General features: G+C 39.5%; 3 protein-coding genes and 1 long non-coding RNA gene across 7 annotated transcripts in view; 3 read left to right on the forward strand and 1 right to left on the reverse strand.

Moving 5' to 3' along the window:
• Positions 1-793: 793 nt before the first annotated feature.
• On the forward strand, positions 794-20,620 carry LOC140225567 (uncharacterized). The gene is made up of 6 exons (XM_072304820.1): positions 794-914; positions 2,627-2,812; positions 10,697-10,852; positions 12,040-12,315; positions 15,469-15,858; positions 20,238-20,620. Exons 1-6 carry the CDS (start codon positions 854-856, stop codon positions 20,618-20,620), a joined length of 1,452 nt encoding a protein of 483 aa, XP_072160921.1. The 5' UTR covers positions 794-853.
• A 7,416-nt stretch (positions 20,621-28,036) lies between these two features.
• On the forward strand, positions 28,037-42,132 carry LOC109044607 (uncharacterized). The gene is made up of 3 exons (XM_019062433.2): positions 28,037-28,206; positions 35,573-35,980; positions 38,684-42,132. The coding sequence occupies exons 1-3, from the start codon at positions 28,105-28,107 to the stop codon at positions 38,996-38,998; spliced, it is 825 nt and encodes a 274-aa protein (XP_018917978.2). The 5' UTR covers positions 28,037-28,104; the 3' UTR covers positions 38,999-42,132.
• Positions 42,133-55,740: 13,608 nt separating this feature from the next.
• The window catches only part of LOC109030023 (PC-esterase domain-containing protein 1A), a 21,019-nt gene continuing 4,670 nt past the window's right edge, over positions 55,741-72,089 (forward strand). The window contains exons 1-8 of one of the 3 annotated variants that reach the window (XM_072304800.1): positions 55,741-56,094; positions 58,612-58,691; positions 59,653-59,745; positions 60,683-60,822; positions 62,306-62,456; positions 64,212-64,413; positions 67,275-67,469; positions 68,904-72,089. The exon at positions 68,904-72,089 is cut by the window's right edge and continues 955 nt beyond it. In XM_072304800.1, the coding sequence (XP_072160901.1) occupies positions 56,019-56,094; positions 58,612-58,691; positions 59,653-59,745; positions 60,683-60,822; positions 62,306-62,456; positions 64,212-64,413; positions 67,275-67,469; positions 68,904-70,927 (2,961 nt within the window). In that variant the 5' untranslated portion in view covers positions 55,741-56,018 and the 3' untranslated portion in view covers positions 70,928-72,089. The remainder of the gene's footprint in view (positions 56,095-58,611; positions 58,692-59,652; positions 59,746-60,682; positions 60,823-62,305; positions 62,457-64,211; positions 64,414-67,274; positions 67,470-68,903) is intronic. The other 2 variants (XM_072304801.1, XM_019040776.2) reach the window with 2 other exon arrangements.
• Positions 68,954-72,089, reverse strand: part of LOC140225563 (uncharacterized) — a 54,650-nt gene continuing 51,514 nt past the window's right edge. For both annotated transcript variants that reach the window (XR_011900609.1, XR_011900608.1), the window contains one exon: positions 68,954-69,089. This is a non-coding gene — a long non-coding RNA (uncharacterized lncRNA). The remainder of the gene's footprint in view (positions 69,090-72,089) is intronic.

Consider the following 72,089-nt stretch of genomic DNA (forward strand, 5'->3'; position numbering starts at 1 on the left):
ACCCTATCTTTGCATGGAGAGTTTGTCTTGATGTAGAGGTGGACTCTCAGGATAGCGAGGGATATCCCCTCCATTTTGCCTCAACTTTGAGAGCTTTTTATTAGCTTAGGAGTTGATTTCATGGAAAACCAGTGGCACTATCGTGTTTCTCGCGAACTTTTACATGAGAATCAATAGTCAAATCGCAAATTCCTCACACATGCAACATCTCCATTGAATCTACAGAACCTGAAGATTTTATAACAATTTAACAGGAGTCCACAAAAATGAATGTTTCATGAGGAGAAATTTGGCATCATCCGGTTGCCCATACGGGTTTTTTCCTAAGCACGTCAGAAGAGGGTGTCACCGTGTATTAGTTGAAGCTGGTATGAATGAATACAGCTGCAAACGATGAATGTCAAGGTCAAACTTCACCCCCCCCCCTTTTTTTTCTTAAAATGAATGTGTGTGTGTCATAATGTGTGTGGTAGAAACATGCAATAGACTGATTTAGCGGCAAAGTCATTGGTTGTTCACACCAAATCAAAGAACATACATAACCTCATGCATGTACAAATTCTGTGGGAGTTAATTCAGTTAATTGCGTTAATTCATTAGAGTTTAATTATTGACAGGTCATAAATGAATTAAGGACTCATAAAACATTTTCGATTGCGAGGAGCACTTTAGACTCACTTCATCACCATTCATAGACAAGGCCATATTTTTGTTTACAACTGAACCATGCCGCAGCCACTCAATCAGTCTATTGAAAAGTGTAAATAGGCGAATTTGAACAAATGTTTATGACGAAAGGTCACCGAGCGAGTGTTCAAAAAGCGGGGAAAAGTACCTCCATTTCAGCTGAAAAATGTGCCGAGATTGGTGCCTCATTTTCCTACTGTCTGTCGTTTCAATTATCATCAACTCAGGTAAGATATCTCTATGAAGGGTATAGATAAATAAGATGAGGAAGATTAGACAGACATGAAATTTTTATTTCAGAAATCAATAAGCTTCGGTATATGCTTACTACCTTATTACTTGATGGTTTATTACTTAAGCACTAGCTGACTGTAGGAATGAGGATGAAAATATTTCATTTTTTTCCATAAATATCTTATTTTAGCTCATGATAATCTTTAGGTTTTATTACCGGGTGTGTCCGGTGTAGGCCACATATCTGCCGTACTGAGGAAAAACACCGTATGAATCCTTAGGCGTTGCCAAATTTCCATTCATAAAACACGAATTTCGTGGCAAACTTAAGAATATTTTTTTTCCAATTTTTGGATAATGTTGTTTGCAATTTTAAATAAAGTTCCTCAAAATTTCAAGGATAAATATTTTATAACTTTCCCAAAAAATACACATTTTATCGAAAGAAATTTGGCGACTTTCATATGTTCATACGGCGCTCTTCCTTAGCACGGTACTATGGAGCACCCTTACAAACAAGACGAAGGGAAACGAACACAATATGGAAATAATTGTAATCTTCCGTTACATTTCTAAGGCGCAATGATACAACTATTTGAACTCTCCGGAATGCGTGAGGTATCACGCCGCATTTGAAGGCGTTTTCAAATCAGCCAAGTTCCGATACCCGGATTATCGTTTTGCATAGTTCATATTCTTTTGTTTTATTCCGTACCACTTCTTTATTTTTAATCCTCGTATTAAAACCACCCATTTGCTAAATACAATTCTAGCTAAAGCGCACTTAAGCTATGCATTCATGACTGCAAAAATGTTAACGGAAATCGGAAAGGCCAGCGTGCATGAAGGCTATTTCAATTAAGCCAGGGATAGGACGCGTGTTGATGACGGCGCAGAGATACAACTATTCGTACTTGATGGATGTCCGTGTGGCATCTGCAAAATTGAAGGCGCGATGGTGTGTGACGTAGACTCGCAATGCTCCGCTCTACGCAGCCAATGAGGTGGCGCTCAAATTCGGGAGAGAAGTTAAAACAAGAGGCCCGAATGCGTCTCTAAAATCATTAGCTGTGTTGCGTACACAGCCAGGAACCTAGTTGCCTATGAAGCACCCTCACATATAATCCAAACGGGAACAAACACAATTTGGAAATAGAGCCAGGGATAAGACGCGCGTTGATGACGGCGCAGAGATACAACTATTCGTACTTGATGGATGTCTGTGTGGCATCTGCAAAATTGAAGGCGCGATGGTGTGAGACGTAAACTCGCGATGCTTCACTCTACGCTGCCAACAAGGTGTCACTCAGATTTGGGAGAAAAGTTAAAACACGAGGCCCGAATACGTCTCTCCTATCTTCCACTGTGTACTCACGAGCGTTTTTTCTTTATATCAATTTAATACCGGATTCTTTTTTAGGATATATTTATATACCTATATCTGATAAGGCTCATTGTACCGGTCCCAGAAAATCTGCGGGCTCAGCATCCTCGCGTCGATTTGACCCTTTGATTAGGCATAGGTAAGGGTTAAAAATAACTATTTTATCGCTGGAAATGTGGCAACATTCGATTGTTCTTATGGCATTCTCCCTTAGAATGGCAAAATAACACGAGCAAAAACTTACACATTTTTGCAGCAACCTATACCCTGTACGGTTGGACTTTTGAAGATTACTTTTCCCCCATTTGATCACTTTTCCAGCCAATATTCAGTCGGCGAACGCTGGTGGGCTTGGATGGAGCAGTAATAGGGATGCAGACGCCTCCTCAGAGGGCTCAACGACGCCTCTATTATCGAAACAGGCGACAGGAAGTACAGACACAGACTCGAAACCGAAAGAAACTGAAAATATTTTCTCGAAGCCCGCCAGAAGCAAAGCAGGCTACCGTAAGTAGTTATACAGAACCTACCACAAGATCTCAGACTGAACTATAAAACCTGAATATTTTATATGGTTTTAAATGGGGGAAAAGTGCTGACTTTGAGCACTATCTGGCAACAATGAAGCTACCTACCCATAGCCACCGATGTGACCCCAATGATTTTCCCGTTTACAGCTTCATTTTATTTGGACGTATTTATGCTAAAAGGAACTATGTCTCACGTAAACCTTATGCTTATAGTTCCTTTCAGCATAAATACGTCCATTTTACAACGAGAGTGACTCTAATTAGAAAGTTAATGAGGAAGTTGTAAACTTTTGCGACAGTCGTTACCCTACATCGGCGGATCCAGCAAATTGGCAACATTGTTTTCCTCCATTTGAACTCATGGAAATGTATCGATTATTGGAGTGGCCAGGTACTTCGACAGGAATCGATTATTTCAAATAGGTTTGAATGGACGGAATCCGGTGTTGCCAAATTGCTGGATCCACCTCTGGTACCCTAATCAGAGGTGCTGTCCATAAATTAAATAACGCCCTAGGGGTTGGACGGGCCCTCAAAATTTTGTGAGCGAGCGTGACTTGGGGTAAGAGCCTGGGCGGGTGTCAAGCTCATAGCTTTACGTGACGGTCCTCGCATATTTGATTTAAACTTTTCTCTTATTAAGTTTATATATATATGAGTCGCTTTTATAGCGCTCTTTGGCGCTGTGCGACGCCTAATCGCCACAAAGCTCGGTCTTCCCACAGGTCATCAGGGAGTTGACAATCTCTTATCTCATTTAACACCCCCTGTCGCCAACCTCTCACTGGGCGTCCCCTACGTCTCCTCCCAGGAGGAACCCAATCAAGCATCTTTTTTGGCAGCCTCTCTTCCGTCATCCTATTGACATGACCATACCAAACAAGTTGTTTGGTCATGACGTCGAACACGATGTCATTTTCGACTTCCATTATCTGACGCACTCTATCATTACGGACCCGATCTCTCCTAGAAATTCCTGCTGACCTTCTCCAGAAATCCATCTCCGTTGCTCTTAGCATATCCTGTAGTAGGGCGGATAAGCATAACAATCGTGCATTTCTGGAAGAAAGCATGAAACTTTCAGGATATCATCTTTACCTATAGAAGGTTCAATTTCGCAAGTGAGCCCAAAATTCTGAGGCCATGGGGGCCGGGGGGGCAGGGGGCCCTGATTTCGCTATGTTTTGCCGAATTTTCGCGTTGGATCATCGTGAGAACGCCGTTAACAATGTAAAATGTGATCAAAACCTGTGTAAACGTCATTAATAGGTTCTCTCAAACAGTATCCTAAAATGCTAGCACTGTCCGATCCCGGAGCACCCCTCAAAATGCCTAAAATTCAAAATGGCGCCCATAATAAGGCCTCTGGAATATCGGTATTTTCACTTGTGCATATCCTGTCATGAGAGGTATCGTTTTCCATGTAATTTTGGTCGTAGAGTTCATATTTGAAGTCAAAACAACCTCCCCGGTCAAAATTGGTGCCCCCAATCCAAGATGGCGTCCAGATTTGAAAGGCAGGAGGGTGCATTTTTTAAACTTTTACGCGATAAGGCAAGTGATATGTCATTTCCTATGTAATTTTGGTCGTAGATTTCATTACTGAAGTCAAAACAGTCCTCCGGTCAAAATTGGTGCCTCAAATCCAAGATGGTGGCCAAATTTTAAAGGCAGGAGGGTGCATTTTTTCAAATTTTTACGTGATAAGGCAAGTGATATGTCATTTCCTATGTAATTTTGGTCGTACATTTCATTATTGAAGTCAAAAAAGCCCCCCGGTCAAAATTGGTGCCCGAAGTCTAAGATGTCGGCCAAATTTGAAAGGCAGGAGTGTGAATTTTTATGAGAAAAATAATCACGTGAGATGACAAGAGAGGTAGGTATCAATTCATACGAATTTTTAGTCAACAAAACGAATCTAAATGAAATGTAAAAAAAATCTTTTACACAAAAATGAATCGAGATAATCAAGATGATTGCCATCATGGCTGACAAGTGAAAAATGATGAGCCTCTAATAGTGAGGTGTCTTGTTGGTTACTGCACAAAAACTCTGAACTCAATTTCAGATGCCCTAGACTCAGAGGATGAACAATTAATAAGTACCGAAAATAATTTAGAAAACTTTCAGTCGGTTTCAGTTGGTGGGTCTCTACTCCATCGAGTGCGATCGAAGCATAGGGCCTTGTCCACACGAACGCGGTTCGCGGAACTTATTCCGAGGAACTTGTTCCCGGAACAAGTTTTAGCTGAGCTAAAAACTTATTCCTCCAAATCCCGGAACTTCCCCCATACTCCGAGCTTCTATATATGTTTCTTTTGATGTGAATTTGTTTGTTTTTGTTTTTTTACGTCCGTGACATGTCTTCTTGACATTTATTTTTGTTACTTTGGCGGCCGTAATAATCTATTATTTTGCGATAATTGTATAGTTTTATTGAAGTTCCGGTTTCAGTTCGGGCGAACTCGTGTGGACAGCATCCCTCGTTTCAAGGAATAAGTTCTGGGAACTGAGCAGTTCGTCGAATAAGTTCCTCGAACCGCGCTCGTGTGGACAGAGCCTAAGCATACTTACGAATCCATTGCACAAACCTATGTTCCATCAAATTGATGAGCAGACACCAATGTTTCTTTGCGTTGTAGTGATGTTGAACGCGCAAAATCCGAGATGATAGCTGTTCTTGCATGCGTTTACTGGTTGCCATTCAACCCCTCACATCCATAAAATAGGAACAGCAACTTTATTCTGTACGCTTTTATGTGATCCTTACCTGCAAGAATCTAAAGAAAGGTTCTTGGAACCTAATCAAAACCATGAACGGATACAAAGAGCTGGAAAAGAGTAAATCGATGGTGAAACTGCTTAAATACTATTTCGGTTTGCGGTGTAGCAGACTTCTTGTCATACTTACGTTTCTTCATTAAAAAATACTGGAGTCATTTCTTGAAAACTTTGCTTGTTTTCACTCTCTATGTGAGGAATATTCTGTAAAAATGTCAAGCCATGATGTTGGTTTGGTCCCCTTTCAAAAAATAAAATAGGAGCGAATATTTTGAAATCCTGCAACCAAGATACGCACTTTTGCTGTTTCACCGTCGAAATATTACTCCTCAATGGTAGCCAAAAAAATGTGACTTCCGAAGACCTCCGTCATCATATATCGAAGGAAAAATTTCCAGCTTTCAAAGTCTTCATTCAATTAGAGAAATTACCCTCGATATCATCAGCAATGAAGTAGGTAACATTAATTTAGGAGCTACTTTTATACTCAACTGTGGATGGGATGAAGTGATCTGGATGCTTGTCTTTGGGGATGGATGAATAAAAACAAGGAGCTTCATCCTATTTTAAGTGACTTGCCTCCAGCTTCCGGAATCCCCGCTTAAAATTATCCGGTGTAATTGTAAGAAAGGGAGTGACACCATGCTGTACCACCAAGAAAATAATCTTTTCGTTCTTAGACTCATGCAGAAGTTCTGAAGACTCCAACTGTAAAAACTTACAGAACCGTAGGAGGAAGATCCTGAAGAGCCTCGCTGGGAATGTGAATCAGCATGTGTTGATTAGGATTTTCTCCTATACTGACTGGAGTGGGTACGGCAGGTGCGTCGCGTGAAATGTCCTTATCTTTATTGAGAAATTATATGGGCTTAAAAATGAATAAAATAGCTCATTATAGATGCTCCTGTTAACATCATTCCTACCGTGGACGGCCAAACTGATCACCCTCTTAATTATCTCGTATCATTTTTGTGTAAAAGATTTTTTTTTACATTTCATTTAGATTCGTTTTGTTGACTAAAAATGCGTATGAATTGATACCTACCTCTCTTGTCATCTCACGTGATTATTTTTCTCATAAAAATTCACACTCCTGCCTTTCAAATTTGGCCGACATCTTAGACTTCGGGCACCAATTTTGACCGGGGGGCTTTTTTGACTTCAATAATGAAATGTACGACCAAAATTACATAGGAAATGACATATCACTTGCCTTATCACGTAAAAATTTGAAAAAATGCACCCTCCTGCCTTTAAAATTTGGCCACCATCTTGGATTTGAGGCACCAATTTTGACCGGAGGACTGTTTTGACTTCAGTAATGAAATCTACGACCAAAATTACATAGGAAATGACATATCACTTGCCTTATCGCGTAAAAGTTTAAAAAATGCACCCTCCTGCCTTTCAAATCTGGACGCCATCTTGGATTGGGGGCACCAATTTTGACCGGGGAGGTTGTTTTGACTTCAAATATGAACTCTACGACCAAAATTACATGGAAAACGATACCTCTCATGACAGGATATGCACAAGTGAAAATACCGATATTCCAGAGGCCTTATTATGGGCGCCATTTTGAATTTTAGGCATTTTGAGGGGTGCTCCGGGATCGGACAGTGCTAGCATTTTAGGATACTGTTTGAGAGAACCTATTAATGACGTTTACACAGGTTTTGATCACATTTTACATTGTTAACGGCGTTCTCACGATGATCCAACGCGAAAATTCGGCAAAACATAGCGAAATCAGGGCCCCCTGCCCCCCCGGCCCCCATGGCCTCAGAATTTTGGGCTCACTTGCGAAATTGAACCTTCTATAGGTAAAGATGATATCCTGAAAGTTTCATGCTTTCTTCCAGAAATGCACGATTCTGGGAACTTTTTCCCCTTATCCGCCCTACTACTGTGTCCGTTTCTTCAGCTGCCAAACTTCACATCCGTATGTTAATATACTTTTGACTACAGCGTTGTATATCCTCCTCTTGTTATCTTTGGAAATCCGCTGATCCCAGAGGATTCCATTTAAAATCGCTATAGCCTTCCTTGCTAAGGTGTTCCTTTCCCTGATAGCTTGATCCGTCCTTCCATCCTGGGTCAACCGCACTCCCAAGTACTTAAAGTGCTCGCAGCCTTTGATCTGCTGCCCATCCTCCAACTCAATGCTTTGCTGATCACCGCCAAAAGTCATCTTCTCAGATTTGGATATGCTGACTTCCAGACCCCACTTCCGATACTCTTCTACTAGCTTGCGCATCATGTATTCCGCGTCATCTTGATCTTGAGCAACCACCACCTGGTCATCAGCAAAGCACAGAGTAAACAGAGTTTCGAGATCACCCAAGGGGACACCCATACCAGAGCATTTCTTTTTCCATTCTTTTAGCACGCACTCGAGATAAATTTTAAATAATGTTGGCGACAAACAACATCCCTGTTTTAAACCCTTAGTCACATAAAATCCCGCTGACAACCCCCCATGGCACTTAACTTTGGTAAAACTCCCTTTATAAAATCGCTTAACAGCGTCAATCAACCCCCCGTTAAAATTCGATTTTTCCAAGGCCTCCCAAAGTTTCACCAACGGCACGCTGTCATACGCCTTCTGGAGATCCACAAAAATTAAATGCAGTTCCTGAGCTACGGCCATTTTCTTCTCAATGACCTGGACAATAACAAAGAGGTGATCTATCGTAGACCTGCCAGCTCTAAAACCAGCCTGCTCCTCTGCTTCGTGATCCTGCCATTCGTCCTCGATCTTCGCTTTCAGTATCTTCCCGTACACTTTGCTTATTGTCCCGGTCACTGAGAGCCCCCGGTAGTTGTTACAGTCGTCCTTCCTTCCCTTCTTTTTGTAGATGGCCTTGATCCAAGACTCCTTCCACTCCCTTGGTACCTCGTCACCCCTGATGCATTGTTGCATCAGTTTTCTGAGGCACTCAAAGAGCTTGGCAGTCCCGTACTTGACCAACTCGACAGGAATCCCACCAGGACCCGGTGCTTTGTCATTAATTAGCTCTTTAACCGCTTTAATTATGTCACAAGTGTGGATCTCCAAGTTGTTCATTCTTCCGTTGTCCGTGCTGTTGTCTCGAAACTCTGGGCATTAAGTTTTACATGCCAATTTTTTAAGCGCTCAAGAAACAGGAAACGCTTTTTGATTGCCACCTGCTTCCAGAATTCTTGTATAATGGTGGCATTGCGTTCGAATGGCGCACCAGCTCAACAATAAGATGGCTGAGGGGCCTAATATTAGGAATAGATTAATCTGTGATATCTTTATTTAATGCTTCTGACGTCAAAGCATGGAGGACGACAAACGTTTTTCTATAATTAATTATTTTAGCGGTAGTGTAGTTGTCTCACAGTTGATAGTTGAAATGGTGAGCGAGTTCTGTCGTCTCAACAGTGCTCATCTTTTTCGGAAACTTAAAAACGCACCCATATAGAAAAAAGTTGAGCGCTTCTCTGATACGGACGTATTTGGGCTTTCCCGTTTGTTTTTGTTGTATTTTTTCTTGTTTCTTAAAATGCAAAGCTTTTCAACGAACGGAAGCTATGCCCTCCCCCAGATTTCACCGAGAAAATTTTTTTTCGACCTCCCCCTCCCCGAGGGAAATGGGACGTAACTATTTTCGGTGCGTCTGGTCCAGCGTTACGATGGCGTTACATGTGTCGCAGGCAGTCGGCAATCGCCGGCAATTTGCAAGCTCCGTACTCGTCAATTCGTCAAACTGTAATCACAATAACATCAATTTAGTAAAGGTTTCTTTAGCGAAGAAATTCAAGGCACAACCTCAGCTTGGAACGCCTTCAAATCCAGCGATACTCTACGCCTTTGCCGCGGAGTTAATTTAGTTGCTTAACCAAACCAAACCCGACGCAGATTATTGATTACATTTCACAAACTCGTGAGTGTGCTAGCTGGTACCATGCATGCAAGAAGAAGGGGATAACCTATGTTTGAATTCAAAGCATAATAATCACTATTTCCGATCTACTTTTTAAACTTTAAAACTTTTTAATTTGCTGATTCAACACGAATAGATTGCAATTTGCCGGCGATTGCTAATTGCTTGCGACAATGGAGTAGAGTACCTGTATAGGGAGAGTAGCGACAGATCTGAAACTCCGAAAGTCCATCAGGCCTTCACCGATGCCTCCGCGAATAAAGTTAGGGCCCAAAAGGGCAGCCAACCTATGAATTTCGAATGTCCAGAGCGATTTACAAATACAATTGTTACGAACCGTCGTTTAGAAAGCATGTATTTGGTTTACTTTTTGCATAAATTTACTTATTTTTGCGAAAGAACGCTCATTTATGTACATTCTTAGCCATCTTGGTTAGAATTGAAATCTGTAGGCTGGCAGTGAAATTTTGTGTGTTAGAAGTTGCTCAGAAGGGTGGCTGCACTTTTGGGCCCTAAGCCCTCCATGAACCGATCTGTCGCTACTCTCCCTATACAGGTACTCTACAATGGAGATGTTGCATGTGTGAGGAATTTGCGATTTGACTTTTGATTCTCATGTAAAAGTTCGCTAGAAACACGATAGTGCCACTGGTTTTCCATGAAATCAACTTCTAAGCTCATAAAAAGCTCTCAAAGTTGAGGCAAAATGGAGGGGATATCCCTCGCTATCCTGAGAGTCCACCTCTACATCAAGATAAACTCTCCATGCAAAGATAGGGAGCAAATAAATTGACAGGGCTGCCACTTTATTTGGGGACTCCAAAACTGAAAACACGGCATCACCGCTAATGTATTTGCTCCCTATCTTTGCATGGAGAGTATGTTTTGATGTAGAAGTGGACTTTCAGGATAGCGTGGGATATCCCCTCTATTTTGGCCTCAACTTGAGAGCTGTTTTTGAGCTTAGGAGTTGATTTCAGAGAAAACCAGTAGCACCATCGTGTTTCTCGCGAACTTTTACATAAGAATCAACAATCAAATCGCAAATCCCTCACACATGCAACATCTCCATTGCGGGTGGGCATAAAAAAATCGCATCAGATAATTTATGGACAGCCCCAAATAGACTTTAGAAAGATTCAGTTCTCTACGTTTGATCTCTTTTCCAGCCCGTGCCCCGGCGAATGCTGATGGGAATGGAGAACGGAAGGAGGGAAATAAAGAGGAGCCCTCAGAAAAAACGCCTTTATTATCTAAGGAATCGTTGGACTCAACAGGAAGTACAGACACGTTCTCGAGGGCGAAACTCGCCAGGTTGAAAGGGTGTAAGTAACCAGACAACCTTAAGCCGTGATAGCGATGAGAGCAGTAAGTGCGAAAATGAAGTTTTGAGAACACGGGCTCAGAAGCATCTAAGCGGATAATTTTATTGGAAGAAGCCTCCGTTCTTTGTAAAATTGCCACTAATCGTCCGAAAGCCTCCTAGAAATCGTTAAAAATGATCAAATCGAAATGATCAAAAATCCACCGATTTAATTTCAATTACATGAAAAGGGTATATTTCATTTTCATGTTAGGCTTGTGTTGGGCAAGACAGCCGTAAGTGCTGTAGTCTGCATACTTTGATGGTTGCGTTTTGGAGGCACAACAAACACATTTTCAGGTTAGAAATTGGCAGAAGAGGGAAGCTTTTTACTTGAGAGCTCTGTATTCATTGGCTCTCTGGAGGAATAATGTCACTTACTGCTGTCTTGCCTGAAACTACGTCATTTTTTTTGCACTCGCGGCTTCCTTATGTGTCTCGTTTTGACACAATTCAGATAAATTTCGCTGTCTTAGCTATTTTGGTGATTTCATCTAAAAAGATTAGACGAATTTTGAGGTAAACTCGATTTCGAAAAATTGACACTTACTGCTCTTTTGCTATCACGACAGTATCTACAGCCTTCGATGTAACCTCATGCCCATGCAATGCAGATCGACGGCAGTGCTGCAGTGCGAGGGAAAAACGCCGCACGAGCCTTTAGACGTTGCCAAGTTGCCTCCGATGAAAACCGAATTTACTGGAAAAATTCTGAAAATTATTTTTCAACATTTTCAAAAAATTTTATACGCAATTGAATCGATTATATCTGAAAATTTCAAGGAAAAATATGCATGAATATTGTAAAAAACACACTGAAAATTCACTGAAATTTTCACAAAAATCTGCGCGATCGTTTTCATGTAAAACATTAAATTGCTCAATTAAATTTGGCAATGGCTGATGTGGCAATGTGCCATGGTTCGTTTCTGCTGAATGCGGTCCGGTTAAGCGCGCTCTTCATGCAAAGGAAATCGTAAAGCGCCCATAAATCTTATGCAGACAGCAATGTGAAGGCAACCTCGAAAAATACGAGGGCTGCCTCCAATAATTCGAAGGATGCCTCCAATAATGTGAAAGCGAATAACTTCCTACACCCCTGAATTGAATAATTGTTTTATTTGTTCTTCAATTTTCCCTAATTTTCAGCTTCAAAGAGAACATTCAGGCCACCACCAGAGTTTCAACAGGACTCTACTGCCTCCAAACCTGAATTGCCCAAACCTGAATTGCCCAAACCTGAACTGCCTAAGCCTGAGTTGCCCGAGCCAGAGTTGTCCAAGTCTAAAGCGCCCAAGCCTAAACTTCCCATGTCAAAATTGCCGAACAAAGAAATCGCGGCAACCTCCATGGTAGATCGCGGCCCAGATGTGTCATCGGAGGGATCAGAAACAGGCGAAAAAACACCTGAGGAAATCGAGAAAGGTAAAGGGGGTCAGCGACCCGCGACCCTTCTCAGGGATCGTTTAGTCTTAAGGGTCGCAAAGTCACTAAAAAGTTCTCATATTAGTTGCTTCGCCACAAAAGTTAAAGTGCCCTTAGGGGGTTATGGGGCTACCCCCAAACTCCCACACTATAACAGAGCACCTTGCTTTTTTGAAGTGGTTTCGGTAAACAAAGGTCAAAAAAAGAGAGAAAAAAAGGGGTCGTTTTAATGGTCGTATACCTTGTACCAGCGACATGGCGTGCTTTGCGATATATCGATTGATCAGTCATTTAAACCTATGGAAAAGGATCGATTAACAGGGTGTTCGCAGCGAACACCTAGATAATCGATTCTTTACCATATCTTCAAATGGGGAAATATCGACAATCGATCATTCACGCCACGCCACTGCCTTGTACAGCCTCTTCCCTCGAGAGGATTCTTAACCCAGCATCATAAACAGGACAATTTTAGCGAATTTCCGCTAGAATTCAACAGTATAATCTCGGTAAAAATTCAAGGTGACTGCGTGGGCGTACGAAATAGGGGGAGAGGGGTCCAAGGGGGTCTGCCCCCCCCCCTATAAGAAATGAAAATGGTACCATCTAGCTTTCCGTAGAAATTCTTGATTGTGGGAAAAGACCTTCGTTGAGAATGATGATCTCTCTTAATGTAGAGTCTTAAATGAAAACACCGTGTTCATATACTTAGTAGTTTCTAAAATTTTCAAAATGGATGCCTCAAAATGCGTGCAAACAGAGTTAAAATTTCCGAATCTACTATTTCAACAATATGAAAGTTTTCTCTACCGAGAGTAAAAAAATTGACGCAATTGTTCCACAGAAAGGGATGGAAAGTATGCGTCACGGAAGCCTCAAAAAGCGTCCAAATTGAGTTAAAATTTCAAAAAATTTCGGAAATCTGATAAAGTCTGACCAGCCTCCTCGGCTTGTGCCAAGTGTTGCCTTGTTGGCTTAGGAAATTGAAAACGCCTTCATTTCCAGCACATGCAACACAAACAACTGTCAGACACTAATAGTTGTATGCGGGCCGTAAGGCGCTATACTCCAAAGGAGTCACGGTGACTAAATCGTTCCTGCCATTAAAAGGATCTACGAGGGGAATGTGTGTGTGAGTTGCTTTGGTCGCATAAGCCTCGCTGTGAGAGGGTAATTAGTTATTACGGGGGATGCCAACTCATACTTAAAAATCAGAACTAAACCAGATTTTGTGCCTCATATAGCGTTGGAGCTATTCTGATTCAAAAAATGTTCTGTAGGAGTAAAGACTATTCCAAAACTGTTAAATTTTAAATGAAAAACTCTTCATACAAAAAATGCTATTCTTAGAAAACCATTTTCGGGTATTTCTTAAAGTATAATTAAGAGGTGGTAAACTTTAATGCTGAAAAGTCTTAAGAAACTCTTCAAGGATCCCCTGAAGCTTTTCAAAGCTTGAAATATTTGAAAAGAAAATCTTTAGAAAATCGCATTGTTTTAATTTTATTGTAAGGTTTTCAGAGAATCTGTTCGTATCTCTTGAAAAATATTTATTGAAATTGGAGCATTAACTGTGGTTTGCAACGTTGCAATCGAGGCAAATACGCTCCTATTCGCGTGGAATGAACCGATTGAACCATCGATATTTGAGTTCGTATACGGTAGGCGTAACATACAACTATTTGACCACGGGTGTACGCATGTTGCAGCTCCGCCGGATTGAAGGCGCGTCAAACTGCGGAGATGTCTTGACCGCCCTGCCGAGTGCCGACCCTCGCGGGCGGGACGAACGCTAATATCGCTGCGCCACTTAGACGACGCGTCATTATTCATGACTCCCTTCTAATTTTCATCATAAAATACAAAAATAACTATCCTTATAGCTACGATACAGAATCAGGGACCGTGGTTTTTTTCCGTAAAAAGAAACAAAGGAAAATAGGACTAAATATAAGATCGCGACGAAATTTCCTGTGATTTCAATTAAGATCTTTCGTAAAATTATTAAAGTTTTTTTACGTTTTCAGCAGACGTTAATTTTTCCTTAAAAATATCCAAAGAGGGTTTGCTGGAACAAACGCTTCAACTGTTTATTAAGGGCCTTAGAATAATGTTGTTTAACGTTGGTTGTTCCGTAAGAATGTTTGAACATTTTTGGATAAGTGTGTCGAGAACCTCATCGGCGACGAACCTAGGCTTCAAAAATTTAACCGCATTTATGTTTACTACTGTCAATACTCTTTTAGAGAACAAAGTACTGAAAATATGAGCTTTATAGGAAGTTTTGAGCATATCTCCGATCCACTTACGTAAGCGATGTATCTCAATTCCCACGTGAGCCCTGTTTTACATGTAATTCATGCGTTCTGAGGCTCATTCAAAAGTCGAGCTAGGTCCTTAAGTCAAAGGAGCAACAATGTGTGAGTGTTCTTGACTATGTGGATGATGTAAATTACGTCGGAAAATTTTTGATGAGTCTGATCGGCAATGTTTATTCAGTTGCCAGAATGTGTAACGCATCAATCGTTGCCATTGTTGCCAACTCACGAACAAAAATCCGTTAATTTCATCTCTCAGATTATCCCCCCCTCTCTCTAGTGTAACTAAGAGGGTATCTTAATTTCCATGCTGAAAATGAACATGTTGATGCCATGTTGAGATCATGTCGTTATCAATATGGTAAACATGGCGCCCACATGATAGCAACTTGGTCTCAACATTGTTCCGTGTTAGTACCATGCTGGTCACTGATGGACAATTGAAACATGAGAAGGGACCGGTGTTTTTCAATATCTCTCATAGTTTCTAAAATTTTATGCAATATTTCGTCACCTTCCAGGCAAAGTATCACAAGCGCCATGCGACGTTTAAAAATTTCCGCCGCCATTTTATTTTTTTACAGAGAAATTGTTGAACGCAGCTGTCCGAAAATTTCACTGAATTTTCTTTGTGCTGCCGATAAAATTTAGTGAAATTTAGAAAAATAAAATGGAATTTTTAAACGTCGCATGGCGCTTGTGATATTTTGCCTGGAAGGTGACGATTTCTAGAAATTTCAAGATTTTATTTTCCATGAAATGCTGTCACTCTACCCTCAATTCCTTAAACCCGAGATCGGTCACGAAAATATTTTATCTTACTGATCAATTCCAGAGCTACAGAAGCAGTATCAACTCGAATGCCGCGAGGAATGCTGGAAAAGTGATGGATACATCGAAGTACCTGAATCGGTCGTCGGAGAAGGCGACAGAAAGACACATTTCCGGACGGGGAGAACAACATACCGAGGCAAAGGCATGAGGCCGTACTGTGATTGCGTTATCAACAGCGCGCTGATTTGGTTCTTGAACGAGAGGGAAAAAGGAAAGGAGAAGGGGAATGCATTCGAACAAATGTACATAAGAGACCCAAAGTGGGCCGCGGAATTTTTGAAGAAGGAGGGTTTCGAAGTCCATTACTATCCTGCCAAACCGACCAAATTGCAGCGATCCCCCATAGTAAAGGGGATCCGGGATGAAGAGGAGAAGCCACCGACAGCTCCAGGTATGGCTTAGAGTACTTTTACAGGAACCGTATGCTGCCGTGCTAAGGAAGAACGCCGTATGAGCCATTAGACGTTGCCAAATTTCCTTGGTCAAATCACCAATGGAGCACTAGACAAGGTACGAATTTCAGCATTCTGATTCATGTTTCTTAACCAAAATTTCACGTAAAACACGATGCGCACAGCGAAAAATACAGAAATCAACTCCTTACGAAGATATTTAATGATTCCTGATGCGTAAATTCAAACCATCCGCTCATGAAAACTCAATACTCTACGTGATTCACATCGTGCGCTAAACGTTATCATGACAGTATCTGCGATTTAAAAATGTGGCAACCTCAATTTTGACGCTTTGGCTCAGCTATAGCAAATTGCTCATAATTTGAACAACACATGGTGGGAAATGAACATTGCTCAATTGAGAAGCTCGCTGAAACCGTTGTAGTGCGCGATTTGACTCACGTAGAGCTTTGAGTTTCTTGTGAGCGGGCAGTTCAAATTCCTCGTACCCAATGTGAAATAAAAAGTTGATATCTTCGTTAGGAGTTAGTTTTAGTAATATCCATTGCGCTAATCGTGTTCTACGTGAAATTCTGGTTAAGAAACATGTATCAGATTGCTTAAATTCGTACCTTGTCTAGTGGTCCATTTTCAGGAAAATCTTAGAGTACCTGTTTAGCGAGAGTATGGACAGATGTGAGACTCCGAAAATCCATCAGGCCTTCGCCGATGCTTCTGCGAATAAAGTTAGGGCCCAGAAATGCAGCCAACCTATGAATTTCAATTATCCAGAACGATTTACTAATACTGCCGTGCTAGGGAAAAACGCCGTATGAGCCTTCAGGCGTTGCCAAATTTCCTTTGATAAAGCACGAATTTCCTGGTAAATTTATGAATATTATCCTCCCAATTTCTGAGATAATTTTGTTTGCAATTTCACCTAAAGATTCTCAAAATTTAAAGGAAGAATATTCACAACTTTGTTCAAAAATAAGCATTTTATCGAAGTTAATTTGGCAACTCTTGAATGTTCATACGGCGTTCTTCCTTAGCACGGCAGAATACTATTGTTCCGAACCGTCGTCTATTAAGCACGTGTTTGACTCAGTTTTTGTATAAATTTACTCAATTTTGCGGAAGAACGCTCATTTCTGTACATTCTTGGCCATCTTGGTTAGAATTGGAATCTGCAGACTGGCAGTGAAATTTTGTGTGCTGGAAGTTGGTTAGAAGGGTGGCTGCACTTTTGGGCCCTAAGCTCTCCATGAAGCGATCTGTCCGTGCTCTCACTGTATGGGTACTCTAGAAAATCTGTGGTTATATCTCCTCCAATTTTTCACAGGATTTCGTTCGCAGTTTGATGTGAAAAGGCTGAAAATTTCAAGGAATAATATTCACAACTTTCCACAAAAATAGATATTTTATCGGAGGAAATTTGGCAACTCTCGAATTTTCTTAAGGCGTTCTTCCGTAGCACGGCAGTATGGCAAAGCTCCCATTCCATGTCCGTCAAAAATTCCGGGATTCGGAACTTTTTTGTTGCAATTTCTCCCACTCCATGACCGTCAAAAGTTCCGGAATTATTTTTAGATTTTTCCACAAGTTTCGAGAAAGCTTAGGAAAATGCGAAAGATCCGGAACATTTCAAGAATTTCAAAAGTTCCGGGAAAAATTCAAGAAAACCTCTAAAATTCCGATATTCGGTACCAATTCCGGGAGATAGGAGCACTGGAGTATGGCCACTGGGCCCCATGGAGGGACTTAGGGCCCAAAAATGCCGGCGCTTTGTTTTAGTTTTTGAGGACGAGAGGGGTGGTCATTCGTAGAGAAAAAAAGGAGGTGTTCGCGTCTTGAGGATTGTTCACTCCGTGACGTAGGTCGGTACAACATGACCAGCAAAATCCGGAATCCCAAGTAAGGAAAACGGACCACAACGTCCGATTTTTTTGCTTAAATCGACTCATGATATAATTTCAAACACTTCGATAAAAATGACCTTTTTTCATAAACTACACAAATTCCAAGCAAATCGATGATGAAAGTCGTCCGTACCGACCTACGTCATCAAAAAAATCCAAGATGCCCGAAATGCAAACACCTCCTTTTTTTTCTCTATATAGTGGTCATTGGCAACTTTTGACGGTTATCACCAACCGCACTTGCTGCCGACATTACTATATCTAAGATGCCTTTTCTCGCAAAGAGCACACAATCAGCCGTAAAACTATGTAAATATGTCGTAATAACGTAGCCATAATTAAGAATTTTGAAATTACCTTTATCAATATGATAACTTAAAACGTGAATATCCTAGATATAAGTTGATTTCACCAAGTTTCATTGCGCGAATTGTAGCGTATATGAAATTCTGGTTGAGAAACATATCATCTAATATCATCGATCCTCTCGCGAAAGATCGTAACCATATTTCAATGTTTCAATGTTTCCCCTTCAATATTGTATTTTTAAGAGGAAAATCTTGGGCATTTCACACTGCAAAGTTCACTGATTTTACCTCTAATCTCATGCAAAAATTAAAAAAAAAACAATTTGGACAAAAATTGCCGAGGTACAGTCTAGTAAAAAATCGAATTGTTCGAGTCAATGTTGCAACCTTGGATTGGAGTTACGTTCTTTCGTGCGGGAAAAAACGATGTATCAAAATGCTTAAATTCGTACAGTTACTGCCGTGCCCAAGAAAAACGCCGTATGAATATTCGAAGGTTGCCAAATTTCCCCCGATAACACGTATGTCTTTTTAAGAAAACTTAGCGGTTTTTTTTGCTTGACATTTTCAGATATTTTAAATTGAATTGCAAACAAAATAGTTTGAAAATTTTGAAAAAAAATACGCAACGTTTTTCGAGAAAAATAAGGTTTCATTGAGGGAAATATGGCGACGTCTGAAGGCTCATACGGCGTTCTTCCTCAGCACGGCAGAGTAGTGCTGGTCAGTGGCGTGGTGTCCTTTGCGATGTATCGATTGTTCTGCCATTTAAACCTAGGGTAAAGAATCGATTACTAAGGTGTTCGCTTCGAACACCCTGATTATCGATCCTTTTCTATAGGTTTATATGGCAGAAAAATCGATATATCGCAAAGCACGCTACGCCACTGGTGCTGGTCTAAGATCCATTGAACGATTGATGCGAGGAGGGGGCTTGACAGCCCGAAGTCAAGTTTCGTGCAAACATGAAAAAAATGTATTTTCTTCGACAGTTTTTCATATTTCTGATACACACAATGGGCCTATTGCAAACTTTTGCTAGTGCAAAAATAAGATTTGTTCGTCACAGATAATGTCTCAAAAATCACGATGAGCGCATTGGCAAACTCTGAAATGTACTCCTAACTTCACAATCTGCGTAAGAAATTTGCGTTATTTTAAGCTTCCCGTTTCAAAAAAGATACTACGGCACAGGTGAACATTTCGTTAGAGGAGTCATTCCACTCAATCCCTGCTCAACATGGCCGACGCTTCCCCGCGCAAGTTGAAGAGAGCACGAGGTCAATCAAGACGGATATCTAACAAAGCAAGTAAAATGTGAATGTAAACACGCCGATTGTTATAGGTGGTTGGAATTATAATTATCGTCCCGTCACATGTGTTTTGGCGGATTGGCGTCGGCTATGTTGAATATTGTGTGGTATCCTCTTAAGCAGGGGTTGGATGGAATGACTCCTCTAACGAAATGTTCACCTGTGTCGTGGTACCGTTTTTGAAGCGGGAAGCTCGAAGAAACGCAAATTTCTCATGCAAATAGTCAGAGACAAGAGACTCTCTACTGGCCTCTTGGCGACAGGTGGTAGCTTTTACTTTCGAGGATTCAACAATCCTTATGGACAATTATAAGAGAGCAACAGTCATCACACTAATTTCGGCTGTTGACCTACCTACATGGTAGATGATGAGCTTCGGGTGACGTCATGAGCCAAAGAAGTTTCCCAAACTTTGGCCATTTTCGGCTTGTTTGCAAAACGAAACTGCCAACACGTTGTTGAACATCAACCATGTGGGTAAGCCATCAGTAGAATGCTGAAGTCCCGAAAGCAAAAGCTTCCACCATGGCCAAGATACTATTGGAGGGTCTCTTGTCTCTGCAAATAGTGGAGTAAGGAGTGCATTCCAGACTTTGCCGATGCTCTCATTGTGATTTTTGAGACACTTTCTACGATTTACAACTCTTATTTGGACGTATTTCTATCAAACGGAACTATGTGCATTAAGACATGAGCCTTAAGACTCATAAGAATACCTGCATAACAGGGCTCACGTCATAATGCACATAGTTCCGTTTGATAGAAATGCGTCCATTTTTGCTCCAGCAAAAGTTTGCAACAGGCCCATTAGCTAATGTTCAACCATTGTTATCAGGGAACGAGGGCTGTCAAGAGAAGTGCCAAAGAGAAAATGGGTACATCAACAACGGAACCGGCACTGTGTACATCGCGATCGGGGCCATCGATGATCGCGGATTTAGGGAGATATGTAGGTGCAGAGCCAACAGCGGCCTCAGCCCGATTTATTTGGATAAGGACGAATTCTCCAAATTTCAGTCGGTATTTGAGACGAACCCGCAGGACATTCACACTTGGTCGAATTGGTTGCTCAAAAAGCGGCTTACTGTCCATTGGGATTCACAAAAGAGCCAGGAGGCTCCACAGGGGGGTCAGAAGGGTCCACAGGGGGGTCAGAAGGGTCCACAGGGGGGTCTGAAGGGTCCACAGGGGGGTCTGAAGGGCTACACGGGGGTCTGAAGGGCTCACACGTGGGTCTGAAGGGCCACACGTGGGGTCTGAAGGGCCACAGGGGGGTCTGAGGGCCCAGGGGGTCTGAAGGGCCCAGGGGGGTCTGAAGGGCCGCAGGGGGAGGGGGTCAGAAGGGCCATAGGGAGGTTTGAAGGGTCCACAGGGATGGCCTTAGAGGCCATAGGGAGGAATCGAGAGGTCTAAGGGGAAGGGGCTTTCGACGGTGTAAGTCGGCAATCACATAACTCGGTTTGCGACGTCGCAGACTTCCAGTCATACCTACTTCATTTTTAGCGTAAAACTACTGAACGGCAATTCTTTGAAACTGCCGTGATTTTTCATCTCTGCGCGAAGAAAATTCTGCATAAACTTTAAGGAATGATGTCACTTTTTTCTCCTTTAAAGAAATAACCAAGTGGCGGAGATTTTCCGACACCGCAAACGAGATATGTGATTGCGGACTTACGCCGTCGCTTTATCATTAGTCACTTTCCACCCTTCCATCAAAAGGCAAACTTCGATTTGTATAAGGGGGTTTTTCTTTCTTTTTCTCCACTTTCCTTGTGCTGCTATTATTCATTTCTTTGACACCCACTCATCAGTTGTAGCAATCAGTTACACACGATTGGATATATGCAACATTGCAAATTTCTCACATTTTAATTTTTCCACGGAAACTTACGAACTTCATTTCCTGGAATTGTATCTGATTTTTCTTTTTTGTATATTAAACCGAATTTTGATTTAAAACAGAAACTTTCATTTGCTCTCTTCGAAAGAAGAAGTAACATTACTTCTGAATTTCTATCGATTAATTATCGATTAATCGATTGGCAAAATGTTGATTAATCAAGACAATCGGTTGTCATAGCTAATTGATAGATCAATTGAACGACATTTTGCAAATAGGAACTGCAGTTTTAGCTCATCTCTGAAAACACGTATGTGCATGGGAAATCTAATGGCGCATACGTTGTTTCTAAACTGAGCCGTAAATTAGAACCAAATTGCAAAATCTAGTCCAACTATGATCGATCGATTGGTTAAATAGTCGGGCATCCCTAACATCCAGCTACGTCGTCAGTGGCGTGGCGTGAATGATCGATTATCGATATTCCTCCATTTGAACGTGTGGTAAAGAATCGATTATTAAGGTGTTCGATTCGAACACCCTGTTTATCGATCCTTTTCTATAGGTTTAAATGACACATCAATCGATGTATCGCAATGCACGCCACGCCACTGAGCTACGTGCATTGCAAGGCACAAGCGACGGACGATCCCCCCTCCCGCCCAGGTCGACGGGCCCGAAGTCAAGGCGCGTCAGTTTGAAAAGCGCGCCACCCTTTTGAAGATGCCGGGCAGCGCTACGACTGTGCTTCTCTCTAGCGGGAAGATCGTGAAGAACGGTTCATCTCTGTTCAGTCACAGCCGCCGTGTGAGAGCAGCACTAAGCCTTAATTTTTATGCCTTGCCCACCGCAGTATGTATGTACTATGTATTATTTTTTCAGGGGCCTTAAGCAGAAGGGTCACGGAGAGATTTCAATATATCATGGAACTTAATCAAATGAAATACATTTCGGACTTGTGCTGTGGATGAAACGCATAGAGGCGATGGAATCCCCATTTTTTATTTTTTTCTTATTTTTTATTTACTTCTTTTAATTTGTATTTATCTATCTAATTTTTTTTCTTTTTTATTTATTTTATTTTTATTTATTATTTATTTTTTCATTTGTTATTTATTATTATTTTTATTTATTTATTTTTTTCCAGCACGAACCAAATTTCGAAGTCTCTCATCGAATTTTCGCATAATGGCTGCTGGTGTTGCTTACGCAACTCTTGAAACCCCATTGTTTCACTTATTAGCAGAGTGCAATTTCATTTTGCGTCTCTAGTCATACGCATGTACTTTTTTCTATGTTTAGAGACGTCGCACGGGCACATCGTTCGGTAGCGGCTCCTCGTTTTCGACGTAATTCGAAGTTTTTCGAGTTTTCTATGGTAGGTATTACATGCCTCTCTTAGAAGCACGCCAAAGCATAAGTTGGACTGCATTTTGCAATTTGGAACTATAAAGTCTGGACCGATTTAAAAACAACGTAGGTGCAATTAGTTTCCCTATGCACATAAGCGTTTTTTCAGATGAGCCAGAATTTATAGTTCCAAATTGCAAAATGCAGTCCAGTTCATATTGTGCTCATCTTCAGCTCGAAGAGCGCCAGTGCTAGGTTTGATTATAACTTCCTCTTAGCACAATTTACTGTGCATCTACGAAAAAAAATAAGTGATCATTTTAAGCACTACCTACTGCTCACTTCAAGCACAGTCAGAGGAGGAGCTAGCAATTTGGCAACACCGGATTTCCTCCATTTAAACCTATGCAAAATAATCGATTATTGTCGGAGCTCCTGGCCCCTCCAAGAATCGATACATTTCCATAGGTTTAAACGGAGAAAAGACAATGTTACCGATTTGCTAGATCTTCCAATAAGCACAGTGTGCTATTACGAAAGGAAGTCCTGACCTTACTCGTCCTGACCTATTAACAGAGTACTTACAAAACATTTATTTCCGAGAAAAATTATGAATATTTTCCCCTGAAATTTTTAGATACTTTGGAGCAAATCGTAAACAAATTTTTCTGAAAAATCGAAGAAAAATTTCCCTTCGTTTACTTACGTAAAAATGTTTATTTTATCGAAGAAAGTTTTGCAACGTCTGAAGGCGCACACAGCGTTTTTTCCATAGCACAGCAGTATGTAGATGGCTCTGACTTCTGAGTTGTCTCTGTTGTGCATGCGCGATAATTAATCTGACAACATGGTGTGGGATTGCGGCTTCGAAGCCCTCTTAGGGCAATATTTACGAGTTTTCTATCCATCGGCACTATTCTCACGCTGACAGCTGCGTAGCTTTAAAACGCACTTGTTTTCGGCATCTTCTCCTCTCATATGTATCGTATATCATTCATATTTGACTCACTCAGAGTTGGAAAAAAAACAATTGGCCTACATTTGGCAATAAGGGACTAACATATCTCCAGTGGATTTTAGAAACAAAATATAAGCCATTAGATTCCCTGGGCATTTAGGTGATTTTATGATGTGCGAAACAGTAGTTCTTGTAAAATTCAATTCATATTGTTATTGGTTCGAGATAACTGAAATTTCTTTAAGTTTCATGTCCTAAATTTCTTCAATTTTCATGTCCTCATTTTCTTCGATTTTCATGCCCTTGATTTCTTTGATTTTCAAGCGCATAAGCCTAAAGAATCATTCTCAACCTAGCAATTCACAAAATTCAAAAAGCTGAATCCTGTTTGGAATAAAACCGCCCATTTGATACAGTTATCGATTTCTGTATCGAATGCGAGGTTTTTTTCCATGCAGAATCCTGCTCTCAAGTCTCAGAATTTTGCCAATTTACTTAGTTCAGAATGAATGTCCAGGCGCAGGGGCTATGGTCCTGTTTTCGGCTAAAAATTCAAAATCTGCCGAGATTTTTGACATAATCGATGCGATACATCGCGTACCAGTTCGACCACGTCAGAAACTTTGACGAATCACCTTAACGCCTTAAACTTTAACGTCCCGTATTCCCAAATGGTTGGCCTTCGTCTACCATCCACTGAATTCCTTCCTTTTAACTATTTCCCTGTGAAGTTACTTTCCTAACAAATAACAGCATCTTTGCTTATCAAGCCCTCGTCGAAGATGAGCAATAATCAATTGGACTGCATTTTGCAATTTGGAACTGTAAATTCTGGCTCATCTGAAAAAACACTTATGTGCATAGGGAAACTAATGGCACATACGATGTTTGTAAACCGGGCCAGAATTTATAGTTCCAAATTGCAAAACGCAGTCCAATTGGACGTATTTATGCTAAAAGGAACTTTGTTGCACGGAAACCCTACGCACATAGTTCCTATTAGCATAAATACGTCCAATTTGACAACGCAGCTGATCAGCTCCAAGGCGGAGAATATTTCACCCCACTTAAAACGATTTTATGGGTTACCTTCCTCCCACGCCTGCGTTTGCGTTCTCCGAAAGCCTTTGATTTTGTCTTAAACCAGTTCTGATACCGCTCACTGTTTTACGCCGTATCTATCTTCCTGCTGTGAAACTAATAAAACTCACCCCATCTTGTCTAAAGATGTGACCTCGACCCCTTGGAGGTACCTCATTAAATTCTCGCCCTCCTCGCATTGGTGACAACTACGACATCATTTACGCAGCGACAAGGCGGACTAATGCCCCCATTTATAAAATTTGATGTGTTATCACACACATGCACACCAAGTTCCACCAGTTCGACTGAAGTGAATGAATCGGAACGTTGCCGCTCGTTATCGGTAATTATGACTGTATGTATTGACTTAGTATTGTACTAAGTACTATGTACTTGATTGTATACTTGTGCTTATAGTTATTGTATGATGAACTTAGGGTCATCTTGATGAACTTTTTTCCTCTAATAGCTTTTCTCCCGCCTGGGCTACCTCATAATATTTACATTATAATTAAACCGATTTTTTTCCAAATCACGTAAGTGCCATCTCTATTTTTGGTGGTAGATGGGCTGTTTCTTCTTCTTATTCTTTTTCTTCTTTTTTCTTTTTTTTCTTTGGCATAATCAATCATTTGGATTGCATTTTGCAAAAAGGAACCAAGAGCATTCCAATTCGCTAAGATTGTGCAACTTGGTTCACCTTGCAAATATAGACTGATCATTTAAACAATATTCATATTCAACTACTGGCTACTACTATACTGACAATAAACTGGATTGCATTTTGCAAAAAGGAACCACTAGCATTGCAATGATGCTATGATTGCGGAACTTCATCTTTTGCAATGAAATTGCGGAAATCGTGAAAAACTATGAAATTTAGATGGTAATTTTTGTCTTAAATTTACAGTTTTTAGCGAATAAAATAGAAACTATTAATGGATAATCGGATTTTTCCTCCAAGACAAAAGAAGTTGCACAATCTTAGCAACATTGCAATGCTAGTGGTTCCTTTTTGCAAAATGCAATCCAACTATAAATTCCCTTCCAAGGCCGCAGTATCCCCCGGATATAAAGCCTATAAAATAACATACAAAAAAAAACTATAAATGCATGACGGAAATTACCTTGGTAAATTCAAATTTTTGCGTGATTTCAGTAATTGTTTTGCAAAGAATGTCAATTGAACAATCCTAGCAACGTTGGAATGCTAAAAAAAACAATTTGAGTTCCTTTGGTGCAAATTGCAAATCCTTTTGCGTGATTTCAGTAATTGTTTTGCAAAGAATGTCAATTGAACAATCCTAGCAACGTTGGGATGCTCTTGGTTCCTTTTTGCAAAATGCAATCCATTTCTAATTTCAAAATATAGCCTTCTAAAAAACCATACATTTTTTGGAATTCAAAGATTGTCAACAAAGCGATAAAACGATTTTTTTGGGTGTGTTTTTCTCGCATTGGCAATTTTGGCACTTACGTGATTTGGAAAATAATCGGTTCAATTAGGGAAGGTGTAAGGAGATCCTTAAAAAAGCATAGGACAAACTCGACGGTGTAAGTCCGGAACCACGTATCTCGATTTGGACTACATTTTGCAATTAGGAACTGTAAATTCCGGCCCGGTTTAAAAACAACGTATATGCCATTAGTTTCCCTATGCACATAAGTGTTTTTCAGATGAGCCAGAATTTATAGCTCCAAATTGCAAAATGCAGTTCATTTGTGACGCGGGATTCTCCCTGCTGTACTACGTGGGACCGCACCAAAGCGGTACTGCGTATTTTTTAAGTACTCGTAGAAAACTACTCAAAGGAGATTCTTGGAAACTGCTGGGATTTTCTTGCTCTGTGTGACGAAAATTCTGCGCAATCTTCGAGGAATGATGTCGATTTGTTCTCCTTTCAAAAAAAAAAAAAAAATAGGAGCGGAGATTTTCAAACTCACATCGTCGGAAAATTAAAATTCAAGAATGTAATTCTGGAAATGGATCTTTGTGACGATAGATCAAATAAAAAGGGGGCTCCCCAACCCATGATTTTAACAAACTTTAACGTAAATACAAGCCTACCATACCGACCATAAAATTGTCAACACTATAGCATAATTCTTCCTTTTTCTTATTTTCAATTTTTTCAAAAGCAATTAGCTACCCATACTTCCGTTTTATGGGAAAACGCCGTATGAGCCTTCAGACGTTGTCATATTTCCTTCAATAAAAAACGAATTTACTCGGAAAATTCTGAATATTTTCTCTCCAGTTTTTCAGGAAATTGTTTGCTTAGTTCAATCTAAAATGTCTGTAATTTTGAAGACAAAAAATGCATAATTTCTCTCAAAAAATATTTTGTTAGGGAGCAATTTGGCAACAGCAGAATGCTTCATACGGCGTCCTTCCTTAGCATACACTGGAAAAAAAGTCGCTTGGCTCTAGAGACCAGACTCTTGAAAACAATGACAAGAAAAAATACTCTTGATTCAATCGGATTTTTGCTTGAAACAAAAAGAAATCCGCTTAAATTAAGAGGCTTGGTTCTCGGTTTAAGCAAAAATCCGATTGAATCAAGAGTTGTCTTTCTTGTCAATGTTTTTAAGAGTCTGGACTCTAGATCCTGAGCGACTTTCTTCTAGTGGCACGGCAGCAGAATCCATATGAGAATGTAAGGGGCCTTTTGTCCCCTCACTCACTTGCAATGGGCCTGTTGCATGCAAGAGATGCAGCCGTGCGAATAGACTTTTAAGAGGTTAAATGACACGAAAATTACGATGGTCACATTAAAAAAGTCTGAAATTCACTCCTTACTGCGCAATTTGCGTTGTTAGGAACGCGTTTTTTCAAATTTCCCGCGTCTGGGGGCAGTTTTCTAACGGAAACAATTAACGGCAACTCGCGGCTATTTCCGGTCAACTAAAACTGACAACATAACCTAAAAATCGGAGCTCGTGATTTCGTGAAATGAAATGTAGAAGGATTGCGATGGATATTTAAAAGTTGATCGATTTGGTTACCGCATAAAGCGTATATGGACCACTCTAAGAGATCACGTTGGGTTTGTAAACAAACTGAAGGAAAAAATAACAACAACAACAATGACTCGGCATCTTCCGGAAATCACTGAGCCCGCCGTTTGCTCGTTTCCGGTGATTAGAAAACTGCCCCCAGACGCGGGAAATTTGAAAAAGCGCGTTCCTAACATCGCAAATTGCGCAGTAAGGAGTGTATTTCAGACTTTTTTAATGTGACCATCGTAATTTTCGTGTCATTTAACCTCTAAAAAGTCTATTCGCGCGGCTGTATCTCTTGCATGCAACAGGCCATTATGCGAAACTTAGCAACATGCTATCCTAATTTCGCTTGCACATTATGTGCTTTTCCTTGTCAACATGTTTATAAAAACCTTATGTCACATTTGGGCAATAAAACCGTAAATTAATATCCTGAGCGCATTATCCAGGTGTCGTTAGGATCCGATCATGCTACCGCCGGGAGACAGACGTCCTTCAGTTATATCATTTCCACTTGTATTATTTCTTTCACTCTTAATTTATTGCTACTCATCGGCAGTTGACGCACAGGTAGGAAGTTCCGTTCAACAATTATAGTTCCAGAACTATAATTCATATCGTCGGTGAAACTCCCAGACCACGTATCTTATTAGCGGTGTTTTAAAATGGACGTATTTCTGTCAAACGGAGCTATTTGCATTACGACATGAGTCCTAAGACCCATAAAAATATATGCATAACAGGGCTCACGTCATAATGCACATAGTTTCGTTTGGCAGAAGTGAAACAGCAAAAATACATATCTCGGTTGCGTTGTTTTAAAATCTCCTGTCTTATCTTGCTCCTCAAAGGCAGACCGAACCAGAATCTGACTTGACAGAAATACGTCCAAATATCCCTTCCTATTTTATTTCTCTAAAGCAAGAAGAATTAGCCCATTCTAAGAAGTTTTTACAGAATTTTCTTCGCACAGAGAAGAAAAATTAAGGGACTTTTAAAGAATAGAGAATTTGCAGGTGTCTAAAATTTGATGAATTTCGCGTTTAAGTGGAAACTACTGAGTGAACTGGACACGAGGATACCCTTGGTTCATGAATTGAACAACCATTGGAGAAGATATGTTAAAATGATCTAATCTGCTAAAGTACATGCGTTTGAATGGGAAGTGCCGCCAGATGACGTCACTAGGCGGTACATTTTCTCAATTTTAAATCTATTTTTATACTATTTCCCATATCAGAAAAAAATTATAAAAAACAGCTCTTTAAGCACTTTCAGATGAAGCAATAAAAAAATTGCATGCAAATTCTCCATTTTCTTCGTACAGAGAAGAAAAATCAAGGGAGTTTTCAAGAATTTCCGTTGAGTAGTTTTCCATCTAAAAAGTAAAGTATGAAAGGAAGTTTGCGACGTTGCAAGCCCGGATACGTGGTTCCGGAATTTCACCATCTGTAGGTATTCATGATTCGATCGTTACATAAAATCATTGCACCAATTGGACGTATTTCTATAAAACAGAACTATGTGCAGGTGAGAAATATGGGGTGTGCTCTAGAAAGCTGCATAAGAAACAATGTAAAAGTGTGCGTGGTTCCTTTTGAAGAATTGGAAAAGCGGGATATTACATTCTATCAAACAGACCTATGTGCCTACTGAATGCGGGATTCATGAGCCTTGGGCATGGCAAGAGAGCGTTGTGGACAGGGCTCATGAGTTAAAGACTCCGCACGAGCCGCACACGTCGACCCCGATCCCGAGTCTGTCACCGCTGACGTCACTGGCGCTTTATTATTCTCACTCACTCTTACGGCCAGAGAACTAACGAGCACACCCCATATTTCTCACCTCCACATAGGTCTGTTTGGTAGAAATACGTCCAATTCTAAATTACTACACTGAAAATGCAGTCGAGTTCTTGAATTACTTTTGATACATGCGGGAAAAGATTATGAACCAACCCGAATATTATTCCTCTCCAACATTAACAATTTTTTGGTGGTATGCAAAAACTTTTCGCTATTTAGGGCGATATTTTCGATAATCATGAAGAAGCAACATTTCAACAACACTAGGTAAATGCGCTGGCTCTTTTTTGCCAAATGCGATCCAACTAACCTTGGTAAAAATTGGCAGTAGAATCTGTGTTCCAAAATACCATAGACGCACGGCGGCCGGCTGTAAGATTTCCAATAGCTTCTATAGCCGGCTACACAATTTCTCATATCCTTTTATAGCCGATGGCGATTAAGCAACTCACAGCCAGGCGATAAAGTGTATGCTAAACGTCACTAATTACGGATGCTAGGACTTAGTGAGTTTTTGGACCACTGCTCTCTTTTTGGGCCGTAGTATCTTGATTTATTTTGCGAGGAAAGCTCCGTACTTTTGATGGATGCCTGCCATTCCTAATATATTAGAGCGCCTTCAGTTTCGTATAATACTGTGCAATACCTCTGGTGTGAAATAGTTGCTTCAAGCGCCGTGGCACGCTGCGGTGCGGCAGGCGGGCAGCCAGCGCGAAACGCGCATTGGCGCCTACAAACCTAACAGAGGTACTTCACGCAATCCGCAATGCGTGAAGTATCCCTGTTAGGTTTGTAGGCGCTAGTGCGTCGCCGCTCCGCTTTGTGTTAAACTCTAATATTTACTCTGGCGGAGTCAGCGTTATTCAACTCATGATTTTGAAATGTTTGCACATCCTGTATGGATTATTCTCGTTTTAATTGATGAAAAAAAATATGTATTAAAGGAAAATATTACGTGTGTTTTGTAAATATTAAGGTGGTACCGTATCAAACTTAATGATTTCCATAGCACACGAATTTCTACACAATTTCTTATAGCCTTTTATAATTGATGGCGAAAAAGCAACAGCCAGGCGATAAAGTGTAAAGCCCGGCTATAGGAACTATAGCCTGGCTGCATAATTTTTTATCGCTTCGTATAGCCCGGCCGTATGATTTTCTCCGCATTTTACAGCTAGCTATATGATTTCTGTAGCCTTCTTTAGCCGGCTATAAGAATTCCTATGGTATATTGAAACGCAGCTCTTATCGCCAATTTTTACCAGGGTAACCTTTACTTTCAAAAATAGAATCCACCCTAGCGATGACTCCTGAGCCCCTCCCCAGGTCAATCCTGCCGTGACAGCGAAGAGAGCCGTAAGTGCAAAATTTTCGAAATCGAGTTTTTCTTCAAAATGGGCCTGTTTAGGGTGTGCCTTATTTTTGAGTTTTGCGAAAATCAAGTTGGTCAACCCCTAAAAAGTTTCTATGTAGTCTCTAAATGAACCCCCTAAAAGGAAAAAATTTTAAAAAAATTTTAACCCGTGCCTCAAAGGGCCTAAAGGGCCTAAACCCAAAATTCAAAAATTTTGGCAAGCGACACATCAATTCTGAAGGAAAATGGCAAGTTACGGCCCTTTTAGGGCAGAAATTTCGTCCGTTTTGCCGTATCTTGAAGCGTAAGGTCACAAACGGCCCAATGACGACGTGAGGCTATGGGCTGGCGGGGCGCGCCGCGGCCGGCCCGCCGCTGAGCGTGCGCGCGCGGCAGGGTTGCGTATCGCCGCTTTACAACGGCGTAGAGGAACGAACGGTGGGGTGGGAGGGGGATATCCAGTGGAAAAGCATCCACATTTTCTATCCATATTGAAAATGCATTATACTTTTTCAATATAGATGAGGAAATATGAGCCATACAAGGAAGTGATGAAAAGAGTGACAAATACATATATAGTTTGTACGGTTAGGAGTGTAAGTGGGGAAAATTTGCCATAACTACAGAACAGCCCTGAAAATCTCCGGGAAATAAAAGCTGCTATTGATGAGAGGTTTGCATGAGAGGTTTAATTAAGGACTAATTAAAAAGATAGGTGCGATGTTGTCGAATCGTAAGCCCTTTACGCGATCAAAAGCGATTAGTGTAAATTTAATTGGAAAAGTTTAAGAAAAATTTGATGAAAGAAAATTGCCCCAAATTCGGGAAGTGCTTAAAGTGTTTTTCTATTATGTGAAGTTTTCGCACATTAATGTCAATGGCGGTGCGTCAAAAACCTCTGATCTTGTAATTCCAATATGGAATGAAAAATGTAGAATCCCTGTGATACATAGTGTCCATGTTTTTAAAAATGTTTACATTTTTATGAGGAGTGGAGGCGCGTATCAAAAAATGCTAGCCGTCGATCGCTGGTTCAAGAGAATTTGGAGACTGATTTTACGGCAAAAATCGACGTGTTATTCGACATTGCTTTATGCAATACTCTAGATATCATGGAAAATGAAGAGGATAAAGCATGTTTAATTCTTCAACGAAAACCTGGATGAGAATGCATAATATCCACAGTGAAGGATACTATCCTTGCAGCAGAGGTGAGGAGAGCAGACAAGAAGAAAGCTCGCGCCCAGGAGAGAGTTTCTCGACAGGAAAAATTCACGCTCGCTAATGAGTCCCGCCAAACGGAAGAAAATAGGTTTTTTCATTTCATATGAAATTACTGAAGGTTTGATACATCAATAAGACTTTGTTTACCCTCCTTTTCATTGGTGTATTTGACGCGGCATCAATTAGAAAGTTTTATTCAATCGGTTCAATCTGGCTTCGCCAACTTACAGCTGATGTTGATTGCCTGGCCTCACCCACGGGGCTAAATGACACATTAGCCTCATTTACTCAAATCTTCCCCAGTAGCCGAGTGGTCAAGGGCATTGCCCACGGTTATAAAGAGTGGGGTTCAAACCCCAAATTAAATCATATTTTTTCGAGAAACTAATATTACATTTTTGATTATAGCAAGTAACTGTGGCGGGGGGGGGGGGGGGGTTCAGTACCAGAAAATGTAAGTGGGTAAGCCATATTGAACCTCTCGAATTAAACTTTCTAATTGATGTCACGTTAAATGCACTAATGAAAAGGTGGGTGGATGAAACATAGACACTATGTATCACAGGGATTCTACATTTTTCATTCCATATTGGAATTACTGCCATTGACATTCATGTGCGAACACTTCACATGATAGAAAAACACTTTAAGCACTTCCCGAATTTGGGGCAATTTTCTTTCATCAAATTTTTCTTAAACTTTTCCAATTAAATTTACACTAATCGCTTTTGATCGCGTAAAGGGCTTACGATTCGACAACATCGCACCTATCTTTTTAATTAGTCCTTAATTAAACCTCTCATGCAAACCTCTCATCAATAGCAGCTTTTATTTCCCGGAGATTTTCAGGGCTGTTCTGTAGTTATGGCAAATTTTCCCCACTTACACTCCTAACCGTACAAACTATATATGTATTTGTCACTCTTTTCATCACTTCCTTGTATGGCTCATATTTCCTCATCTATATTGAAAAAGTATAATGCATTTTCAATATGGATAGAAAATGTGGATGCTTTTCCACTGGATATCCCCCTCCCACCCCACCGTTCGTTCCTCTACGCCGTTGTAAAGCGGCGATACGCAACCCTGCCGCGCGCGCACGCTCAGCGGCGGGCCGGCCGCGGCGCGCCCCGCCAGCCCATAGCCTCACGTCGTCATTGGGCCGTTTGTGACCTTACGCTTCAAGATACGGCAAAACGGACGAAATTTCTGCCCTAAAAGGGCCGTAACTTGCCATTTTCCTTCAGAATTGATGTGTCGCTTGCCAAAATTTTTGAATTTTGGGTTTAGGCCCTTTAGGCCCTTTGAGGCACGGGTTAAAATTTTTTTAAAATTTTTTCCTTTTAGGGGGTTCATTTAGAGACTACATAGAAACTTTTTAGGGGTTGACCAACTTGATTTTCGCAAAACTCAAAAATAAGGCACACCCTAGGCCTGTTGCATGCAAGAGATACAGCCGCGCGAATAGACTTTATGGAGGTTAAATGACACGAAAATTACGATGGTCACATTAAAAAAGTCTGAAATACACTCCTTACTGCGCAATTTGCGTTGTTAGGAACGCGCTTTTTCAAATTTCCCGCGTCTGGGGGCAGTTTTCTAATCACCGGAAACGAGCAAACGGTGGGCTCAGTGATTTCCGGAAGATGCCGAGTCGTTGTTGTTGTTGTTATTTTTTCCTTCAGTTTGTTTACAAACCCAACGTGATCTCTTATAGTGGTCCATATACGCTTTATGCGGTAACCAAATCGATCAACTTTTAAATATCCAACACAATCCTTCTACATTTCATTTCACGATATCACGAGCTCCGATTTTTAGGTTATGTTGTCAGTTTTAGTTGACCGGAAATAGCCGCGAGTTGCCGTTAATTGTTTCCGTTAGAAAACTGCCCTCAGACGCGGGAAATTTGAAAAAGCGCGTTCCTATCAACGCAAATTGCGCAGTAAGGAGTGTATTTCAGACTTTTTCAATGTGACCATCGTAATTTTCGTGTCATTTAACCTCTAAAAAGTCTATTCGCATGGCTGTATCTCTTGCATGCAACAGGCCCATTCGTCTAAACTCTTTTAGATGAAATTACGGAGACAGCTAAATCAGCAAAATTCATGCTAATTTAATGAAAACGATCGACGTATGAAAAAGCCGTAAGTGCACAAAAAATGACATACACCGAAAAAAAAGGATGCTGATTTAAAACTCTGGATGTAAAAAAAAAAGTGCGACAACTCACAAAACGCTGAATTAACCGCCACAGCAGTTAGTTTTACATCTTGACATCGCTAAAGTAACCGCTGCACCTAGCGGTTAATTCAGCATTTTGTGAGTTTTCGCACCTTTTTTTACATCCAGAATGTTAAATCAGAGATGGATGTTAAACGGAGATGGATTTCTGGAGAAGGTCAGCAGGAATTTCTAGGAGAGATCGGGTCCGTAATGATAGAGTGCGTCAGATAATGGAAGTCGAAAATGACATCGTGTTCGACGTCATGACCAAGCAACTTGTTTGGTATGGTCATGTCAATAGGATGACGGAAGAGAGGCTGCCAAAAAAGATGCTTGATTGGGTTCCTCCTGGGAGGAGACGTAGGGGACGCCCAGTGAGAGGTTGGCGACAGGGGGTGTTAAATGAGATGAGAGATTGTCAACTCCCTGATGACCTGTGGGATGACCGAGCTTTGTGGCGATTAGGCGTCGTAAAGCGCCAAAGAGCGCTGTAAAAGCGACTCATATATATATGTTAAATCAGCATCCCTTTTTTTTCGGTGTAGTTTTTTTCAAGACAGCCGTAGGTGCATGAGAGCCAATGAAAACGGTGCTTTCAAGAGGAATGCCGCCCTCATCTGCCGATTTCCAAGATGAAAATGTGCTTGTTGTGTGTCTAACACGCTACCGCAAAAGCACGCACTGCTGTCTTGCCAAATACTAACCTAACATGAAACCGAATTTCACCTTTTTCATGGACTTGAAAATAAAATCGGTCGAGTTTTCATCCCCCAAATGATTTCTAAGAGTCTATCGAATGATTGGTTTCATTTGACAAAGAACGGAGACTTCTTTCAATGAAATGTTCCACTCAGAAGCTTCTAGGCCCATTTTCTCAAAACTTCATTTTTGCACTTACTGCTCTCTTCGCTACCCAGATAAGACAGAAATATTTAGCCAATATTTAGACAATTTTGTCTTGATATTTATGCAAACATTGGGCCATTATTGGTGAAATATTGAGCGAATGTTAAAAGTGTACACCATATTTCCTTTCGGCATAAATACCGCGCCAATACTTTAAAATACTGTGAAATATTGTGTCAATACTGTGAAAATATTTTTATAATATTTCGGGTGAACTTAATATTTTTAAAAATACTAATTAAAGATTCTTTAAATATTTTTTAAAAAAATAATTTCGATTGAAATATCATCAAAATATTGTCAGTACTGTGTAAATATTGCGACAATATTGACAATATTTGCCCAATATTGTAAAAATATTATGTCTTATCTGGGTATCACGGCAGGAGCCACCACCGCTTGAGACAGATTTTGATTCCAGGGACCAGGAAACGGAGGACAATCCACCGATGTGACCGGGACCCATCTGGCCGCCAGATTCGTCGTCGCCCCAGCCAGGGCACCAGTGCGGGCACCACCCCCTCCCGCACCGAAAGCCGCCCCCGCTCCACCACCACCCCCGCCGAAACCTGCCCCAGGACCAGCTCCTAAATCCCCTACCCCCGGAGCAAAACCCCCACCCCCTCCTCCACATGGGTCTTCCAACGTAGCTCCTGGATACCCGGGATATGTGCCTCTTCCGACCTCACCCCCGCGGCCCAAGAGCAAGAAAGGCCTTGCACTCCTCCTTGTAGGATTCGCAGCCTTATCTGCCGGCAACCTAGCCGTCAGCCAAGATCAGGCCGACGAAGATGCCAAGAAGTACCTCAAGGGGATAAAACCGCCCAAGGTATTCTGCCGTCCAACGCGAAAATGCCGTAAACCCCATTTTACGTTTTTTGGAAACAATATATCGTAGCAGAGAAACGTGTGTACTTTGGGGCAATGTTTTTACAGAATGGAGATGTTGCATGTGTGAGGAATTTGCGATTTGACTATAATTGATTCTTATGTAAAAGTTCGCGAGAAACACGATGCTGCCACTGGTTTTCTCTGAAATTATCTTCCAAGCTCAAAAAAAGCTCTCAAGTTGAGGACAAAATGGAGGGGATATCCCACGCTATCCTGAGAGTCCACCTCTATATCAAGACAAACTCTCCATGCGAAGATAGGGAGCAAATATATTAGCAGTGATGCCGTGTTTTCAGTTTTAGAGTCCCCAAATAAAGTGGCAGCCCTGTCAATGTATTTGTTCCCTATCTTTGCATGGAGAGTTTATCTTGATGTAGAGGTGGACTCTCAGGATAGCGTGGGATATCCCCTCCATTTTGACCTCAACTTGAGAGCTCTCTTTGAGCTTGGGAGTTTATTTCAGATAAAACCAGTGGCACCATCGTGTTTCTCGCGAACTTTTACATAAGAATCAATGGTCAAATCGGAAATTCCTCACACATGCAACATCTTCATCCTCTGGCAAATACTATCAAGAACTTAGCCTGAAAATTTGAGGTGCATGGGTAAAACAATTTTTATTTAAAAAGTGTTACACGGAGAAAAAAAACTTCGTGCATGGGACCCGAAGTTGAGGTCATATGGATCTCAGAAGTTTTCTGATCCCGCATCCGAAAACTTGAGGTCGAGCTGCCGAAGTTTGGGTCAGACATCGAGGCACTTTGGTATGCACCAGAGTACTTCAGATGTGTGACCCGAACCCTTCGGTATATATCGAAGTACTTCAGATGTATGACCCGAACTTCGGCAGCTCGACCTCCAGTTCTTAGATACGTGATCCGAAAACTTCAGAGATCCATACGACCTCAACTTTGGGTCCCACGCACGAAGTTTTTTTCTCCATGAAGTTCCAAAAACGAGGGGGAAATCATGATGTATCGCGATTTGACCCCAGATTTGACGTCGATAAATTGCAACATTAACAAAATTGCGATAAATTGCGATTTAATCGCATAACTTTGCAATGAAATCGCGATTTTATTGACAGATATTTGTAGCAATATTATCGAACGAAAAATCGTGAAAGATTGAGATAACATTTCGATTTTATCTAACGCGATTTTATACATATAAAACTGCGATAACAGTAAAGATAATCGCTCAGATGTTGATGACCCTAGCGATTTATCGCCAAAAAATAGTCAAAAAAATCGCACCGTAATTTCTAAATATCGCGAATTTTCGTTTAAAAATTCTACTTTGAGACCGGGATGGTCAAAGATTCATCGGTAAATGAGAAGTTTCAGTGAAAATCAGGAAATCTGCTCCAGTAACTAGAAATATCTTCTTCTAAAGTTCAAAGACTTACTTTTCTCCGTTAACGAAACAAAACATAAGACAATGGGCAACCAAGGCTAACAAACGACATGTTTTTGGGCAACCAAGGCTAGTGAAAAAAACGCAAGGAAATGAGCATGTTGTTTTTCAGCCTCGTTTGCCCATTTTCTTCTGTTGTGTTCAGTTAAATTATTCGGGCTATTCTGCCGTGCTAAGGGAAAACGCCGTATGAGCCTTGAGGCGTTGCCAAATTTACTTCAACAAAGCACGAAGACTGGGAGTTTAGGCTAAACTTCCCGCCAAGAACGATGATTTGTAGTTCGGTATATTTTATTTTGCATTTAAACTTAATGCATGCTTTTGTTTATGTTGAAAAGTTTTTCGAGAATCCCCCATGAAACTACCATACAATACAACTCTCTATTGGTAATAATATTAATTAAAGAGCCAAAATGTTTTTTAGCCTGTATTATACGGTTGTTTCCAATTCGTCTTCAGTTGCGTCTGCAACAATTGGTGTTACGAATATGTTGTGCGTGCTGATCTCAGCTCATTACATACCTGACTCTCTGAAGGCGTTTAATGGGCGAAAGTAGAGAACCCTGTTGGAGAACAACAGAAGTGAATCGATCAATCCTTACTTCGTTGTTTCTCCGATAGATTGCGCTACTTGCGCACATAAAACGCCTTCAGAAAGTCGAGTATGTAATGAACTAAAATCAGCACGCACAACATCTTCGTAACAACAATTGTTGCAGACGCAACTGAAGGCGAATTGCTTTCGCACATAAAACTCCTTCAGAGCGTCAAGCACGAAATGAGCTGAAATCTGAACGCACAACATATTCGTAGCAGTAATTCCTGCAGACGCAGCAGAGGGCGAACTGTTCAGTTAAAAAAAAAGAGTATGACCTTTAGTCTGCCTATAACGAGAGGGTATATATTCGATCGACACGAATTGAAAGAAAATTAAAAACGTGCACCGATTCAAGCACCGATTCAAGGGACAAATAATTAAAAAAGCGGATCAAAAAGCGTAGAAAACTTGCATTAAGTATGAAAATTTCAAATTGCGATATCTCGAAATTAGGACCAGCCAAGATTTTGATTTTTCGCAATTTCAAGTCCTTTTGCACCACAGACTCACCCCCCGCAAACCGTTTTCGGGTACATTTTCGTAGCATTTTTTTTCTTTATGCTTCAAGACCACTTGGTTTCTTTTTTCGTGAACGATCCAAATTTACGAGATAAAAATTTATGGCAGGTGCTGGACACTGACCCGCCGGATGATGTCCTTACTAAACCTCTGTACTACCACGACAAACGAATCTACGAGAAGAACCCATGCGAACTCTACCAGGAGGATCTGAAGTCGAGACCGAATGATCGGCGGAAGAAGGGCTGTCGTCATGCCGTCGACCACCTGAAGGAGAAAATCGACGAGTTCCCTTCGGACAAGTGCAAGAACATCGGAATAGGAAGGTGCTTCGCTGTTGATGGCAAGCTAGGACGCTGCTACGTCGAAGTCGATAGTGACAACAAGGATAACAGACACTTCGAGTTGATTAATAATTGTTAAAGTGATTCGTCAAGGTCTACCGGGTTAGAGTACCTATAGGGAGAGTACCGACAGATCTGAAACTCCGAAAGTCCATCAGGCCTTCACCGATGCCTCCGCGAATAAAGTTAGGGCCCAGAAATGCAGCCAACCTATGAATTTCAATTATCCATTTTAAATAATGATAAAAAACAGGAAAATTCTAAAAAGTTTTTTTTAACTATGAGCGCAAAGTTTGACATCAACGAAAATTGGCCAAAGTGACTCTCTTACATCCCTAATGAACATACTTGAAGGACTTTTTTGTCCTCCGAAGGGATCGGTATGAAACAGTGCGTTGAATGCCGAAAAACCAGCATTTTTCGCCAAAATCGGCCTTCAGACCCATGTTTAGGCCAGTGGTAGACCCTGAAATAGATCGGAAATGACCAAACCATTATGAATTCCGTAAAAAATAGACCTTCAATGACCAAAAAATCGCGGAGTTGAGGAATTTCAGGGTAGGCCCAAAAAGGCCCTTAACGATACCCCTCCTTTGATAAATGTAATGGGAATTTGTTGGGTCGACCATTTTTCAAAGGCAACGAGAGAAGTAGGACAAATCAACCTATTCTCAAAGCTTTAATACTTGTACAAAATACGTCGTTTCACGATTGAAAAATGTAACTACAATTTTTGCCGAAGTATGTAGGAATTTAACTGTGCAAAACTACCACACCTAGAGGAAGAACACCGCATGAGTCTTCAGACGTTGCTAAATTTCCTCTGACAAATTATGAAAAGAATTCTGTGATTATTTTCCACCAATTATTCAGAGAAGTATATTCGCAATCAGATCTAAATTATCCGAAAATTTAAAAGAAAAATATTCATAATTCTCCTTTAAAATAGACATTGAAACTTCGGCGAGAAGCTCGAATGTTTATACGGCGTTTTTCCATAGCACGGCAGAACACTGCCGTACTAAGGAAGAACACCGTGTGGACATTCGAGAGTTGCCAAATTTCCTTCGATAAAATGTTCTTTTTTGAGGAGAGTTATGAATATTTTTTCTTAAAATTTTCAGAAGTTTTAGATCAAACTGCAAACAAAATTATCTGAGAAATTGGAAGAAAAATATTAACAACTAGTGTTTTTTTCAAATGAAATTTGGCAACGCCTGAAGGTTCATACGGCGTTTTCCTAAGCACGGCAGAAGAGCTGCCCAAATCATGCTGATTTCACATGTAATCAGATGAAAACTCTGCCACATTTTCAGTTAAAAACTTGATAAATACAATCTGGGAGCAGGCGTTTCGCTATGTTGAAATGTAGTTCCGTACTTTTGTCGTTCCGTACGTTTGGGGCCATGTGCTCCGACAAGAATCGATTTTTTAGCATAGGTTTAAATGGAGGGAATCCGGGGTTGCCAAAGTGCTGCTCCTGGCGACCAAGAATACAGTTGTCTGTAGTTCCGTGCACGGGCACGGGAGAAAGAGACGAGATGTGAGAAGGAAACGACAATTAAAAAGGACAAAAATTTAAAGCAATTAAAAGTTTGTGATTTCACGCATCTAGACTAATTTTTTTGTCAAGTCATAATTAATAGATGAAATAATGCAGAAATTCAAGAAAAATAACTTTCCCTCCACTGTGAAAGTAAACTTCGTGCTGCAGCATTTAAACGTCACCTTGGCTTACCATCAATGGGCATCGTACTTTTCTACTTTTCTACTCCTGCGTTAAAGTCCCCTTGTGATAGACTCGGTTACAAACCGTGGACCCTACACTGCCGTGCTATAGAGAAACGCCGTATGAACCTTCAAGCGTTGCCATATTTCCTTTGATAAAACACGGATTTCCTAGTAGAAGTATGAATATTTTTCTTCCAATTTTTCAAATAATTTTGTTCCCAATTTAACCTAAAGCTCCAGAAAATCTCAAAGAAAAACGTTCATAACTTTCCTCAAAAATAAACCTTATATCGAAGGAAATTTGGCAACTCTCGGATGTTCATACGGCGTTCTTTCTTTTGCACGGCAGTATACCACACAGACTTATGACATCACCTTGGCCTATCATACATGACGAGTAGAAATTCAAAACCTGGCAAGCGTCATCAGGTTATTGCTAAAATATGCATGTTGCTCCTCAGCGTAAAGTGTCCCGTTTTCATTGGATTTCCATCAAGAAATTTTCTCTAAATTTGGTCTATTAGAAACTGATGCCCCATTATAGGCACCTGATGGCAGTTACCAGGTATTTAATTTCTGCTCTCCGTGTAAAAAAGAAAATTCACACTTCTTCAGCTTCGTGTTGCTCTCACCTGAAAATTTCAGTTTCGTATGGTTCAATAAAAAGATTCTCAGGTTTTGACGTCAGCCAGAAGCTATACTGCCGTGCTAAGGAAGAACGCCGTATAAACCCTCAGGCGTTGCCAAATTTCCTCCGCGATATCACGAATTTTTGGGAAAATGTTTAAATATTTTTCTCCCAAATTTTCAGATAATTTTGTTCGCAATTTCACCTAAAGTTCCTGAAATTGTCAAGGAAAAATATTCATAACTTTTTTTTTTACTAAACGTTTTATCGGAGGACATTTGGCACCTCTCGAATATTCATACGGCGTTTTTCCTCAGCACGGAAGTATAAAGCACAAATCGTAAAAGGAACGGGGAAACAATTTTTGAAAAGCTCGTTTCCACACCACCTTAGGATAGTCCGATCAGGTAAATGATACGGTACTGCTCCTGGAGGTAGAACTTTAGGCGCGCTTTTTTTAACGTGGTATCGCCATGAGCCCTAATCCACGGGGTGGGGGGGGGGGGAGGAAAAAAATAAAGTACTTACCAATGCTGACGCAGCTCCATGCTTCCTCTGCTCCATGCCATTTTTGATTCTGCAAAAAAGCAGCTCTGCTCGGAAGACGGAAGTAGTGCCCGCTAAAACTGCTTAACGATTAAAACCCTTATTTTCAAATGAGGAGAAATTAAACAGTATCTTACCTTCGGTTGCGGGAACGGCAGCTGCACCTGAAACAGAAAAAAAAAAAAAAAAAAAAAAAAAAAAAAAAAAATCGACGATACCGGTACGATGATCCTGGTACGATGATCCCGGTACGACGATCCCGTTACGATGACGGCCTCCCCCAACCCCGGCTTCAGGCCCCTCCGGCCCCCAGGTTCCTTTCCCACCTCCTCCCTTTTTTTTTTTATTTTTTCCACTCGTGGCTTGCTGAGATCCTCCGGGGCGTAACGCCCCGGAGCCGCCGTCGCCGGCAGGGGCGCCCGCCGGGACCCCATAAGGGTCCGCTGGGCGCCCCCACCCCCGACCCCCCGCGAGGGGGGAAAAGGCCCCCCCTTGCGGGGGGGCAAATACCCCCCTCGCGGGGGGTCGGGGACAGGGACGCCCAACGGACCCACGGGGTCCCGGCGGGCGCCCCTGCCGGCGACGGCGGACCCCGGGACGTAACGCCCCGGAGGATCTCAGCATGCCAGTCGCGGAAAAAAAAAAAAAAAAAAAAAAAAAATCCTACTCCTCCCCCCGTGATTCTACTCCGCGGCCCCTCCCCCCTTGGAAACCCTACTCCGCGATCCTACTTAAACCCCACGGACATCCCCCCTCTCCCCGGGAATCCCCCCTTAGGAAACCCTACCCCGCGATGCCGCACCCAACCCCGCGGACTCCCCTCTCCCCGGGACTCTCCCCCCTGGGAATCCTAGTTCCGCGATACTTCCCAACCCTACGAACCCCCCTTCCCTGGGAACCTCCCCCCTCAGCGATCCCTCCCCCCAAGCCCGAATCTTCAGCCGCATCTGAAACAAACAAGCCAAATCATGAATTATTAGTATGATTAGCAACAGGTGACAAAACTGGCTTCTACATTTCTATCTAATCCCTCATCCACGTAGTTAAAAGTTCTGTTCTATGATCATTAGTGGCACGGCGTGAATTGTGATATATCGATTTTTATGCCATTTAAACCTATGGAAAATGATCGATAAACAGGGTGTTCCCAGCGGACACCTTAATAATAGATTCTTTACCATAGGTTTAAATAGCATACCAGTCGATATATCGCAATTCACGCACGCCACTGATTATTACGCTGGACTTATAAATGCTAAAGGGAACTATTTGCATGCAACATCCTTCCTTTTAGCGTGCATAGGTCCATGATCCATTTGTCCATTTATCTCTTGTCAAAACTCTAGTCAAGGCACCATGCCAAAATTCAGATATCAAAGTTTAGGTATTACTTTTTCAAATTTAAAATGCAGTTCCGTGATGCTTTTGGACTATATCATGCAGCGTTAATTGCAGAAAGGTGGGAAAATAGTGCTGGGTCCACACTATTCTATTTTGTGAGGGAAACGAGGCCAAATAGAACTTTTGATTTCTATTTTTTCGAACTTTTTGGCCTTGTTTTCCCAGCAAAATTGTGTGGACGCAGCATTAGTGTACCATTTGGCTTATCTACTACCTATTTTATTATTAATCACTATTGTACCACCTTGTTACATACCGTCCCCTTCTGATGTAAGGGCACATCTCAATTTCCACGTGAACTCTATTCCGCATATAAAACCATGCTTTCTGAGGCTCATACGGAAATTGCGGTACTCCCTTACGTCAGATAAGCGACAATGCGTCCGGGCTACGTGAGTTTATGGTTTTGTTTCTCTCGTTAATTTCAAGTTTGCATTCAGCTGTAGAGTAACTGAACTGTATAACGCAAAAAGAAACTAATATTTCTGGCTCATTTAGAAAAATTCATGGCATTTATGTCTATGCTACAATAAACCGAAAATGATAATTCCTTTCTACATGATTCAGTCCAATTACTTTCAGTTGAATGCGGTATTGTTCGATTGTAGGTATCACACGAGAACTATGCATAACTTATAGGAATTGCAAATACTTTTTATCTCTTTCAGCAATTGAGGGCATTTAAGTTATGGATACGATAGAACAAATAGGTACACATTTTGGAGGGCACTACTTCCGTCTTCAATGGCTCATCATGCGGAGCATTTTCTTCGTTTTTTGCAGACCTGAAACAAACTAAGAATAAAAAAAAAGAAAGATTAGTTGGAGCTTAACCTAACTTGAAAATAAAAAGTTTAGTGGAAGATTGATTTTAAATAGAGGTTGTGTTTTTATATAAAGAAATTTGATAAATATTTTTGTTTGTTTGAATACTATCCCCTTTTTTGTTGTTTTTAATATGATGATCCTTCGGGCTTTTTGTTCATGTAAAATCAATTTGATGAAGCTGATACCCATCTCTTATTCTAATACAAAATTAATTATTTATTTGGAATGTAATGTAGCTAATTTCTACTTTTGTCTTTTCTTTCGCTATTTGTTATGTCGTCGCTTGGCTGCGGGCCGATTGTTGAAATTGAAAGATAAGGCGATAGACAAAGAAGACATAGGGAGTATGGAGCTATCCTATTGGTCGAAACGGGTGGTTCCTTTAGACGAAGGGAGAAAATAATGGACTAATTATCGGGTCCCTCGTAGGTTGCTGTTACTTAGTCTATTACCTACTTCTTTTGTCCAATGCAACCGCCCGCTATCACCAATAGGAGCCCTCTATATTTCTTTTGTCTTCTTCGGCTATGGCTTTGTCTATCAATTTCAATAATCGGCCCGCTGACAGAAGGGCGTAACTACAGATTGAGATGAGCCCGGAAAAGCATTGAATTGTGTGGAAGACAGGGTTCATTGCAAAGTGTAGCCACGCCCTTATGTCAGGTAGGCGACGATGTGAGCTACTAATAAAAGTCATTTTAAAGTGATTATAAATGATAAAAAAGAAGTAATTAGAAAGGACTCAGTGTTTCCTGCTTAATCATGCGAAAATCTATGTTAATATTTGCAACACTAAATATTATTGATGTGAAATTCAATGATCAAATGCGAGTGAAACAGCTTCCGCTGTGAGCGCTTCGTTTCTTGCCGATCTGAAAAAAAAAGATAAACAAAAGAAAATTAGGTAGTTTGAGGTTTACGGAATATAAAACGGAAACTAAGCTGAACAGTTTGAAAAACTGTTTTTCCTACTGGTCTGAAACTATGCACATAGAGGAAAAGTAGTTTAAAGTATACAAGAAAAAACACTAAATAAAACAAGGTGAAACAATTTTGGAGGGTATGGATTCGATCGACATGAATCGATCGAAAAATGAAAACGTGAATCGATCGACGTGAATCGATCGACATGAATCGATCGACACTGATTCGATCGACAAATTATTAAAAAACCGGTGTCGACTCGATCGACATGAATCGATCGAAAAATGAAAACGTGAATCGATCGACCTGAATCAATCGACACCGATTCGATCGACAGTTAATTTAAAAACACCCGTGTCGATTCGATCGACATGAATGGATCGAAAAATAAAAACGTGAATCGATCGACATTGATTCGATCGACAAAATTCGATCGACTCACGGGTTTGTCGATCGACTCACGGCTTTTGTCGATCGATTCACGGGTTTGTCGATCGATTCACGGGTTTGTCGATCGATTCACGGTTGTCGATTGAATCGGTGTCGATCGATTCACGTTTTTATTTTTCGATCCAATCATGTCGATCGAATCGATACGGGTGTTTTTAAATTAACTGTCGATCGAATCGGTGTCGATTGATTCATGCCGATCGATTCACGTTTTCATTTTTCGATTGATTCATGTCGATCGAGTCGACACTGGTTTTTTAATAATTTGTCGATCGATTCACGTTTTCATTTTTCGATCATACCCTCCAACAATTTTTACTGTGTTCGTTTCATATTCATCTGGTAAAAAAATAAATGAAACACAGAGAGCAAAACTAGTGTCTTATTCGAGAGAGTAATAAAAACGCAGTCAATCAATTTTCCTTGTGATTACAATGCTGAAAATGATCTAACCGCATCCCTCGTCAATTCAGAAAAGATACATACAAATGAGAAAGAAAAGCTGACGTGAAGCTTTTGAGGAGGGGAAAAAATCTGGCTTAAGAAAAAAGTTTAACAGTTAACAGTCTTTACAGTTTAGGAACTTTATTTTAGATTTTTAAAATTAAAAGTTTTTGATTTCAAAGATTTTAACTTTAACATTTTAGAATTAAAATTTTTCCTTTTTAAATTTTATAATTTTTATTTTTCAATTTGATTTTTATGTTAATGTTTTACATCATTTCTTCCATTTTTTCAGACTCAATAGATCAATAGTGTATATATACTATAAATATTGTAGTAGTAGGCATATAGTGAGTAGTATGGTAGGTAAATAAGTATAGTAGGGACAGTAAGTAAGTAAGTAAGTAAGTAAGTATAGTGTAAGTAGTAGTAAGTATATAGTTGCGGTAGTAATAATATATATGTATTATTGACCTATTGAGTATGAATAAATTGGAAAAATGATATGTAGCATTAAGATAAAAATAAAATTGAAAACCAAAAATTTTAAAATTTTTAAAGTAAAAATTGAAATCTAAAATTTACAATATAAAAAAGTTGAAATTAAGAAATTAAAAAATAAATTTTTGAATTGTAGAGCATATAAAGTTCAAACTATAAATTTTCTTGCAGTAGAAGTTAAGAATAAGTTATTATGCACAGTGTACTCACGGATTAGAACCTGTAGTGTAAGCGACCACCACAACACAACACAACACAACACCACACAACACTACCGACTGACCGACTGACCGACTGACTGCGACCCACTAACCTGTTCACCCATGAAATTACTTCGCTTGCTGAAACCAAACTGACTGAAATTTAGGGTTGGGTTTGCCCTTTTATAATCTCGTAAACTGCTGGCCTGAAGCCACCACAAACAATCCCCCCCCCCCCCTGGCTGACCCCTTTCGCAATTAGGATGTATTCCAGAAACTTCTTCATTGTTTTCCAATGGCGGAAAATCCGAGCTTTGCGGGATTTCAGGAAGGGGTGCATTCCATCACTTTCGGATGCGGCCAGGCGGGGTCCTTTGTTTCACTGAGATGGATGATGGACCTTACGCGTCACTGTAATCAGGACATGGAAATCCCCTGTTTTGTTTCTTTGGCGGTCCGGTCAAGAAACCTCCGGGCTGCAAAACAATGGGAGAGGGGGGGATCGTAAACAGGAAAAAGAACGCGGAAATAAATTATTTCGGAAACACATTCGTTACAGTGAAAAAGCAAAAAAATACTGAACTACAAAGAGAGAGAGAGGAGGCGGATGGCAAAGTCCAGAGAAAGTCTCTAAGTGGGTCGAATTTTGGAAAAAGGAACCATCGCAATTACAGTGTTGTAAAAAGATTGCTTCTTCATAATTATCAAAGAAATCTCCCAGAATAACAAATGGACTACATTTTGCAATTTGGAACTATAAATTCTAGCTCAGTTTAAAAACAATGTATGTGCCATTAGTTTCCCAATGCATATGAGTGTTTTTTCATATGAGCCAAAATTTATAGTTCCAAATTGCAAAATGCAGTCCAAATAGTTCTGGCTTCTCACGAAACAATTGTTAGTTTTGAGGGAAAATACTGAGGGTAAGTTCTAACACTGGACATAGATTATAAGTAATTTTAAACGTACAGAAGAAGGTGCACGATCTTGAAAACACTGTAATTGCGCTGGTTCCTTTTTGCTGAATGCCATCCAAGTGAATTGCGTAGTTCCACAAATAAAAGCGGTGCGTATCACGATAATATTAATATTATGTCTTGGTGAGGTATGGTATGAATATTTTTCCTTGAAATATTTAGATAGTTTTGATGAAATCGCGATTAAAATTCATAAACAAATTTTGGGGGGGGGGGGAGCCACAAATTCCCCACGAAATTCCCGTTTTATCTCACAAATTTTGGCAACGTCCGAGGGCTCATAGGACGTTCTTTCGCAATACAGAGTTCGGACTGCAGGGGATTTGAGTGTTGACTTCAAACATTTTTTCTGCCGATTGAATTTTCTGGCTATCGATGAGAGGTATTCTACAGCTGGGCCTGCTCTCCCTAGATCAGGGTGTCTACAGGTCCGGAAAACCCGGAGATTACTCTTTTTTTAGGGTGGCTCCAGTGGCGTGGCGTGCTTTGCGATATATCGATTGTTATGCCATTTAAACCTATGGAAAATGATCGATGAACAGGGTGTTCGCTACGAACACCTTAATAATCGATTCTTTACCATACGTTTAAATTGCAAAACAATCGATACATCGCAATTCACGCCACGCCACTGCGTGGCTCGGAAGCAATCGTAATGCGTGTTTTTTAAAGACAACCTGGAAATTATGCGATCTCTTGCGCAGTAATTCTTTGTCTTGTATCAACGCACGTTTTGCTTTCCTTCTCAATCGTTAAAGTCTCCTAGTAATTCTGTCGCGCTAAGGAAGAACGCCGTATGAGCATTCGAAACTTGCCAAATTTCCTTCAGTAAAATGTTCATTTTTGAGAAAAGTTATGAACATTTTTTCTTGAAATTTTCAGGAGTTTTAGGTGAAATTGCTAACAACATAATCTGAAAAATTGGGAGAAAAATATTCATACATCTACTAGGAAATTCGTGTTTTATCAAAGGAAATATGGGATCGCCTGAAGGTTCATACCGCATCGCTAGCATTATAGGATCTATGGTTTGTAACCATTGTGTTACACTGCACCGTTCCGAGTCTATCACAAGGGGACTTTAACGCAGAAGTAGAAAAGCAGAAAAGCAGGAAACTTTAGGTGAAATTGCAAACAACATAATCTGAAAAATTTGGAGAAAAATATATAAGTTTACCAGGAAATTCATGTTTTATAAATGAAAATTTGGCAACGCCTGAAGGTTCATACGGTGTTTCTCCTTTGCACGGCAGAATTTGCCATGGAAGATCCGGATGAACACCGGCTAAAAATAGGCGGATTTTCATCAAGTTCGACACAATTTCATTTCTGTCGATCGTATTAAAAAATTTCCATCGGAAGTTCCAATCTTATTATACTTTTAATTTTAAATCATCATAATTTGTTCAGCTTGAACTAAAAGTCAACTTAAAACAGTGCCCAAAAATGGGGCAAAAATTCCAAATCTGTGGTGAGCGCCATCAGGCATTCCTAGGATCGGGCAACCGATCTTCTCGTTTATCAGGAATCTAGTGGTTGAATTGAAATTAATTTTTTTTTCTTTATTCAAAATATAGAGAACTACAAAGTATTAACTCTATTTGCTATAACTAAAAATTAAAATAAGACCAAAATTTTGTTCGGATCTTTCGATAAGAATTCCTTGCAGGAGTCTGAACTTTGATAAATATTTTGTATTTAAGAAGAAACTACCGAGAGAACTGAGCACGAGGATACTTTTGGTTCATGGATTGATTACCTAATTACTGAGATGCGAAAAAATGATTTAATCCGCTGAATTACATGTGTTGAAATAGGAAATCAAGTTCAGCGAATATTGTATAACACAATGTCTAAAAGGTAGTAGCACTGAATATATTGGCATGTAGGGTGTAGCCAAGTGCTAGAGATAATATTACAATTTTATAAAAAAAAAAAAAAACACTTACATAAACTTTGACCGAGGTTTTTCGAAGGGCGAGCGCTTCATCGTCAGGGTCACGAAGTATATGTCTCAGGCAAATAGTAAAATGAGGCATTTTGTCAAATGCCTAGGCAAATAATCAAATAAATTAACTTAGATTGAAAGGAGGGGTATCGTTAAGGGCCTTTTTTGGGCCCACCCTGAAATTCCTCAACTCCGCGATTTTTTGGTCATTGAAGGTCTATGTTTTACGGAATGCATAATGGTTTGGTCATTTTCGATCTATCTCGGGGTCTACCACTGGCATGATCCGAAAAAAATGGCGCAAAACCACATAAACGCGAATTGTTCTCGATTTTCCCGAATAACGTGTGGCAACGCTGAGCCACAGCAGGAGATAAATACATAAATAGATAAAACATGCATAAAATCCCTACGAATGTGGCCACTGCGTGTGAAAAATAAAGGTTCCTGGACTTGCGGAATGTTCTTGACGAGGAACAGCCTCCGAATTCTGAAATACTAGGTTTTCCGTGAATTCAGGCATTAAAATATGGCAACACCGGCTTTTTTGGGGGGCTTTGAATCGAAAAAAGTTTTTTGAGGAAGGTTTTGACCACCCACGTCCATTTATTGTCAAAAAAATTAAACTCTGGCGTAAGATGAGTCGCTTTTTTAAGCCATTTTAAATAACGGTGAAAAACAGGAAAATTCTAAAAAGTAATTTTTAACAATGAGCGCAAAGTTTGACATCAACGAAAATTGGCCACCCGTAGTACCGTAGTACCCGATTAACCCCCATATATCATCGTAAAATCCCTTGATTGAGGGTGGCTTTAAACTATAGTGATATGTTTGGTATTATTCTTAGTATGTCTTAATTTCCTTTTCTTTTTCCTGTACAAAGTATATGGTATCAAATTTCACTGTTAAATGTTAGGTTTATACTCATCATTGTGTGGTTAGTATAATGCTGTTCCGGTTGTTCGGGATCGGACACCGCAGATACCGGGAACTGTGCCGTTCTCTATGGGCTCTGCGATGCTCGTCCCAGGGCATCCAAGTTAGGAAAAAGTCTGTATAATTGTATATATTTTCAGTCGATAACCGTTATTTATTTTTAAGTTACATTTAAATATCTTATTTCTGTACAGAAGTTGATATGTTTAATAAATAAAAAAAAAAAAAAAAAAAAATTGGCCAAAGTGACTCTCTTACATCCCTAATGAACATACTTGAAGGAATTTTTTGTCCTCCGAAGGGATCGGTATGAAACAGCGCTTTGAATGCCGAAAAACCCGCATTTTTCGCCAAAATTGGCCTTCAGACCTATGGTTAGGCCAGTGATAGACCCCGAAATAGATCGAAAATGACCAAACCATTATGCATTCCGTAAAATATAGACCTTCAATGACCAAAAAATCGCGGAGTTGAGGAATTTCAGGGTGGGCCCAAAAAAGGCCCTTAACGATACCCCTCCTTTGCCCCTTTCAAAAATGCCACGTCGAGAGAGGATATTTAAAACGTGAAAATAGTCGTTAAATGTCCTTCGCATTATTGGTTTTATAAATGTGTGAAACATCAAACCTCTTTTTCTCGTCTCGAGCTTTGATGTTGTTGGCCGACGGATCAGAGTTTATGATACAACTATTTCAACCTATCCGAGCAGATGAGATTGCATAGGTATAATAAATGAAGGCGAATTTTGTTGCGTAGTCTTTTTTGATCCTTGGACCGAGAGGTATACAGATACGCGCTATGCCGTACGCTGCCGTGCTGAGGAAGAAAGCCGTATGAGCCCTCAGACGTTGCCAAGTTACTTCCGATAAAAACCGAATTTACTGGAAAAATTGTGAATATTATTTTCCATAATTTTCAGACAGTTTTGTACGCCTTTTAATCTAAAATATCTGAAAATTTCAAGAAAAAAAAATGCATATGAATGTTGTCGAAAATACATATTTTATCAAGGGAAATTTGGCAGTTCTAGAATGTTCATACGGCGTTCTTCCTTAGTACGGCAGTATGTGCAAAAATATGAGTAAAGTAATTTTGAATGGACCACCAGGCTAAGTACGAATTGGACCGTGTTTAGCAGAAAGGAACCAAGCTATATCAGCTATTGCCAAATTAAACTGGGTAATTTAATTTGTTACACGAAAAAATTTGTGCGGATTCCTTTCAAAATTCTAAGAATATTTGCTTCATACAACGCAGGAAATTCACTGAAATGTGCACAAAAATCCGCACAACCGTTTTCATGTAAAAAATTAAATTGCTCAGTTAAGGGAAATAGCTGATGATGTGCTTTGCTTCCTTCCTGCTTAACGTGGTCCAATGTAAGCGTCCTGTTATGAGTTCTCTCTTCACAAAACTGCATGTTAGAGCACGATTCGCTGAACGAAAATAACTTCACGAACACAAAACCAACAAATTTTTATTTAGCATTGGTCAGAAGTTTAAAGTTTCTACTCATAAGAATAACAAGAGTCTACTTGAATAAAATCGAGCGATACAAAGCCGTTCTGGCAGCTTCTCAATCAAGCAGCGCTCTCTCGACCCTGTATGTATAGTTCAAAGTGTAAACAATGTGCAATAGCTGAGCAGAAGCGCTGAGCTTGAAGTTTTCATATTTTTATACCAGAAAGATGTTACGGTATTGTTTAGTGGGCCTGTGTGTGATTTAACTCAAGAAGATTAGGTATTTCGACGGCGTAAGTCCGCTATCACTTATCTCGTTTGCGGTGTCTGAAAATCTCCGCCTCTATGTTATTTTTTTAAAGGAGAAGAAATTGTCATCATTCCTTAAAGTTTTTGCAGAATTTTCTTCGCGCAGAGAAGGATAATCACGGCAGTTTTAAAGAATTGCCGTTGAGTAGTTTCCCGTTTAAAAAATTAAGTACTTATGACAGAAAGTCTGCGACTTTGCAAATCAAGTTATGCGATTGCCAACCTATACCGTCGATTTCTTTTTTTTTACATGGATAGAAGGTTGAATTTATGCATCGAATAACGTCATAATGTTGGTCATAGGAGTTACTTTAAATAATTTTCGGCGCTGCAATCATATTCTACATGATATTTTGATGAGAAGACGCATGAGTGAATGCTGAAATGCGCACATCCCTGGTAAAAATTGGCAGTAGAATCTGTGTTCCAAAATACCATAGACCCACAGCCGGCTGTAAGATTTCCAATAGTTTCTATAGCCGGCTACACAATTTCTTATAGCCTTTTATAGCCGAATTAAGCAATTCACAGTCAGGCGATAAAGTGTATGCTAAACGTCACTAATTACGGATGCTAAGACTTAGTGAGTTTTTGGACCACTGTTCTCTTTTTGGGCCGTAGTATCTTGATTTATTTTGCTAGGAAAGCTCCGTACTTTTGATGGATGCCTGCCATTCCTAATATATTAGAGCGCCTTCAGTTTCGTATGATACTGTGCAATACCTCTGGTGTGAAATAGTTGCTTCAAGCGCCGTGGCACGCTGCGGCGCGGCGCGGCGCGGCAGGCGGGCAGCCAGCGCGAAACGCGCATTTGGTGCCTACAAACCTAACAGGGATACTTCACGCGTTGCGCAATGCGTGAAGTATCCCTGTTAGGTTTGTAGGCGCCAGTGCGTCGCCGCTCCACTTTGTGTTAGGCTCTAATATTTAATCTGGCGGAGTCAGCGTTATTCAACTCATGATTTTGAAATGTTTGCACATCCTGTATGGATTATTCTCGTTTTAATTGATGAAAAAAAACACGTATTAAAGGAAAATATAACGTGTGTTTTGTAAATATTAAGATGGTTCCGTATCAGACTTAATGATTTTCAAAGCACACGAGTTTCTACACAATTTCTTATAGTCTTTTATAATCGATGGCGAAAAAGCAACAGCCAGGCGATTACGTGTAAAGCCCGGCTATAGGAACTATAGCCCGGCTGCATAATTTTTCATCACCTCTTATAGCCCGGCTGTATGATTTTCTCCCCTTTCTACAGCCAGCTATATGATTTTCTGTAGCCTTCTTTAGCCGGCTATAAGAATTCCTACGGTATTTTGAAACGCAGCTCTTATCGCCAATTTTTACCAGGGATTGCGCACCTTGTCTAGTGGTCGATTTAATGAGTCGGACATTTTCCGCTAGCTGTCAAAAATTCAAAGTTGAGAAAAAATATTTTGAGCGTAAAAACGGTTATCAAACTTTTTTCTTAATATGGACTCTTGCTCTTGTGGAGGTGCAAAACTTCAAACCTCAGTCTGCCGTGCTAAGTGAAAACGCCGTATGATCATTCCAATGGTGCCTTTCTTCTTAGAAAATATTTATTTTTGAAGAAAGCCTTGAAATTTCAGACTTTGCAGATCAAATAATGAACGAAATCCTTTCTAAATTGGAAAAGTAATATAATTCGTGATTTGTCTAATGCAATTTGGCGACGCCCGATGTCTCATACGACGTTCACACTTAGCACAGCTGCAATTAAAACTTTATGGGGCTTAGGGCGTTCCTGTCAAAGTCGGACTCTAAAGAGACTGACGGACCCAAGTGTGTGATACAACTATATCAACCTCCGAGTAGTCGAGATTGCATAGATAAATAATTGAAGGCGAAATCTGTTGCGCACTTGTATTATCGCTCGATTAGACTATCGGATAGAGTTTAACTTAAAACCCATCAAGTTGGATTTTGTAGAGAGGTGAGCTCGGGGAAATTTTGAATTCCACTTGTTGTAAATTTTCCCCTGTCATAAATCCTAGTCGAGAAAAAATATTTTGAGAATGAAAATAATCGTCAAACTTTATCGTTAACAAGGATCCGGTTTATCTGCTGCAATTTTAATTGAGATGCATCCTGCGGAAGTATAAAAAATATATCAGATTATTACATTTAATCGGGGAAAATTCCGAAAAACTCTGGGTTCTTTACTGGGTCATAAATTCTGAAACTACAACGCGAAAATACTTTATCTACGGGAAACCCGGTGCTTGTTCTGCTTTAGCTGCTGATATAAATGTGAGTACATGGAACATCGATGGTGAAAGTGCAGATCTCGGAAAACACGATTTTCCAGGAGAGGAAAAAAAACTGTCTACATTCCTCTTTATTGTTAGTAGAAGGCGAATAATTCTTGAAGATAGCAAGAATAAGATGCTTTTTAAAGAATCAGCATTTTGAATAATTTCTCGAACTGTTAGAAAATACGGCAGAAATGCCGAGATTCGCGTTTTCGGCACTAAGAGTTGGCACTTCATCACGAGATACGCATTTTTGCAATCAGTTATTTAAACCTGTTGTTGGCAGAGTTGGATCATTTAAAGACTGAATAAAGAGTTTCATGCTTAATGAAGACTCCAAAATTCTGAACATTTCTGGTCAACATCGTTGTACGGGGCTACTCATATGCGATACAGAAGAGCGCCTTCAACCCACTGTGTAATCTTAATGCGAAATTCTGATACCACTATTCGTGCGTTACGACAGTCATTTTGCATAGCCGGCCGATTGAAGGGGAATCATTGACCCACGGAACAGGGTACGAAAATTCTCGATATTTACACTTCCATTTTCTCAACAGAAACATGGAGAAAAAATTTCCTCAGGTAATGAAATGTTATTCCACCCAGTTAGGCTGCTGAAATCTTTGTGGGTACATCATGGAAACATCTGAAAATTTATCACATGCATTTTACCGCGGAAAATCTTGAAAAACTCAATTCTTTCGATCCAAGTTTCTATTACCTATTACAACGAATATCTGATTTGCCGCGGAAAAATGGATTAAGAGTTCAAAATTAGAATGCTTTGGGTGTATTTTCCGAGAGAAATACACTAAGTAAGTACGTTGCCTTTTTTTCAACATTTCAAAATTAAGATTTTACTATTTCTATGCGTTTTATGATATACCGAGTATTTGTAGAAGTTTTAAAAATTGCACGAAATTTTAATTGATGTTACAGAAATTTCAATTTGAAATTTAATTTTTCTGATTCATGAAATTCATCGCTGGGGCCAGTTTTTGAGGAATGACACCATAAATATCAATAAAATTACTGACTAGACAACACCGCACAGCCTCGCCTCTCATAAAATAAACGAGCGAAGCAGAATCCTTCTTATTCAGTGTTGCCGGTTGGCCCCTTTTTACTCTCCAGTTATGTCGTCAGAATTTAATCAAAAAATCATTGTAGCTCTCGATGGTATTACTGTGGCATGTTCATAAAATGATTTCTCCTAATCGCGTACATAGTTTTTGTTTGAGTGTCCATCAACGAGGTTAAAAGTTTTATTAAAATGTTTATATCGGAGCTCACAACGGCAACAATGGTCAGTCCAAACCTCGTGGTCGTGTTGTTGTTAGTTTCAGCGCCGTTATCAGAATCAGATGACAGAGCGTTGGTAATCACATTCCTTTTGTTTTAGTCTGTTTCCTCGTGGTGATTTTCAGTGCAATAGTTTTTCTTTGACTCTTCCTAGCTATTTAAAGTATCGAGTGTCATCTTAAAATTTGAATTTTTATGCATTTCTAAGTTCTGCACTGACCAAATTGGACACCATGGCTGATCGGTTTAGGAGTATTGATGCCCAAAAGCTGTTGGCAGGCAAAAAAGTCCTCCTACTAGGCGATTCCAGTGAGTTATCTCTGTTGCATTCTAAGCACTCATTCTTAGCCTGCAATGCCAGTACTTTAAGCTTTTTTTACTATTTTTAACGGTGAGTTAGCTGCTGTCAATCAGCTGGTCTGGTCCGATGGGAGACCTCGGTTGATATTGAAGCATGCTTTTCGGCCTATACGCTTCGAATCACCATTTAGTACAGCAGTGGAGTCATTTTTCTTTAATAGAGCTCACTCAACAGTAGAGAATTTTGCATTTCCTCGTGAATCCCATCATAATTGAATAAATTGTATCGTCTAGAGCAATGCCGAATGCATGGTATTGATTTTTCAAGTAGCTCTTTTCTTTTCCGATCTCGTGTTCACTGTCATGTCTTATCCTAAATATCAATAATTAATTTGACTAAGTGACAGCTTACTATGTAGACAAGCATTCTCATCTGATGGTCTAACAATCCTCAGCACAGCTGGTCTTAACGACTTTAAATTTTTTGACGAGTCACAAGCAAAAACTCTTCAGATTCTTGAAGTAGAGTGTCTACTGAGTCATTTAAGCCAAAAAGAAAAAAATTCTGTCGAGCTCCTGGAAAATAAAGTCGATTTAAAGGTATTTTTGGGCTAAAATAGCCAAATTACCCATAGCAAGGCCCGTCATATTATTTAAAAACTTGTTTTCTTCCTGGGTATTATGCCCAAGTTTCTTAAACATGCATATTTTAAGCCTCCGATTACTTAAACTACCAATTTTAACCATATGGTAAATTTTGGGGGCCTAAAATGAGCCCTCAGAGCCAAAAATTGCAAACATTTTTGAAAACTTCGGATTTTCAGGGGGGTGTTTTTTTTTTAACGTTGTTTTTTCTACAGTCGTCAATGAGTAATTCTGAAGGGCATTTTCGATTACATAATTGAAATTTTGACTGTTCAGGTGAAGGGGGAAGGGGGCACCAGGCTTTGCTTTGCCATTCTCACAGTTTCTGAAAACGCTTGAAAATGCCCTATTACATTGGAAGTCCAAAATATCCCTTTTTATTCATTAATTACTGTATCTGATATTATAAAATATGCAGCAGGAGTTACTGCCCCCCCCCCCCTCCTCCTCACTACGCGATGCATGGAAACCTTGATCTCACTGCGCGCGCTACGAAAACGCTTGAAAGTTCCCTAATACATTGGAAGTCCAAAATATCCCTTTTTAATTCATTAATTACTGCTTCTGATATTATGAAATATGCAGCAGGAGTTACTGCCCCCCCCCCCCTCCTCCTCACTACGAGATGCATGGAAACCTTGATCTTACTGCGCGCGCTAACGGATCCTTGCTTTTCGCGTGATGGCAGTCCGTTGTACAGTAGATCCGGGCATTTGCAATAAAACATTTGGCGGTCTTTAGCATTACATATAAATGGACATGTTTATGCTACAAGTTTATCCTGCAAATGCCCGGATGCGAAAAGCAAGGATCCGGTAGCGCGCGCAGTAAGATCAAGGTTTACATGCATCTCGTAGGGAGGAGGAGGGGGGGGGCAGTAACTCCTGCTGCATATTTTATAATATCAGATACAGTAATTAATGAATAAAAAGGGATATTTTGGACTTCCAATGTAATAGGGCATTTTCAAGCGTTTTCAGAAACTGTGAGAATGGCAAAGCAAAGCCTGGTGCCCCCTTCCCCCTTCACCTGAACAGTCAAAATTTCAATTATGTAATCGAAAATGCCCTTCAGAATTACTCATTGACGACTGTAGAAAAAACAACGTTAAAAAAAAAAACACCCCCCTGAAAATCCGAAGTTTTCAAAAATGTTTGCAATTTTTGGCTCTGAGGGCTCATTTTAGGCCCCCAAAATTTACCATATGGTTAAAATTGGTAGTTTAAGTAATCGGAGGCTTAAAATATGCATGTTTAAGAAACTTGGGCATAATACCCAGGAAGAAAACAAGTTTTTAAATAATATGACGGGCCTTGCTATGGGTAATTTGGCTATTTTAGCCCAAAAATACCTTTAAATCGACTTTATTTTCCAGGAGCTCGACAGAATTTTTTTCTTTTTGGCTTAAATGACTCAGTAGACACTCTACTTCAAGAATCTGAAGAGTTTTTGCTTGTGACTCGTCAAAAAATTTAAAGTCGTTAAGACTAGCTGTGTCAGGCAATGATATCTGTGATTTTCATCAGATTATAAGAATGATATTCCTGTTCGTTTGTGGTGATCAAGTTGTGAATAGTGCAAGCTTGTCTATGCTTTATTTTCAGGAGCTATTGCAGCTTCAGGCAGAAAAATAGCTATGCTAGGTGTTAAAACAATTAATCTGAAATTACTGATTGATTTGTAAGATACCGTCTGGCCTACCTTCTCACATAATGGAAAAGAGTAGATGAACAACCCAAGAATCAACCTTTTTTTTTTCAAAATTAGAGTTGGTGCCTTTCTGATATACTGTGCTCCACTTCCTCCTTTTCCTGCCCCTCCCCCAATTCAAAATTAGTAAAATGCATTCTTAATTGATGTAATTAATTCTACTCGTTTCAGATATTCGATCGGTTTACAAGGATCTGGTTTGGTTTGTTCAGCACAATAAGTTAATTCCAGATTCAGCCCTGAAACAGAAGGTAAGCAAATAATTTTATAACTAGGTACAAATGCAATTCTATGGTGAGGCCATACATTTTACCGAGGGAGGGTAATAATTAACTTACTTAACACTCAAACCAGGTTAAAAATTTCCTTTTATGATAGAAAGGCCCCACTTCAGGAGAGAGGGGTGCAGATTTGATGAAAAGGGCTGTTGTGGACCCTGTATATGTCTCTGTCATTTCAGAATTTAACTTCATCTGCTAGCATATCGACAGTGTAAGTCCGCAATCACATATCTTGTTTGCGGTGTCTGAAAATCTCTGCCTTTATGTTATTTTTTAAAGGAGAACAATTGACATTATTCCTTTAAATTTTTGCAGAATTATCTTGCTCAGAGAAGAAAAATCACAGCAATTTTGAAGGATTGTCGTTGAGTAGTTTAACATTTAAAAAATAAAGTATGACAGGAAGTCTGCGATGTGGTAAACTGAGTTATGTGATCGCTGACTTACACTGTTGATATGCTCAAGATTTAGCCTTTTGCTTGGACCCTCTATTTTCTGAAAGAAGGAGCGATGTAGCCAATTTTTTAATTATAAAGATATTTAATAGCACTAAATTGAGGGAAGTTTGCAGCTCAGAAGGTTTGAAATTGGTATACATGCTACCTATGAACTAAATTTAGAAATATTCAACTTGCACCGTTTTCTTCAAGAAATTCTGAAAAGAATACTTTGTGACGCTTGTGGATGTCAGTAATTTTTTAGATCAAAGCTTGCCCGAGAGAATAATAAAGCGGAGAAAGAAACAAATTCAAATATGGTCTTTTCTTGCTTACCCGCCTGGCAAAACATGTGAGAAAATTTCAGAATGTTGTCTCAACGATACTTAGAAAAACAATTTTGTGGCAACAGTTTTCGCTTTTGTTTTGCTGGGCAGATTGCCTGGGTAATTTTGCCTTACACTATATTTTTACAACTTTTGATTTTTTTACAGTTAGAAAGGTCACATGCTAAGGACCAGATAGTCAAAGGTGATCGCTTACACAAAGGGAGAGATTTCACTGAGGACCGTTCCTATCACGACGCTGTAAGTTTTGTTTTCTCTGCATGTTTCAGGAAATATGAGGTAGTGGAATGCTCAAATTTGCATATCGAGGAAATCCTGATCTATCTCTCTGAAATCATGGTGTCTAAGACTGGGAAAAATCGAGATTTATTAGGGAATGAAAAATCAGGGTATCTATTCTAGGACCAGAGAATTTCCTCTCATTTTGCTTGAATGACGTGTTTGAAGCATCAAATTATCAGAATAATGGAGCAACTTTTATCAATTGGATAATTTAGCATTAAGGATGCTTATCGAATTGAAAAATTTATATATATATGAGTCGCTTTTATAGCGCTCTTTGGCGCTGTGCGACGCCTAATCGCCACAAAGCTCAAAATTGAAAATTGAAAAATTCAATCATTGAAAAATCAAAATTGAAAAATTTAATGAGTGCTAAAGAATCGGCTGAAAAATGAAAAAAAAAATCAATTTTCATATCCTTAATTCTGGAGGATTGGATAGTTTTCTGAAGAAAATCCTGGGGAACTGGGAGAAAAAACTTTGGTTTCTCATCTCAGAGCTTGTTCCTGAAAAACAGGGAAAAATCAGGAATTAGCATGGTCAAAAATTCTAAACACCATGTCTGAAACTCAACCGGCCAAGCCTTCTTGGTTTTATTTTTTAACACATCCTCTTTTTGATGCTCTGGTTTGGAAGTTTCACAAATGATTTTTGGCAAAGCACTGTCTCATCTCCATGAAAAACTAGGATACCTTTTTTCTAAAACTTAAAAGTTTAAGTATTCTGATGACGTTCAGATCAAAAATTCAAGTAGGTAGTCTTGTTAAGGCTGGTTTTTTCTCTCTTTAACATGGTCGTATTCTATCACATCCAATGAAATAGATCCCACCATTCTTCAAGGAATTTTTTTCAACATTGTCAATCTTCGTCTCACCATCATTTTTTCTTATTGCAGGATTACGATACTCTTATAGAGTATTCATTCATCACACAATGTTATTCTGATAATGTAGTTGGAATCTTTGAAGATATTAAGAGTGGCGAACTGGATTATGATCTTATAATTATGAATTCAACCATCTGGGATATAAGCAGGTATTTGAAAACCTTGTTCAATCATGTTTTTGTGTTAATTAGACAATAAATCTGCATTAGAATATGAAACTGCAATAATGCATTTCTGGGAGAGGTACATTATTTTTTCATGGGAAAATTACTGAATGTCGGTTCTTGAAAAACTTTGTTTATTTTTCAAGAATGTTCAGTATGAATTTCAAGCCATGATGTTGGTTCAGTCTTATTTTGAAAATTAAATAGGAGTGGAGATTTTGGAACACAGCACCTAGGTTCAATGGTTCTTATTTTAAAATTTGAGGAGCTTAAATAATGATAACATTTTATTAAGAAACATACTGTGATTTTGGGGCTCCAAATTCTTCATAGGTAGAACATGAATTGCCAAAATTTTAAAAAAAATAATATTTCCTAATTTTTCGTACATAACTGGAGATTTGCAACTTTACAGTATCGAGAACACATCTTCTATTTAGTTACAATTTTATCCACAGATTTTCTAATTTTAAAGTTTAGATTTTACTGGTTTTTGTTTTTTATGTGTTTGCAAATAACAAATGATGATCTTGATTTCTTCTGTCTAAAATGTTTTGAGACGTCTTAGGATTGTTCAGTGTTTTTTGCATGTACTTAATTCCGGTGACTAACTCCTATAGGTACTTAATATTGGCACCCTGTGAAGTAATCGATTTGAACAGGACCCAGTTCATGCTAGAATTGTTGCCTACCCAATCATTTGAAGGCATTTTTATAGCCATGTTGGCACTTGTAGAAATTAGTGTGTCCTATCCTCTACAGAAATAATGAATCACGCCTGATGGTCTTAGAATTTATGATGAAAATTTTCATCAAGAAATTTGTCGCTCAGCTAACAGAAGAGCTTAGGTACCTTTTGGGATGAGCTCTAGAAAGCCTTGAGTTTTATGGACCATGAGGTTCATCTGGAAGTTTAGTTATGTAATTCAAACATAATTCTATTGTGACTCAATGTATGTATGTCTCTATTATGAATTTATTCTGGCCACTAATAGTGTTATCAATTTATCATTCTAATTATAAAAATAAGAATAATTACTGTATTTACCTGCGTATTGTACGCACCTCAAATTGTGGGATTCTTTGGAGAAAAAAAAGAGGGCATCTTATTTTGGGGCAACACCCACGTATCTTACGCACCCTCCATTTGAGAGCCGAAATTTTGAAAAAAGGATGTGTACGATACGCGCCTAATCACGGTATAGAAAAAAAGGTGGACCCAGCACTATTTTTCCACCTTGTTACATACAGTTCGAGTGATGTTTCTTAGTATTCTTTCTCTTGCCTAAAAAAACAAGTATATGTATCTCTGTATACTTTAATATTAATCTGGAACTTTCATTTGTATATTTTAATCTTTAATGTCAGGAGACAGACGCTGTAGTGTGAATTACTGCCCTCAATGTTTAGTGTCCCTTGATTTTTTTTTTTAATATTTTCATTTTATGTTATGTCACCAACTTTTTAGATGGGGACCCAGGGGCATTGACCTATTCAAAGAGAATCTGATAAACTTGATGAAACTTGTATCAAGTAGTCTGCCGGAGAAATGCATGTTCGTGTGGCTGACGGCTCTTCCAGTCTCTCGGCATATTAGGAGCGTTTTTTTGGTTGAAGAGGTAAGGTCCAGCAACAGCTATTGACCATATTAATGTCCATCTCTTCTTTAAACTGCCATGGTGAAAATGGTAAAACCCATATCTTAATTACGTATGTCAAGTCAATTTTCTGCCCTATTTTTATTGTTTTGAAAGAGACTAATTGAGGGGCTTGGAGGGCGAGACGCACAAGTGCAGTTCTTTAAAAAAATGGAGATATTCATAAATTCAACCAAAACTAGTTTGAAGGTATATTCTTTAAAAAGTTCACAACTAAAACCCAACTTTAAAGCATCTAAAAGTGAGTTTAACCTTCCATCCAGCCATAAGGCTCCATGTAATTTTGAAACTTGAAACTTATATTTCTTGAAATAGCAAAAACTGCACTTATACGCCTTGTCCTCCAAGCCTCTCAATTGACATCTTAAAATTTGATGAAAAAAATTCTCTAAGTCTTACAACCCAAAAACAATTGTTTTCCTTCCAAACTAAATTTGGCTAAAAGTTTTCGACACTGCAAACCTACTGTGAGGTATTAGACTATCTTGTCTCACCTTTCTAATATTGATGGACATCGATACAGGTTCAATTGAAGCATTATGGGGTTATTTACTACGCACACAAGGAAGCCAAGAAGGTAAAATCCATGCGAGGTGAGAAATTCGAGGCCACTAAAGACTGAATGCTAAATTCAGGCTAAATGCAATTTTTTTTCTTTTTTGATGGGAAGCTTGACAGGGTTCAGCATTTTTAGAAAATGTAATTGCCTTGGGAAGACCTAGCTCTAGTTTTTACCTTGAGCAATATGTATTTAAATACTAGGCGTGAGAGATTCTTCTCTCGCAGGATTTTCAATGTACAATAACCTAACCCATCCCTCCTCACTGTTCACAAAAATGTTTGAAAATCGGAGAAAATTATCAAAAATTACACTCAAACATTAAGGAAGGAGGCTGAAGTTCACCTAATTTTTCCCACATTTTTAAACTCAACTGGAGATCACTTACTTTCTTTCTTTTTCGCCCGATGCAAGTTTCGGTTGTCACTATTTAAACTATGGCCATTTCGGCTTCAGCAGAGGCCATCATCAGGTAATTTTTAAAAAGACTAACAACGAAAACAAAAACAAAAACCGAAGGGAATTTTAACTTCAAGTGGAGATCTTGTTTGAAGGTGTTCAACTGTTCAACTCGGTGTTTGGTCTGAAGAAAACTACGACACAAGACACAAAGACAACTTCATGTACTATTGATTTTTATCCGGAGTGTCTAAGTATCTACATTTTGGAACATTTAAAATTGGTCTGAGAAAATAATGACCATTTTGTTACATTTTAAAATGCCCACTTGTATGGAACCAGAGGAAGTGGTGATGTACAACCGTCCTCAGTTAAACTCTCAAGACTTTGCAGTACCCTATGTTTGCTAGCAGCTAGGCTTCATAATAAACTGCCAATATCAATCAAAGAAAGTTATTAAGGACAAGAAGGGCTTTTTAACAATGCCAAAAGTGTATTAATTGCAAGAGCATGATGCACCACAGAGGAATTTTCAAAGTAATAACTTTGACACAAATGTTGTGCTCTGACTTTTTCCATAATAATGTTTATTGTTTACCGATGTGTACCAATATGCCAAATAAATTAATATTGGTGTACTTAGTTTTCTTATCATCACTATTTTTCAAAGAAATGTTTCGATAGCTCACCAAAATTTGATAGAACATTCCTAGCTTAGTGGGAATGAAATTTGAACCATTGATCTCTTATTTTTACAGATCCATTTTCTTGAAAGTTTTGTGCGGTTCATGATCTTAGAAGCGAATAACTATGCAAGGCAGATCATTGGCACTTACGGATACGATGTGCTTGACCTCCACTTTTACATGCGAATGCAGCAGTTACACATGAAAAAAGATGGGCTTCACTATGAGCCTGTCATCATGCGATTCATCTCAAACCTTATTTTGACCCATTGCAGTAAGTGTAATCATACAAAGGCTATTCCAAAAAAACGGGAGAGTTGTCCTACTTTATGCAAAAGGCTCTTCTCCGCGCACAAACTGGGCCTCTCAAACTGGCACTAATTCTTTGATATCAAGGTGGAGAAATGGTGCTGGGTCCACAGCATTTTGCTGGGAAAACAAAGCCAAAGAGTTCCAAAAATTTCAATTCGAGCCGAAAAAATTACCTTTTTTGAGCTCTAATGAGTACCAGTACAAGACTGAGAGGAAAAGTGTTCAGCTCAGGCAGTTTGTGTTGGAATACTAAGTTGAGGTCACGCCGAGAGATCCATAATGTATCGGGTCTTTCTAGACCTCATTAGTAGATCATACTCATCACTCCCCCCCCCCCCCCCCTTCAGTCTTGTACTGGTACTCATTACATCTCAAAAAAGATATATTTTCGGCTCTAATTGAAATTTTTGGAACTTCTTGGCTTTAATTTTCCCCACGAAATGGTGTGGACCCAGCACCATTTCTCCACCTTGCTACATACAGTTCGCATCATTCATATTGTTTTTTTCTCGTTCATTAATATCTCAGTAATGTCTGCATGAAATTCCTTGAGAATTTTAAGATCTGATCTATGATGTGTCCCAAAAATATCCGTTACCTTTAAAGATTGTCAGCCCGACGTTAAATCTTTGAAAGGCAACAGACAATAATTCCATAGATGAGCCTCTTAGATGCCCCCAGTTTGTGCATGGAAAAGAGCCTAAATTATGGAAGATAATTGAATACGGTTTGTAGGAACTTAAATTGTAGCTTCTTTCATCAGTTTCCTAATGAGTCCTTGTTGAGCTCATTCAGTGAAGAATTCATATTTCTGCAACAATGTTTCAGTGACTTATGAAAAAACTCTGGATTTTCCAAGTCAATGAAAAACTGGAATAATCAAAGAATTTTAAATGATAAACCTTGAAAGTCAGCAAACTTAGCTGGAGGTTAGGGAATGTTTTTCTCATTTGTTGAAGAGATTACAATCATTTAGGTGTACTTGTTACCCACGCAAAAAATTAGCAAATATGTGATTATTGAAATTTCCAAGATAGCCTACAGTGCAAAAATATGTCACTAGTCTTTTATAAAAGCAGCAGTGCAAAATTCATTTTTCTAAAGGTAGTCAAGCAATTTCTTTTTTTTAAGAGTCAGGGAAAAGTCCAAGAATTTTCCAAAAAATGTTAGACGAATTTTGATTTTTCAGTTCATCTTCTATTGTGATAAAAGGTACAATCTTCTAGATGCAAAATCGACTAATCTGTTGACGTTCTTATGAGAATTGACAACTTTCTTCCACAAAAAGGTCACGGAAATTGAAATCATCAAGAAGTTGACAGTGAAGGCAGATTTCCAAGCTAAGAGATGCTAGCAAGCAAACCTTCTGAGCCTTTTTGAAGTCTTTGGGCCATTTAAAAATGGTGCCTCCACTACCCAATTGATTTTATCCATTAGAAATTATCTTCTCCCTCAACGTCTCTGAGGCAGGTATACCATAGCAATAGGAGGTGAGGGTAAACAGTAATACCTACCGTTGTTTGAATTTCTAAGGGGAATTTATTGCAGAAAGCATTTATCCACAGATTCGTACCGGCATGGAAGGCAATCTTGGATACTCTGAGCATTTGACCACACTAACTTGCTTAGTTTCCATGAAAACCTTCTTGAAAAGTCGCACCATCCAAGCTAAAAGATCACACATAAATTCCTGATATTGCTGTGTTTCCACAGAGTGAAGTTGGAAAGTGAAAAATGACTAGAAAATTCCAAAGGAGGGGTTTTTTTTTTACATGTCGCTAAAATATGGCTGTAGAAATGTGAATTTTTCGCCAAATGAGCTCAGGAAAGGCTTATCAGAAAATTTATGAAACAAGTTACAGGCTTTTGCAAACCATGATTTTGATATTTGCTATCATTTCCTCAAAGGAGACTATCTTCTTTGTTCCTAGGTTTAAGTAGGGTTTTTTAGGACTGGTAAAATACAGGGAATTTTATCTGTGAGAAATATTAACGGGAAAATGGGGTAAACTTGTGTGATATTTACTTGTGGATATTTAAGTGGGGTAAAAGAATTGAGTAAAATACAAATAGGAAATCTTAGCACTTCATGGCAGTATCAAGTGAAAATTTTGCGCTTTTCCCTCGTGAATAGTTTTCACGGTGCATTCTCTGCTACGTTAAGTAAGGTGAAAATTTTGCCAAAGATGAGGAAAAACGCCAATAGTCTAAAATAGCGACAAAAATCATAAAAAAATTATGGGATTCAAGGAAATATCCATGGCAAAAATCAAAATCTAATTTTTACTAATTTGTCTCTTTTTATCAATGACATGCAGGAATCTAACGGTTTGTCTTTCTTAAAGTCTTTAATTCTGACTTTGCATAAACAAGAATGATTTTTAAGACAAACGCAGGAAATTTTGTTTTTAAGAAAAATAGTGAAAATTTTTAATTAGAAGGCTAAAATGAATATGATAACGCTTGATTCATGTTGTATATCAAATTAAATGACATTAAATTTCATGGAAGCCCTTTTTGAGTGCATTTCAAGTGCTTTCTTAACCGTCTCATTACAGTTGATTTCAATCTATGGATCATGTTAGTTTTCTTCTTAATATCAACAGAATGCGTTTTCATTCCTGAGACTTTACTTTTTTAAATTTTTGAAATGAATCTTTATTTTCTTTTCATATCTCGTCTGATCAGCAAATGAACACAATGTAATTGCGATTTCAAAGCCTGACAGTCGATTTCCACCAAACTAGGCATAAATGTAAGCAGTGTGTGTAACTAGCTAACTAGCTTAAGTGTATTGTATTTTACTTTCTTTTTCATTTGAAGGTCTATCGTGGAATGTACGTCTGCCAGGCAATGTCCAAAACATCGCCTTGAAAAATGTTGTGAGCCTTGCATACAAGCCAGATGGTTTCAAGGAATATATCGATGTTCAGAATATGCTGGAGCAAATGGAAAAAGTTGCTCCCAATAAATCGTCTGTCGGTTCGAAGAAAAAATCCTCCTCATGCAATGAGCCCTGTAAGTTTCTCAGTTTAAATCTTGATTCTCTGTCCTGCAGGCTGATTATTGAAATTGATAGACAAAGCGATAGACAAAAAGGACATTAAGAGTATGGAGCGATCCTATTGGTTGAAATGGGTGGTTGTTATAGACTAACAGAGAGAGAGAGACTAACTCTGGTGGGTTGCTTTTAGTTAGTCTGTTACTTACCTCTTTTGTCCATTGCAAACACCTGCTGTCACTATTAAAATCCCTCCATTTTATTTTTATCTCTTTTGTCAATCACTTTGTCTATCAATTTTAATTATCAGTCTGTTATCCTTTCTGTCCACAGCAGAATTGTTTTGAACGGAAAAAGGTAAAGAAGAATAAACTGGAGGAATTCTTTTTGAGGCACAGTTCTCCTCCCAGAGACTTAATCCCAAAAATCAAGAGTGCAATAAGTTCTATAATGTGGACTTTTTTTGCGCGGCCCAGTACTTTAGCCCTACAGTAAAAACTTCTATTTGTCTCAAGGAAAATATTCTAGGAAAAATTCCACTCTGCCCAAGGGTTTCATCGTGTTTCCTGCAAACTTTGAATGGCAAGATCAGGCATTCTTTGCATCTCTGCTCAAAACATGAAGAGTCTTCAAGCATTTGTGGGTGATTTACCTCAAGAAGTACTACTTCTACCAAAAACGCAAAACGGAACACATCCCATAAACGCGATGACTAATAATATTTTTGTTCCTACGTTTTCCAGTTTTGAAATTATTGAACATTCGAAGGGCCCATAAAGACCTCTATCATCTCAATTTCAAGTAATACCTTTTCTGACTTGAGTACCGTCGTTCACTTGAGGTTGGCAAACAATAGAGTAGAAGGGCTTCTGAAGTATCCCAAATTCAGTGTCAAGTTTTGCATATTCCTCAAAGTTTTCAGCATTTCTCAATTTTCCAATCACGATTTTTTAGCTCTGAATGCTTCACACACACACTTTCATTTTGCAAAACATTGAAATTTCTAGACTGAAGCAGGTTCCTCTTTATGTCCATATCCAGGGTTGCCAGCGGTCGAGAAAACTGGGAAAGTCAGGGAATTCACACAAAAAGTCAGGGCATTTATTGTGCCAGCATTTAGCAGAAGTGAGTGTACTTTAAAGGAAAAAATAAATCAAAGTGGCTGTTTCATTCGATTGTCAAAGAATTCAAAAATTTTGGAGTCAGGGAAAGTCTGGGAATTAGAAGATGAAAAAATTATGGCAACCCTGTTATCAGATCCAGTCTCAGCTTCGATTATTCATGGTTTCCTATCTCTTCTTCCCTCAGAACTTTTCAGCTGTATTTTAGATTTTCTGTATGAGATAAACTGTCAGTTTCTTATGATGTTGGCCATGGTTCAAATACTCGACTCAGAAAATGTAACCCTGCTCTGTTAATAGACCTTCTTTGACCGTCTTTCTTTGTTTCAGCGCTGTTAAAAGTTTCTAAAAGCATTGATTCACCTGTGGTTTCAGTCGCAGACCAAATTAATCAGAGAAAGTTGCATCCACTTTTATCTGGAAGTGAAACGCTTGGTGAAGCCCTCCTTCAGTCCTCTCTACTCCCTTCCTTTGGTTCTAGCAGGAACATGTTTGTTGTTGACGATTCCTCCGTCCCTGCAGAAACACAAACCAAAAATTTCCAAATCAAATCCATCAACCAAACCGTACCAAAACCAATCAAATTAATCAATCAAACTATACCAAAACCAATCAAATTAATCAACAAAACCAAACCAAAACTAATCAAATTAATCAACCAAACGAAACCAAAACTAATCAAGTTAATCAATCAAACAAAACCAAAACCAATCAAACTAATCAACCAAACCAAATCAAGTATCCAAACTGAAATCAAACGCATCTCCATCCCTAAGGCCACCGTAACAAACGCTGTTAGTAGTTCCTCTAAGTGTGCCCTAACTCGAGGTAAACACCATCACGCCCCTTTGCATCGGAAGAATAATGGACCTCTGCGTCCTGAGGATTTCACTCGCCCTCCAGCAACTGTTACCAATCAGTCTTCTTCCACTCCTCTTGGCCCCTCTCTGAATATTTCTGAAGCTAAATCCAATCCAATTTCTCGTTTTTGTCAAGAGGATATTTCTCAAGTCAGTTCCCAAAGAGTCACTGAATCAAGCCACATTCCCAAATGTGCTTTGTGTAGATCATATAAACATGATATGTTCCGGTGTGCAAAGTGGCAAACTTCGTGTTTTACCACTCGTTTGAGATATTTGGCAAAGTGCTTTCGTTGCACTAAGTGTTTGAGTCAAGAACACTCAACATCTGGATGCAAGAATAAAGAAAGGTGCGGTTTTTGTGGAGAAGACCATCATACAATGTATCATTCGATCAGGAAATCCATCAGTTCCACACTTGCTGCGATAAAGAAGCCCACTTCGCCTGCCTTGCCTCCATCAGTTTCGTCTGGTCACTTTTTTTTGCCTCCATCCACACAAAATTCTCAACATGCACAAAATGATGCTTGCCTTGTCAGGTCTTCTGTTGATGTAACCAGAGCTGAATCTAGTCAAATTCCACATTCTTATCAAGAAATTGTGCCCTTGGCCAATACCCAATCCAATCCAATTTCTCGTTTTTGTCAAGAGGATATTTCCCAAGTCAGTTCCCAAAAAGTGACTAAATCAAGCCACACTCCCAGATGTACTTTCTGTAGATCATATAAACATGATATGTTCCGGTGTGCAAAGTTTGCCTCTTTATCCGTCCCCACTCGTTTGAGATTTTTGGCAAGGTGCTTTCGTTGCATTAAATGTATAAGTAATCAACATTCATCATCTTTATGCAAGAATAAAGAAAGGTGCGGTTTTTGTGGAGAGGACCATTATACATTGTTTCATTCGGTCAGGAGAAAACCCATCAGTTCCACACATGCTGCGGTAGTGCAGCCCACTTCGCCTGCCTTGCCTCCATCAGTTTCGTCTGGTCACTTCTTTTTGCCTCCATCCACACAAAATTCTCAATATGCACAAAATGATGCTTGCCTTGTCAGGTCTTCTGTTGATGTAACCAGAGCTGAATCTAGTCAAATTCCACATTCTTATCAAGAAATTGTGCCCTTGGCCAATACCCAATACTTTACACACAATTCCAGCGTTACGTATGGTGCTACATACAATTTCAGCGTTACGTTTGCTGCTCACCCTCCTGCTCAAAATAATCAACAGTGTTCATTTCCCTCAGGATCATCTTATCCATCCCCTTCTATTGTTAATTTTCAGGCCAGCTACGTAGGCCATGCCGGCGAGTCTATTCCACTTCCTTCTTCCTCTCAAAATGGTCTTCACTTTTACAGATCCGAACCCAATTCTTCACATAATCTTTCCTCTGTCAGCTTTGATAATCATCCACCTTATACTACTGTCAGCCATTCCAATCCCTCTGCCCCCTCATCCACCCGAACATCAGTCTTTGACAGACTTGACAAGTGAGGAGCCGATTCTGTCTCTGTCCTCAAACAGCATAATTTTTGTCGCTCTCAGGGATTTAAGCGAGATTTTTTCCGTTTTCAAACTTAGAACTTTCCTGGAAAAGTTTCAAAGAATTCCCAACTCAAATCCTTACTTCCTGAAGGGTTTCAATAATAGAAAAACACACAAGGGAGCTTCTTTTTCTTTTTCTTTTTTTTTTGCCACAAATTCCACATTTTGCCACTTTAAAGTGATGTAAAGGCTAATTATGCATAGCAAAAAATTTAGAAAAATTATCTAATACTTGCAAGAAGAATCCTCTCCTTTCCTCCGTCTCATTAAAAAAACTCAATCTCAGAAAGAGCTGTACTGAAAAAAAGAGAATAACAGATGTTACAAATATAGGTCCTATTTTTATCATATCTGTGTACATGATTTGCCGTACCCATTTCCCAGTACAGCTCTTTCTGAAATCTAATTCTTTCAATGAAACTGGAAGGGAATCCATGTGACCGCTCTCGCAAGGGCTCAAGGATTTTTTAAAGTTTTTTACTCCAAGTAATTAGCCCTTTACGACTCTTGAAAGTGTCAAAATGTAATGTCTGAGACAAAATAAATTCCCAAATGCGCATTTGTGCAGTGATTACTCACTTTTTCATAAGGACAGTGAAACTACCAGACCACATATCTCGGTTTTTGATGTTGTAGACTTCCTGTCAAACTTTATTTTTTAAATGGAAAACTACACAGCGTTGATTCTTGATCTTTTTTGTGATTTTTCTTTTCTGTGCAAAGAAAACTCATAGAAAACTTCAAGGAATTTTATTGAATTATTCTATTTCAAAAATAAAATGTAAGTTGAGATTTTTAAACTCCGCAAAAAGATACATGGTCTGGTAGTTTCACTGTTGATAAGCCATTGGGACCTTTTCCAGAAGGACCTCCCCCTTTCCTGTTCTCATTCCCTAGAGTCCACCTCCCTGAGAAACTGCCATCTTTTTCCTCCACATCTGCGCCCTAATGATTGATTTCATCTTTGATTCCTGAAATTATTCCAGTTTGCGTCTGTAGAGATAATTGCTTCATAGCTAGATTTTACCTCCTTTCCTCACCTTGCCCTTGAATATCACTATATTCTCGTCCTCGAATATCACTACTCTCTCGCCCTCGAATATCACTACAT

Source organism: Bemisia tabaci, chromosome 10 (genome assembly GCF_918797505.1).
Source record: "Bemisia tabaci chromosome 10, PGI_BMITA_v3".
In the NCBI taxonomy this organism is placed as follows: domain Eukaryota; kingdom Metazoa; phylum Arthropoda; class Insecta; order Hemiptera; family Aleyrodidae; genus Bemisia; species Bemisia tabaci.

Bases quoted from the DNA above. Each gene is read 5' to 3' on its own strand.
- LOC109044607 (XM_019062433.2), top strand. From the start codon at position 28,105: ATGCTACCGCCGGGAGACAGACGTCCTTCAGTTATATCATTTCCACTT. The intron at 28,207-35,572 runs GTAGGAAGTTCC...TTTTGATTCCAG, and splicing joins CATCGGCAGTTGACGCACAG to GGACCAGGAAACGGAGGACA. The intron at 35,981-38,683 runs GTATTCTGCCGT...AATTTATGGCAG, and splicing joins AGGGGATAAAACCGCCCAAG to GTGCTGGACACTGACCCGCC.
- LOC140225567 (XM_072304820.1), top strand. From the start codon at position 854: ATGTGCCGAGATTGGTGCCTCATTTTCCTACTGTCTGTCGTTTCAATT. The intron at 2,813-10,696 runs GTAAGTAGTTAT...TCTCTTTTCCAG, and splicing joins CAGAAGCAAAGCAGGCTACC to CCCGTGCCCCGGCGAATGCT. The intron at 12,316-15,468 runs GTAAAGGGGGTC...GATCAATTCCAG, and splicing joins ACCTGAGGAAATCGAGAAAG to AGCTACAGAAGCAGTATCAA.